The following is a 72,089-nucleotide window of genomic DNA, read 5'->3' on the forward strand; positions in this document are numbered from 1 at the left end:
AAAGTAATTATAGTATATGTTGGATGATGAGAAGTAGTGTCTCAAGATCTCTGTGAATTAGTGTGGATTGATCTCCATGGTACGTTAAGTGAATAAAACCAAATGCAGAATAGGGCAGTACCAGTTGGCTTAGTATAATTTTGTTTCTACAATAGAATATCTCAGACTGAGTGATTTACAAAGAATAGAGGTTGATTTTGGTTTATGTTTCTGGAGATTGAGAAGTCCAGATGACATCTGCTGTGTTTCTGGTGAGAGCTTGATGCTGCTTCAACTTATGGCAAAAGGCCAGTAGAAGCATGCAAGAGTTACCATGAGAGTGGGTTATTACAAGACAAGGGAGACAAATGTGTACTGGGGACATGGTCCTCTTTCTTCATTGCTGTATACTAAAGGCATGGCCAAGTCCAAGTCCTAAGCTCACATGAATATCTATCCAGAAATCTATGCCTTTGCATCCCTGGTGCCCAGCATGATAGCCAGCCCATATAAAATGTTCCATCAGTACTGAAGATGACTGAAGGGTAAGGTAGAGAGAAGATAGGTTTTGGTTTGAGGGTCAGATAAATACTTGGTTTAAATTCTAGCTTAGCCACTTTATAAGAGCAATATTCATCTATCAGTATATAATAAATTAATTCCCATTGCTTTATAATGATCAGCTTTCATGAAACTAACCCAGTGCAGTGAAAGGAAGGACCCACCTCTGTGAGAAAAACATTAATCCCTCTTAAAGATCAAATCACCTCTTAGAAGCCCCATTACCTTTCAACACTCTTACACTGGGGATCAAATTTCAACATGAATTTGGGTGGGGAAAAGCCACATTCAACCCAGAGCACCAGATATTAGGTAAGAAGTACTAAAAGGATAAATCATAAAGCACATAGCCCAGATGACTGCTTTGGGGGCAGGATTGAGGGGAGAAACGGGGAAGAGTGGTGGGGAAGAGAAGTGGGGAAACTAGTGTATCTTTTGTACAGTTTTCACTTCTGAATTTTTTAATGTCTTAATCAAGTTGGAGAAAAGAAAATTTTAAAATTGGAAATTAGTGGAAGCAATTCAGTTCAATTGTGTGTAAAGTTAAAGAAAGGAATTATCCCAAGAGGACTTTTGAACATGATGACATACTTTCTAAGAATAAATGGAATTGACTCCATTCTGTATTTTTACATTAGAAGTAATTCTGGTATTAAAGTTTTGAAAACTATTCAATGTATATTGTAGGGTAAAGCAAATAAGCTATGTCAGTGGTATCAGGAACCACAATTTTCCGCATAAAAGAAAAGAAATGTGGCATGACAAGATGTGCCTGGCTCATTTTTCACATTTTCAGCCCTAAACCTGGAATCAGGAAGGTCTGGTTCCTTTTAGTGGGAAGTAGTCTTTGAAAACCACAATCTGGGCACTAGGGAATATTTAAAAAAATGGTCTCACTTGGGTCCTTTTATTGCCCAGGGTTTTGAATGCAGCTGCTTGGTTAATTTTATCTCCAGCTGGTAAGGGATGAGTCAGAGGGGCTGAGTACTGTCAGATGGTGGAGGGCATTCCATACCTATTATAAATCTGGGCATTACCTGATCAGGAAAAGGGAACAATGGAAAATTACTGGGTCTGAAGTGTCTGCTGCTGGCAGCAATAAAGAATAATGCTTAGTCTGATGCATATTTTGTACATAAGTGATGTCATCTGGATCTAACATTAGGATCCATAATTTCTTGTTGGCCAGTATTTAATAACCTAATTGTAGAATGAGTACAAAATTTCTCATGTAGCTTTTCAAATCCTGATATTGCTTCTTCCTGTGCAATTGAACTTACATGAGGTTCTGGTCCTAATTGGACGGGAATTTCATTTTATCTCATTACCAAATTCACACAATGATTTAGTTAAAATTCATATGTATTAAGTGTTAAGTATGTGGACAAAAGCTATACTGCATAGCCCAACACTTACACTAGTCCAGAATATCTCCAAATTTACTTCTATTTTATAAATTCTAAAAATAATACACCTAACAAAAAGAATAATTGAAATATTAGTAGGGGATACAATGATTAAGAGATTAGCCATTCTGCTACCTTCACTTATTTCTTAGAACTTTTTGATTTTTCCATTCATTGCCACCATGATTCTAAATAATAGACCAGTAGTTCCTGATTTATAGATGTCAGCATTTGAAAGGCAAAGAATTTAAGTCAGCTGCACATACTAACTTCATCTTCCTTTTTATCTCTCCTTTGAACTTGTTGGCTAGATTGTTAACTTTTTTGTTTTAATTGTGATCTTAATAACTTTCAATAATATACTGACATCTCTACTTTTGGTTCTATCTACTTAGAAATTGTCTCTAAATTCATCATTATTTAGAAATAAAGTAAAACTTTTATATTATTTTCCATTTTTTCCTCCCCTTCTCTACTTCTGTTGTCCATCACATTTTTTTAGATCATCAACATTTGGCAATAATATCGTGTAATGCAAGTGGGATTATGTGCTAAGTGCTTTGTGCATAGTTTATTCAGCACACTAGGAATTAATAAATAATAGTTGCAGAATTACATATAAATATTATTTTCTATAAAGCTAAATAGTATGATTAGATTCATGGAGAAAAATAAATATAATTTTATGTCATTATGCTTGTGCTGCTCATAAGAGAATGAGGTGCCAATGCTGATGAGATTCTCTTTTGAAAAAAATGTCACAGATTGCTTAAATTAGTCTGTATTTTGGTGTGCTTTGCTTTTGATTCATGATTCTCTTAGGCTTTTTCATTTTTACTAGAGGTTATATTTGCCTTTTTTTTTTTACTTCTTGAAAAAAAAAACTATCATTTTCAGCATAGTAATTGAATCTTTTAGTTTCCACTTAGATCAAAATACTTGTTGAATAAAATGGATTTTCTTTGAAGAAATTTTCCTCTGAACCCTCAATTACTGGCTCTGATCTATGCGAATCTGTTGTTTATCTCTACTGTTCTCTTTGTTTCCTTGTTTCTTACAGTCCATGACTTCTTATTTCCTAGAACTCTCTTCTCATTTGCAGAAGTGTTTTACTTTTTCATAAGGAGCGTGTGATAGGTACTTTATGGCTTTGTGTGTACATTATGATAATATCTGCCTTCACTCTTGGCTGATAGATTTTCTGGTATAGAATTCTAGTTTCACTACTATTTTCCTTTAGAAAGCTGAAGACCTTGCTCCCTTGTCTTCTGTTATGCAGTGTTATCATTGAGAAGGCTATTGCCAACTAGATTTTTTTTTCTATAGGTGACTTTCTTTTTGCTTTTCATTGGCAATGTTTAGAGTATTCTTTTTCTTGAGTGTTCTTAAATTCATATGAATTCAATTAAGGCCTTTGAAACCTAACCCTACTAGACTGTTTAAACCTCTCAATCTTAATTCATTACCTTTCTTTAGTTCTGAAATTTTCTTCTATTCTTTCATTGACTATTTTTCTCCCTCCATGGTCTCTTTTCTTTTTTACTTGGAACTCCTAGTAGGCAGGTATTGATTTCCTGAACTTTTATTCTATGTTTCCTTCTTCTTGTGGCTTTTAATACCTTATTTCCATTTATTTATTAATTTGCTGTACATGTAAGAAGATTTCCTTAATTATTATAATGTAACTATTTTAATACTTTAAATTTGTTCTTATTTAGATTATCTTGCTTTAAAATTGAATATTTAGTCTAAAATCATTTTATTGCCCTTATTTGATTGTAGACTATTCTTGTTTTGTGTATGTATTCTTCTAATTTCCATGAAGCATTGCTATGATTTGAGTGTCCCACCAAAATTTATTGTGGAAACTTAGTTCCCAAAGTCCTATGTTGATGGTTTTTGGAGGTGAGGCCTTAAAAGAAGTTGTGAGCATGAGGTCCCTGTGACTGCATTGGCGGTTTTATAAGAAGAGGAAGGAAGACTCACTCCATCAGCTGTATCTGTATCTCCATGTGAAGCCCTCCACCTGCTCATGACCCTACAGGAAGGCCCTCATTGGATGCCGAGGAGATGCCAGCACCATGCCATTGGACTTCTTAGAACTGTGAGCTAAATAAACCCCTTTCTTTTATAAATTACCCAGTTTGTGGTGTTCAGTTTTAGCAACAGAAAACAGACTAAGACAAGCATATTTAATTTTAAATCTCTCTTTCCTCTGAAGTCATGTATTGTCTTCTCTTCTGCCTGGTAGTCTTCCTCAACTGTCTGCTGACCTTCACTAGTCTTCTCACATTTGTGAATTAGGCATAGAGACACATTGCCCAAATTATAGGTGTGGGTTTCCTCTACTGAGATGGACATCTGTCTCCTGAGGCATCCTGTCTACCTCCAGATAGGTTGGTTGCTTGGAAGCTTTGGTACGTGGGTAGTTGTTCCATACCTTCAATGGGGGTGGATTTGCCTTTTTTCAAATGCCAAAGTAAGACAGCCTCATCTGCAAAGCTGACATCCATCCTGGAGGTCCTCAGGTCCATCCCAGATAGATTTTCCACTTCTAGACGGCACTCTGGTTAATGTTGGGGGTATGTGTTGCATCTTCCAGTCTCTCTCATTAGAAACTGGGCATAGTTTCTATGTGTGCAATTTATTGATATCACTCTGGTTTCATCAGAGAAATCACCTCTACCCAGTTTTCCTTCATCAATTCTGCATCTTATCCTTCGACCCTTGTAAGGAAAATTATGAGCTAATAATTGATGGATGTTTTGAGGGTTACCCTTTAGCAAACTGTTTTTGGGTAGTCTGGCTTCACTCTGTAACATGTGTGTGTGTGTGTGGGGGGGTGGCTTTTGTACCTTGGCTGTTAGCTGTGGTGCCTCCAGGCAGAAATGCAGTTAAGAGTAGACCTCTTTTAACATCCACTTGCCCAGTGAAAAATATTGTCTGGTCTATTCACAGCCTTTCTCTTCCTTTGGACCAGGATCTCCCAAGGCTAGAGACTCTTTTTCAATTTTGTTTATGTGCATCAGTGGTGCTGATGATAAAGTGAACTTTAGCATGTGGATAGGGAGAGATGGGGAAAGAAGACTCTGCCATTGCTGTGAGGCTGGGTCACAAAGGGACCAGCAGTGGAAGGGGAGGACTTGCAAACCTCTAGTACTGGAGCTGAACTGGGGGAGAGAAGCCCAGTGAGGTCATCCTTGCAAGAGGGCCACTTTGTTATGTGGTTGTGCTCTGATTATCCCCGAGCTAGGCCTTTCTGTTTTTCTTTCTTTCTTTCTTTCTTTCTTTCTTTCTTTCTTTCTTTCTTTCTTTCTTTCTTTCTTTCTTTTTTTTTGACAGGCAGAATGGACAGTGAGAGACAGAAAGGTCTTCCTTTGCCATTGGTTCACCCTCCAATGGCTGCTGTGGCCAGCGCACCACGCTGATCCGAAGCCAGGAGTCAGGTGCTTCTCCTGGTCTCCCATGGGGTGCAGGGCCCAAGGACTTGGGCCATCCTCCACTGCACTCCTGGGCCACAGCAGAGAGCTGGTCTGGAAGAGGGGCAACCGGGACAGAATCTGGCACCCCAACCGGGACTAAAACCTGGGGTGCCGGCACCGCAGGCAGAGGATTAGCCTATTGAGCCATGGCGCCGCCAACCTTTCTGTTTTTCTAGAAATATATGGCCAAAGCAATACACTTAACTTGGTAAAGTGTCAAACTTTGGGACAATTGGAGGAGATAATAAAAGACGAATCTTGCAGGTTAAAGACAGGGGACAATCCTGCCTGGTGATGGGCCCTGGAGTCCCACTGTGAGTGCAGTTGGCTCTGCATCTCCACAGGCCTTGTGCATTTATGCCATAACTCTGAAAATGTGAAATTGTATTCTCCTGTCAGGAGATGCCGTCTTGACAGTTGTGAGCACTCCATGGAGTGTTGGGAGCAGGGCCACGCTGTGCCAGCTGACAGATTGTCAGTGCCTGGCTTCCTCCCAGCCCCTGCAGCCCTACAAAAAGCTGTGCTAGACAGAAGCAGACAAGGCCCTCCCTCCAGAGTCCCCTATAAAGAAGGATCCCACCTCTTGGAGAAGAAGTCACCTTCTCCATGGGGCTGAAATAAGTGAGCAAACAGTGCTTGTTTCACAGAGAAGACAACCCGTTTCCATCCTCTCATTCCAGCACTCATAATTCTGGCATGTGGAAGGATGGGTTGGTTTCTAGATTCAAATGGCATTCACATTAAGCACTAGAATAAGATGATAGGAATAGCATTTCTGTTGCATCCACTGTGGTAGGCTCTGCAATAGAGGGCTTACGGCTCATCATCCCACTCAGTCTGTGCCTCATTCAGAGAAGGTGCTGTTGTCTCCATCTCACAAGTGTAGACCAGGGAAACCAACAGCTGAATGCTTGCCTTCACAGTGCTACTTGCTCCTCCACTAAAATCTATGTTTATTGAAGTATAGAGTACTTGCCAAGTGTTGAATTAAAATCTTATCTCGCTACTGATTAAATGATTTTTGGTAAATTAACCTCTTTGGGCTTCAGATTTCTCATCTGTAAAATGAAGATAATACTTGTATCAACTTTGGGATTTGTTGTGTGTCTTAAATGACTCTTGATATCATGCTTGGTATACACTATGCATTCAATAAATGTCTGTTAAATAAATAAAAAGAAATAATATTAGTCTTCTATTTAATTTTCATGGATCAGGTTTCTCAACTCTGGCAGTACTTCATTTTTGCCTGGGCAGTTCTCCATTGCACAGTACTGGCCTGTGCATGTAGCAGCACCCCTGACAATATCCTGTTAGTTGCAGTTACCAGAGGTAACACTCCCAGGCCCCTACATGACAACCACAAATGTCTTCAGAGGCAAAATTGCCATCTTTGAAAACCACAGCCTGAGAAGGAGCCAGTTCCACTCTGGATACCACAGAGCAAAAATCTTTCAATAGCAAATAGTTGACATAGTCAATAGGAAATAGTTCAGGCTCTGCAGGCCACATGGGCTCTGTTGTAGCTCTTCAGCTCTGCATGTTGGCATGAATGTGGTTGTCATCAGATATAAACAAACAAGTGTGTTCTAGTCAAACTTTATTTATAAAAACAAGCTGGCCTGTAGGCTACAGTTTGCTGACTCCTGCTGTAGAGCAAATGAAGAGTGAGAGGAAGTGCGCTGTCCTCTTTAAATATGCCATCTCAGAGTGGAGGTGTTTGGTCAAGCTGTTAGGATGTCCATGTCCCAGATTAGAATTTCTGGTACAATTCTGTTCTCCAGCTCCTGATTCCAGCCTTCCATTAAAGCAGACCCTGGAAGGTAAGCAGTGATTACTCAAGTAGTTGGGTTCTTGTCACTCACGTGGAAGAGGGGGATTGGGTTCTAGCTCTCAGCCTTCGGCCTTGGCCCAGCTCTCTGGTCATCCTGTGTATTTGGGGAGTTTACTGGTATACAAAAGTTCTGTCTGTTCATCTGTCTCTCTGCCTCTCAAATAAGTAAATCATTTTTTAAAATTGTGCCACACTGTTTTGGTGTCTTATGACCTGAGATTGGCCTTGCACACTGGCAAAGGGAACTTTGTCTACACAGGAACTGTGAGAGGAGCCCTTGAAACTCCTGCTAGGAATTTTCAACTTTGGCAATTTTGGCACTTTTGCTCAGGCAATTCTTAGTTTTACGGGGCTGGCCTGAGCCCTTAGCAACATTCCTGACAATATCCTGTTAGTAGATCATGTAAGATGCTATGACACCATTAGGGCAGGGTCCTCCCAGCCCCAGCTTTCGCTAATATATTTTTTTAAAGAACACATGCCCACGAGAGGCCTAGAAGATAAAGTTGTTATCAATGACTATGAACTATATGTGAACAGTTTTACTATTCAGAAGCATTCTTGAGTCTCTGTAGCTACCAAAGCTAGAAGGACAAGCAAGTGAATCAGGAGTACATATCTGGGAGAATGAACTATACGAAAGTGTGCTATGGGGGCCCTTAACACAAACCTGGCTGCTCCTCAGACCTACTGAGCAAGACTATCTTCCATTTAAGCTACAGAGGGACTGGCACAAAAGTTAACTCCGTTATTTGGCAAGGGTATAATTAGGCTTGCAAATGAGCCTTTATTAATAAGGAGCCTTGAAAGCCTCCTCTTAATGGTACCTTGCAGCCATTGTGTCAGCTGCCTGCATGTTTAAGCATGTGCATGAGCCCTGTTATCTTGATGCTTTATACATCTGTCTCATTGGAACACAGAACATGCTGCCATGGTTAGGATCCTTATCTATTGCCAACAAGAAGGTGATGGATGGAAAGTAAAGAGACCAGATTAAATTCGTCTGGGATCCACTGCCCTTCTTCATTTAGATGAAATCTACCCCCTCTTAAACAAGGGATCATTTAAAAATATCTCTAGCATAGAATATGCTTTCTTTTTGACATTTCTAGTGGGCTTCTCTTCAAGATAGCAAAGCCAATGAGATGTAAGCAGCAGTCATGAGAGGCTTCAAGAAAAGCTCTTCAAAGGGGCTGACCTAGTTGTTAGATTGCTTTCCTATCCCTTTATTTCTGCCTGAAACATGGTTGTAATGGCTGCAGTTTTTGCAATCTTCCTGTAATCAAGAGTGCTTTATTGATGACATTATGAAGTTGCAATCAAGTCCTTGGACTTCTCATTATGAGTGAAAAAGCACAAGCTTATCTTCTTTAAGAAGCTATTTTGGTATTTTGGGAGTCTTTGTAATGCCAAGTGTGGTAGCTTAAAGATTACTACAAATTCTTTTCCATTTTGCTATAGAAAGATAGATTCTGTAGCCCTTGTCTTTAAATATGGGTGAGTCCTGTGGAGTGTTTTGACCTACAGAGTGTGGAAACACTTATACAGTGTATCTTCTGATCTAAGCTTTAAGCGTGCACCTTTGCCTCTAAGAACATCTCTTGGAACTCAGCCATGATGCTGTGAGAAGCCCCAGCTTTATGGCAAGAACACACAGATAAAAACTAAAGCAGTGCAATCAGCAGCCCCAGCTCGATTCAGCTGCTAGCCAGCACTGACTTCTAGCCAAGTAAGTGAGACTTTTAAGAGGATGTTCCCACCCAGTCAAAACTCCAGAAAATTGCAACCCCTGCCAATACCACAACAAGCCAAAGAATCCCATTTTGGAGCCCAGCCTTCCAGATGATGCTATCTGAAGCAGCAGATAAGTGAGTGGATTCTCCCAGGCATAACAAGCCATCAAGTCTCCAGAGAACTTTAGCCCCAGCTGACATCACCTGGTACAGAAGGATCCTCTAAGCCTAGCCACCTCACAGATTCATGAAAAATGGTGAGTAGTGGTGATGGTTTTAAGACACACCCGTGTGAAGACTAAAAACAGGAACCATTCAGGGAGAGAATTAAGTAGGAAGGCAAGGAAAGGTGATCCTATCAGGAAAACTCAGTTCATTAACTTGCAAGCAAGGCCTAAAAGTTGGCTACCAATTCTGACCTCAAAGATAGTCTCAAAAATGTCAAGTCTCAAGAATATATTAAATAGGAATGTGAGAGCCTAATTCCAAGACTATCTACCTGCTTTGAAAGCGCCTAAACCGAGAAACAAACATGAAAACTGGGCTAGGAGAGCTATATCTTTAGATAGATGGGCAAATCAACAGTGAAACCACACCATAGGTCTCCCAGAAAACTCTAGTGCAACTGACATTCCACCCTCATCCAGTATTAATTCCTGTGGAAGATGAGCCGATGAGTGACAATTAGAAAGTCCACAATGAATCTCTGTCCTTAATGTGCTGTACATTGAGGCTTAATACTATAACGAGTACTCAAACAGTATATTTCACTTTGTGTTTCTATGGGGGTGCAAACGATTGAAATCTTTACTTAATGTACACTAAACTGATCTTCTGTAAAAAAAAAAAAAAAGAAATTATCAATTCCCAACTTGACTCTCACTGGGATTAAACATGACAATAGGTCTGATCTGATTTCATCATCATTTTAAAAAAAATCATCTATTATTTTTCACTTTATGTTTCTGTGTGGGAGCAAACTGTTGAAATCCTTACTTAAGGTATACTAAGCTGATCTTCTGTATATTAAGATAATCGAAAATGAATCTTGATGTGAATGGAAGGGGAGAGGGAGTGGGAAAGGGGAGGGTTGTGGGTGGGAGGGACGGTATGGGGGGGGAAGCCATTGTAACCCATGAGTCGTACTTTGGAAATTTATATTCATTAAATAAAAGATAAAAAAAAAGTCCACAATGAAATCTAGTTCATGACTTTGTAGCACATGTGGTGAAAGCAAAAAAAAAAAAAAAAAAAAAAAAAAGCAGCAGACAACAGAGAAAGAAGGGGATTTGAACATGGATATGTTTTAAATAATCAAAAAGATAAGAGGAAGATTTAATTTGTAAGGTAATAATGAGATATCAGTAAGAAAGAACAGGGAAGAGTTAAACAAAAAGCTGAATAGAAATTTTGGAAGTGAAAAATGAAGTAATTGATATTGAAAATATGTCAGTGATATGCTAAGCAATGGGAGGAGTTCAACATGGTTTTAACAATATTTTCTTTTAAAGAACATACATCTTACACACATACACATACACACACATACACACAGAATTAGTGAATTTGAAGCCAGATTTGAAAAATTGCTTAAAATATAATACAAAAGTCAAAGGGCTGAAAAGTAGAATAGAAAAGTTAAAAGATACAATGGCAATTCTGAGAATATGAGGTGAATGCAATGGGTTGTACATATTTTCCAGAAATTAAGAAATATCTGAATCCTTGACTTGAAAAGTTTTCCTGAATCCCAAATACAGTTTTTTGCACAAGTAAATTGTTGACTAAAATTACACAGACACACACATTGAGTGTTTTGAAATTTATAGGAAATATCAGCTTCAATAGGAAATAACTCATTTTCATATCAAGTTTTTTATGATCTCCACTGATGATGAGACTTGATTTTCGGTCTACCTTTCTTCTTCATTGTCTCTGGCTCTTTTCTCCATATCCATGTCTTTTATTCCTTTCTTCCTTGTATCAGGAATGCCCAATCCCTTCTCCAATGTCTAGCCAGAAACCTCATCTGATGTCTCTATTTTCTCTAAAATCTCATGGCTTGGAGATCTGATCACTTATTTGACTTAGAGTCCATTGGTTTCTTAATTAGCTCTGGAAGCCTTTTCAGGTTGATGAGAAAGAAAAAAGGATTAAGATTCACTTCCTGATTGGATAGAATGCTAAACTTAAGACAAAGAGGGGCTGGCATTGTGGTGCAACAGGTTAAGCCACTGGTTGTGACTCCTGCTTCCCATTATCACAGTGCCAGTTCAAGTTCTATCTACTCCTTTTCCAATCCAGCATCCTGCTAATACATCTGGAAAGGAGTAGTAGAAGATAGTCCAAGTACTTGGACCCCTGCCACCCATGTAGTAGACCCAAATGGAGTTCCTGGCTCCTGGCTTCAGCTTGGCCCAGACTTGGCTATTGTGGTTATCTGGGAAGTGAACCAGTGGATCAAAGATCTCTCTCTCTCTCTCTCTCTCTCTCTCTCTCTCCGACTTTCAAATAAACAAGTATTTTAAAAAAGACAAAGAACCACAGAAATTGCGTAACCAACCTATTTCCATTGAAGCCCTTTAGTCCCATAAAACATGCAACAAGCAATTACTTGCCCAAGAGCAAACCTAGTATGGCTCAAAGAAAACCTTAACAAGCAAATGGAATCACTTCCCTGGAGATGTAGTATCACTCTTTCAGTGACACAGTTCATTAGAGTAGTTGGGAACTATGTAAGACTTATCAGAGGCCAAGAACCTTCTCAGGATATAGCTTGTCATCAATCCAATTGAGATGGGAGCTAGATCTTCATAGACATAGCCAAGAGCCTAGTATTTTAACTCTTTCACCCAAGAGTGATGAATCTGAAAAAACACCTAGATCAGTATCACCAAAACCACCAGATTTGTCATAACTGTTGAACCTTAATCACTTATCAACTGGGTTCATTTCTAGTCTTTCATTTTTTATCATCTTAAACAGAAAATACCCTCAATTTTGAATTTCTTCTCTCATAGACTAAGTTCCTACTAGTTTATCCATCCAAAGTCAGATCATTCCTTTCTTGCTTAATTTATTAACTGAGCATTTTATATTATGTGTGATAGCTCCTAATTCAAAATATCCCTCTGAACACATCAATCTGTCTTGTTGCTGACTTTCAACTTTCTGGCTCAATCAATCACAAAGTACCCTAATCCTTCTTACCTTGTCCCAAATTACATTTGATACCAGACCAACCTTATCTTTAATAAGCTCACCTAGGTAATTTGCATATAACAAACAAATTAGGTCTTCCAATGATTATTTATAGGCTGTGAAAGCCATAAATCAATCTAGAAATAAGCAGCTACTAAAGGCCTTCTGACTAAATGGGGAACAGAATCTAATAAACATATTCCTTCTCTCAGATTCAAATTACAACTACACAGTTCTGTCAACTACAAATAACCATTAGATGGAAATCAGGAATGAAACTCATGCTACTGTTTGGAAGTTTTGGCATTAGTTCTTTGATTCTCTTGAACACATGATCACAAATTAACAATATTTCTCTGTTGTATGCTAATGGTTCTACTGTAAATAAACTGAGACATAGGAGACCAGATTTTCCTTTTGGGTCTGTGAGTTGCTGAGTAATATGACATCATTTTCCCAATTTCTACCTTCTAAATTGAGGGGGAGGGGTCATGGGATTGACTGCAATTAGCCTGTGGACACTGGAAGTAACATGCACATCTTTGATGTGTTTGTGGATTTTTACCTTCAGAAGTAAATCAGAACTTATCTCTAGCATCAGAAAGTGAAAAAGCTACAGATTAGAAGAGATCACATTCTAATTTCAGCACTTACATAATATAATTTATTACTTTATGTTCTCAAAGAAGAATTTTATTTTTCAAGAAGTTGGAGTTTTATGACTCAACTGTGCTCTCTTGTTTGAATGTACCAGGGGCATTGTGAGGGAGGATGGACTTATCATAAACTACCATGGAACATTAGTTATTAATTTGGAAAAAATAAATCCCTACCTCACACAAAAATAAATTCTTGATCTGCTTGAAACCAAAATGTGAAACACCAATATCAAAAAACTTTTGGAAGATATGGGAGAAGATCCAGCAGTAAAGTATTTATAAAATGAGGCAAAATTATGTATCATAAAGGAAAAGATTTATAAATTTTACATTATTATAAAAATTTCCATATGACCAAAGACTTATAAATAGTAGTTAAAAATATGCTGTAAGCTATTTCAAAAACTTACAGCTCACAAAGCATTAATATCTTGAATATGTTACGAATTTCCACATATCAATGAGAAAAATACAGAAGATAGAAAATGAGGGAAAGATACAAAAAGGCAATATGAGATAAAGTCACCACCAGTAACCTCCACCACTTCCAACCATCCCAGCTCTGACACATGTTGTCATTTCTATAAACTTCACTGACTGTGCTGTTTGTGTATTAAAGTTATTCTGCATTATTTGCCATGGTTATCTCTTTCATTTGGGCAAATATTTTTCTAAATTTCTTGAGGACAAGCCCCATGTTTTCATACTCAATATATGCATGAGACAGCCCTGGTATACCACTGGCTATTCAGGAGAAACTCAACACACACACACACACACACACAAATATTATTTACATCTCTGAAATTGCCATGCATATTAGCATCTGTGGCATTTGATGTGGTTGTCCAGGCAGCACTCAAGGTGTAGCTGCCTTTGACTGACAGCACAAGCATGGACTTGGATATAACTGTGCATATTATCATCACTTCAGTTGAGTTATGTGCATCGTTGGCATGCTATTTATTGAATTTGTCATTTGAAATATATTTTAAAAGATTACACCATGACTTGACATGGATACAAAAAGTTACAGTGACGGCAGAAAGCCTGGAAACAAAATAGTGGAGCCAATCGCTATTTGTAAAGCAAATAGTCATCATGGCCAAATGGCCATAATTCCACACTTTCTTGCAAAATAAAGACCAGTCACTTTATGAGGCCACTTTATGGAGAAAGACTAGTCACTTTGTGGAGAAAAAAAGGGATCTCCCACTCCAAAGTAGATGAAGATGTGGAAAATTCTGTCCTTGAGATACATGCGAAAAGATTGCTTAAAATAGTTCATGCAGTACAATCTGAAGCAAGAGGAATTGTCAAATCTCTCCACAGGAAACAAAGCAACAAAGACTCATCCTGCTTCTTATCCAATGGAGAAAACATCAGCATCAAAATTGAAGAATGCATGTTAGCAGTGTGAAAAAATTCCAGAATACTCTTGGAATAGTGTACTACTCTTAGCAGTAATCATACCACATATAAACCTCACTGGCTACAATACTGCCACTGCTCAAAGCTAGTGTAGTACTCTTTAATAGTGGAGACTCTGTAAAGAAATACTACCTCATCAGTGCATTTCATGGCATAGAAGATGATACTTTGTGAGTAAATACACAAGTGTTGACTCAAAAGTTGGCCTCTCATAGAGACGTTTAAGAATGCCTTAACTACTTTATTTCACTTGTTTTGGTATGTACAATAGTAATAATGACAAAACTTTGGCTAAATATGCTTAAAGTATCTTTGAATAAGCTATAGATAAATAATATTGTGATTTTAAAACATTGTGTCATAACTGTATGTAAATAAAGACACATCCTATATGAAATAATAGGAGGTAATAGAAGTGATCATTTTCATTAGGTTGTGGTTTATCTTTCAATAAAACTAGACTGGCCTTGTGACCAGCTTTGCTGAATAGAGTATAGCAGAAGAGTCGTTCCAGTCTAATCTTTTAAGAGACCTGGAAACTTCTATTTTGCTTTCTTGGAACCCAGACAACCTTTAAATGTACTGTTGAATTCAATTCTTTGGTCTCATAAAATGAGATAGGAAGTACTCCTTTCTCTTCTTTTTAAAAAAGAATATTATTTTGGCTGGCACCACAACTCACTTGGCTAATCCTCTGCCTGCGGTGCCGGCACCCCGGGTTTTAGTCCCGGTTGCTCCTCTTACAGTCCAGCTCTCTGCTGTGGCCTGGGAATGCAGTGGAGGATGGCCCAAGTACTTGGGCCCTGCACCCGCATGGGAGACCAGGAGGAAGCACCTGGCTCCTGGCTTCGGATGGCCACACCACGCCAGCTGCAGAGCACTGGCCCTAGTGGCCATTTTGGGGGTGAACCAATGGAAAAGGAAGACCTTTCTCTCTGTCTCTGTCTCTCTCTCACTGTCTAACTCTGCCTGTAAAAATATTATTTTAAAATATATGTATATTTTAAAGATTTATTTATTTATTTGAAAGTCAGAGTTACACAGAGAGAGAAAGAGAGGCAGAGAGAGAGAGAAAGAGGTCCTCCATCCGCTGGTTCACTCCTCAATCAGCCGCAACAGCCAGAGCTGCGCCAATCTGAAGCCAGGAGCCAGGAGCTTCTTCCAGGTCTCCCACATGGGTCCAGAGGCCCAAGGACTTGGGCCATCTTGTACTGCTTTCCCAGGCCATAGAAGAGAGCTGGACTGGAAGTGGAGCAGCTGGGACTTGAACTGGCACCCATCTGGGATACTGGCACTGCAGGCACAGCATCAGCCCTTTAAAATATATTTTTAATGTTTATTTATATTATCATATAAGAAGAAAGATAAAGAAACATAGATGCACATACATACACAGAATGCTAATACCTACTAGGTCATTATCCAAACACCTGCAATGGCCAGGGCTGGGCCAGGACAAAATTAGGAGCCAGGAACTCAATGCCAGTCTCCCATGTGGGTGGTGGAAACCCAGCTACTTAAGTAGTTGCTTCTCAAGGCTGCATTAGCACAAAGCTGGAGTCAGCAGCAAAACAAGAGTTTAAGCCCAGTTACTCCAGTGTGGAACACAGGCATCTTAACCAGTAGACCAAATGTCCACCAATTCTCTTTTGGTTTTGTTTTGGAAGAGTTTTAGAAGGATTTTAGAAGGATTGGTGTTCACTCTTTTTTTTTTTTTTTTTTTTTTTTGGACAGGCAGAGTGGACAGTGAGAGAGAGAAAAAGGTCTTCCTTTTCTGTTGGTTCACCCTCCAATGGCCACCGCGGCCAGCGCACTGTGGCAGGTGCACCGCGCTGATCTGATGGCAGGAGCCAGGTGCTTCTCCTGGTCTCCCATGGGGTGCAGGGCCCAAGTACTTGGGCCATCCTCCACTGCACTCCCTGGCCACAGCAGAGAGCTGGCCTGGAAGAGGGGCAACTGGACAGAATCTGGCGCCCTGGCCGGGACTAGAAGCCGGTGTGCTGGCGCCGCAAGGCGGAGGATTAGCCCAGTGAGCCGCGGCGCCGGCCCACTCTTCTTTAAATGCTAGAATTCATTGGTTGCTGATTTCGATGCTTTGATTTGTGAATACTGATTAAATTCTTAGTTACAGATCTATTCAGATTTTGCATTCATAATTCAGTTTTGGGAGATTGTATGTTTTCAAGAATTTCGTGTAGGTTATCAATTTGTGGGCTTATACTTGCTCATAGTACTTCTTTGTTATAGTTTTTCTTTCTTCAATATTGATAGTAATATGTGTACTTTTATTTCTGATTTTATTTATTTGAATCTTATTTTTCTTGGTCAATTTAGTCAAAAGTTTGTGAATTTTGGTGATCTTTTAGAAGATCATATGACTGATTTTGTTGGCTTTCTCTTTTTTTATTCTCACTTTGTCTCTGTTCTGCTCTTCTTTTTTGAATTTCTTAATGTGTAAAGTTGAGTTGTTAATTGGAGATGTTTCTTCATTTTTACTTTTATAACTTACTACTTTTGGTGTATATGATAAGTTTTGGCATGTTTGCCTTTGTTTTCATTTATCTTAAGTTATTTTCTAATTTCTTTCATGCTTTCCTTTTTTGCTCACTGGTAGTTTAAGAATGTGTTTCTTAATTTACATGCTTTTGGGGATTTTCCAGTTTTCCTTCTGTTACTGTCATCTAGTTTCATTCCATTGTGATCAGAAAAGATACTTCATATAATTTCAATCCTTTGAAGTATTGCAAAAATTTCTTTGTGGCCCAATACATTATCTATCTCAGAGAATGTCCCATGTACACAAATACAATAATGTTCTACTGTTGTCAGGTATTTCCTTTACGTCTAATAGGTCCACCTGATTTATGTTCTTGGTTTCCTCTATTTCCTTACTGGTGGTCCATATGGTTGGTCTGTTCATTATTCAAAATGGAGTATTGAAGTCTCCAATTATTATTGTTGAATTGTTTACTTCACCCTCCAGTTCTGCCAATGTCTGTTTCATATATTTTAGAGCTCTGATGTTTGATATATATGTTAATAAATGTTTTATCTTCTTGATGTGCTGACTCTTTTATCAACATTTAACACCTTCATCTATTTAACAACTTTTGACTTGAATTTTATCTTACATAGGATTAGTACAGCTCCACCATCTGTCTTTTGGTTACCATATGTGTGGAACATCTAATCCTCATTCTTTAAGTTTCAACTTATTTGTGTCCTTAGAGCTAAAAGTGAATCATTATAACAGAATATAGTTGATTTAGGGTATTTTAAATGCATACTGCCATTATGTACCTTTTCATTAAGGAGTTTAATCTATTCTTAAGATAATTACTAATAAGGAGGATTTACTTTTGCTATTGTGTTCTTTTCAGTGTGTCTTATCTTTTTTTTGTCACTAATTCTCTCTGTTGCTACTTTCTTTTGTGCTTAGTTGATTTTTGTAGTGTCATATGTTGATTATATTCTCATTTCCATTTGTGTATATTCTATAGAATCTTTTTGTGGTTATCATAGTGATTATATACAATGTAATAAAATTATAATGATTTAGTTTGAATTTATACCACTTTAACTTCAATCTCATCCAGAACTTCTCCACCTATAGAGCTCCTCCTCCCATTGTATTATTGGTGTCATAAATTATACCTATATATTATGTATCAATTAACACAGACATAATTTTTTGCATTTATCTTTCAAGTCCTATATCATTTAAACTGTAGAGTTACCAACAAAAATTGAAATAATGCTGGTTTTTATATTTTTCTGTCCATACGATTTTTTATTATTTATTAGCATCCATTTATTCCTACCTCAAGAATGCCCTTTAGCATTTCTTAAAGGACAGTTCTATGACTCTTTCAGTTTTTGGGTATCTGGGCATGACTTAATTTATTTCATATGTTTGAAGGGAAACTTTGTTACATAAAGAGGTTGTTACATAAAGGTTGGCAGCTTTTTTTCTTCCATCACTTTAAATTTGTTAACCTGCTGTGTTTTGGCCTGTAAGGTTTTCTGCTGAGAAATTACTATATTGAAAATCCCCTGTATCCGACAAGTTGCTTCTCTCTTGCTGTTTTCAAGATTATTTCTATGTCTTTCTCTTTCAACAATTTCATTGTAATGTATCCTATTCAGGGATTGTGGACATCCTTAGATTTATAGATTTGTGTATTTAATCATATTTGGAAAGCTTGCTCATTTTTATTCAAATCATTTCTCTTCTCCTTCTGCAACTCTCACAATACATATGTTCTTAGGTTTGATTCTCCTTCTGCAACTCTCATAATTCTTAAGCTTGATTCAGTCCCACAGCTCGTTTAGGCATACTGAATGTTCTTCATTCTTTTTTCTTTCTGTCCCTCTGACTTGATAACTTCAATTTTCCCTTCATTTCTACTGATTCTTTCTTTTCCCTGCTATGATCTGTTTTTTTTTTAAATTTTATTTGTAAAAATTTTTGTTTTTCCCAGAACCTTGCTGTTTAAGGTATACAAACTTTGTGCATTTCATAAATACAAATTTAGGAACATAGTGATTCTTTCCACTCTACACTCCCTGCTGTCTGCACTCTCACCTTTCTTCCTTCTCCCTCTCCCATTCCCATTCTTAATTTTTACTAAGACCTATTTTCAGTTAACTTTATACACATGAGATTATACTAAGAATTCAACAAGTAGTATGGAAAAACAAACTGCTCCTCAACTGAAAGGGCTGTTCAAAGTCATTGCATCTCGAAGTGTCAATTTCATTTTTATAGATTACCTTTTAGCTGCAGTATTAGTTACCACAGACCAGGGGAACATACGGTATTTGTGCTTTTAGGACTGGATTATTTCACTAAGTATAATGTTTTCCAGTTGCAACCATTTTGCTGCAAATGACAGGATTTTATTTTTTTTTATCATTGTGTAGATTCCATGGTGTACATATCCCATAATTTCTTTATAAAGTCTTCAATTGACAGACATCTGAGTTGATTCAATATCTTAGCTTTTGTGAATTGAGTTGCAATAAACATAGGGGTACGGATAACTCTTTCATCTGCTGATTTTATTTCCTTTGGGTAAATTACCAAGAGTGGGATGGCTGGGTCATATGGCAGGTCTATTTTGCAAATATGATCTGCTCTGCTTCCTCTGGTTCAGAGAAGGGAGTTAGGTTATAGTCTCCCCATGGCCAGGATCATGCCACAGTAGAGAGAGGCTGGGGCAAGGGTGAGTAAAAGTACCACAAAGTTTCCTACCATTTTGCATGTGGCTTTTTCTTTATTGGGCATTTTGTTTTGTTGCTGTGGATTTTTTTCAGAGGTACATGAGGCTTCCTGGTGCCATACTCCTGGTTTGGATCCCTGTGTACTAAGATGACAAGTTATCTGCCCTACAACAGTGAGACCTGTATTGGATAACTGCACTAGATGCTTTCACTTGGAAAAGGGAAAAATGGGGTGATGTCAGCAAAGTAGTAGAGTAGTAAGTTTCAAGCCCTTGTTCCTCCATGAAAGCATCAAAGTGCAACCAGAAACTCACTGAGCTATTCTTATAGGTGCTCCGGAGAGGAGGACTAGAGGGAATATTCACATGTGAGGACCACTGGAGGCCATCTAGAGTGCTGACTACCGCATCACGGTACCTCACTAAGTTTTCTGGAATTTACATCCAAATCTAAAATTCAACCAGTACAGTCATTAACTGCAGACCTTGGGAAAGAGCTGTTTCTGTACTTTATGGAAGCATCTTCCTACTGAGCTGTCTTCAGAATTGCTATCCCTGACCAGTGGTTCCAGAATTGTTCATTTTATTTTTGCAATCCTTAATAGCCTCTCTAGATTTAGAAAGAAGAAAGGGAGAGGGGGAAAGAGATAAAAGAGAGAGAAGTAAAAAAAAAAAAAAAAAAAAAAAAAAGGAAGGGAGGGAAAATCTCACCCAAGGTGTTTGATCATGCTGTAAATGTGTTCTGGAGTTCCAGTTGTCACACTAAAGACAATGTTTTTGGGTATTTCATTTGGAAGGATCAGATCCACTGATAGTGTCCAAAATTATAATTCTTCTTTTAGAAGTTCTATCAAATTTTCCCTGGTTTTTTTTTTTTTTTTTTTTTTTTTTTTTTAACAGGCTTGTAGCTCACTCCATGATGTGAAAGTATTTTTATAGATATGGTCTTCCAGGTTCAGATCTTCTGTGTGTATAAGAGAACATTTAATACTTCTTGCATTGAACGTACAGAATGCTTCTCAATTAGAATTTTTGCCAGCATCTTCTTGCAAATGTGTTGCTTTGGAAGAATGAGTATATTTTCATTTTAAAACCCAGGAAAACATGAATGATGCCATCCACAATTTAGTTTTCTTTTTGCTAAAATTGACAATTTTTTTCAGGCCTTGTTGACACAGATCTCCTTATGGAACACAAGAGTACTTAGGCAAGATAATCTAAGGGGTAAGAGTTCTGGTTCTGGCATCTGAACTGAGGTGTGAATCATCATTATTAAGTGAGGGGCATTGGGAAAGTTACTTAAATTCTCTAAGTTTCAGTTTCCTATCTATAATGAGGATAACAAGGGAACCAATTTTATAGGAGTCTCAGTTTAACCCTGTCTCCTGTGACATCCTCAAAAACTGGCTTCAAAACATAATGTGAACCAGCAATAGTCATTGTGCTAATGTGTGAAGAGAATTAATACAGGGAAAAGGCTTTGAAATGCTAAGAACTCTAACAACGCTCTGAACACACATCACGTGTATTCTCCCTGTGGATGGAGTCAAATGACTGTTACTCTGCAAAATATCCAGTTTGTCACACTAGTAGAACACTGCATTCAAAATAGCTTAGTGAAATATTAGCTTCAACATAACTCAGATGTTTTTAAACATTAAATTCTATATTGAATGGAAATCATTTCAATTTTTTGCAAAAAAAGTTGGGACTCTGACATAGGTGTATTTTTCTAGATTTATTTTATTTATTCAAAAGGCAGAGTGTGAGAGAAGGAGAGACGGAGAGAGAAAAATAAATTTCCCATTCTCTGGTTTGTTCCCTAAATAGCCACAACAGCTGGAGCTCAGCCAGGCAGAAGCCTGCAACTCCATCTGAGTCTCCCCTGTGGGTGCAGGGGCTCAAGTGCTTAGGTCATCTTCTGCTGCTTTCCCAGGTGCATCAGTAGGAAGTTGGATCAGAAGCAGAGCTTTCAGAACTCAAATTGGCTTTCCTATATGGGATGCCAGTGTCATAGGCAGCAGTTTAACCTGCTACACCACAATGCCATCCCCTGACACTGATGTCTTGACACATGGAGTTCTCTAAAGTAGTGGAGTCTTCTTTTGATGGAACGTTTTTGTCAATTAAAAATGAGGGGCATATGTGTGGATTTCAACATTTTTTCACCAACATATACTCATCTTTTAATTCTATTTTCCGATAACTTTTTGAAGTATCCTCATACAATCCAGCAATTGTGTTTCTTGGTATTTACCAAAAAAGGTGAAAAGATGTCTACCCAAAAATCTGTACATGAAACTTTATGGCAGATTTTTTATAATTGCCAAACTTTGGGAGTAATCAAGATGTCCCTCTGAAGGCAGATAGATAACTGTGGTGCATCTGCATAGTGGGATACAACTCAGTGATTAAAAAAAAGGGAGGAGTTTATCAAGTCACAAAAAAAGTGCAGGAAATTTTAAAGCATATTGCTTAACAAAAGAAGTCCATGGGAAAAGAAGTTAATGTATACGGTATGATCCCAGTTATCTGGCCTCTAGAAAAGGCAGTTAAAAGATCCATGGTGATTAAGGGGCTACTGGTTGCCAAGTTGGGAAGGCGGGTGGAGGAATGGATCACTTTAACTCAGGACATTTTTAGAGCAGTGGAACTGTTGTGTATGGTATTATCATGGAACATATGTTGTATTATACATTCACCCAAACCCAAGCCCATAAGATTGCACAATACAAGGAGGGAGTATGAATTTTAACTATGGACTTGAGTTAGTAATAAAGTACCAACATTGGCTCATCAGTTATGATATGTACCATACTAATGCAAAGAGTTAATAACACGGGAAACTGGATGTGGGGAAGAAAGAGCACCTGAGAGCTCTGTTTCCTCTGTGCCATTTTTTTGTAAAGCTAAAACTGCTCTAGAAATGCCTACTTCAAAATCCTCTGTGCCATTTTTTTGTAAAGCTAAAACTGCTCTAGAAATGCCTACTTCAAAAACCACAGACATAACTTATTTATTTATTTTTGAAAAGAATTGCTTATTTATGTATTTGAAAGGCAGAGCTACAGAGAGGCCGAGAGAGAGAGAGAGGTCATTCATCTGCTGGTTCACTCCCCAAGTGATTGCAACAGCTGGAGCTGGGCCAATCTGAAGCCAGGAGCCAGGAGCTTCTTCTGGGTCTCCTACGTGGGTGCAGGGCCTCAAGGATTTGGGCCATCTTCTACTGCTTTCCTAGGCCATAGCAGAGAGCTGCATGGGAAGTGGAGCAGCCTGGATTTGAACCAGCATCCATATGCCCACACTGAAGGCAGCGGCTTTTCCCGCTATGTCACAGCACCAGCCTTCACAGACTTTAAAACATAATAAATGGTTAGTTCGACTTGGGTGGCTAATTGAGAATTCTTAGACACCCTTTTGTAGTTCCGGTGGAATATGTTTGGAATATGCTAAAGAAAAGGTTATTTTTCAAACATTCTAGTTCAGCTAAAATATTGTGCTCCTTTTTTTGAAAGATGACTTTTTGCTGGGCAAATGTGAACCTGGGCCCCCATATTTACAGCCACATGACCATGTGCAGCTCACAAGACTGTTGTCTCAGTTTCTTCATATGTAAACTGGAGATAACTTTGTGATCACTACCCTCATACCATTAATGTGAAAATAAAAGAAAGAAGACATATGTAAAAGACTGGCAGACAGTAGGCATCAATGAATGATAGCCGTTACTGTTTGGCAAATATGAATAACTATATTCTAAGAACTATCACTGCATATGCTACCTTGGTTTAAGCATTCTTTGAAATTAAGAATCATGATGTCTATTAAAAATTCTCTCACTGACACTCAACTCTATTGAAGCATAGGAAATAACTGGAACTGTAATAGTTGTAAGAATTGAAATAAAATGAGGCTAATGTAAATATAAAGGAGTTACCTACTGGCTTTTCCAAATTAATTATCATATGCTCATTTAATTATTCATACCTTAGGGAACTCATTTAAGCAATCAGGTATCCCATAAATATTCATTTTATTTACTTTCAGTGTCTCTGTCATTAGGATTGGAAATTGGCAGTGTTTTCTCAATATATTTCACAACTGGTTGCTTTGAAAAAAATTACCTGGGACTAAATTCGTATGTCATTAATGGCGAAAATGATCTGCCACATGAATGCTGAATTAACAAAGGGTTGCTCTTTGCTAGTTGTCTGCTCCTGGGAGGGGCCTCCACTTTAGCCTTGGAAGGCAGGAGTTCTCTCTGGGCTGGTGTGTGGGACTGCAGAGGTGCGATTCTGACCTTCGGCCACTAGCATGTGCTCTTGAATAGTTTTTCATGGCCATCAGGCCCTGGGCCCACAGGAACTGAGAGATAGACCTCTGGTGCTAGTTTGTTGAAGAGGCAGAAAGTGTGTGATTTGTAAGTGTGAGAGCACCATGCTGCCAACACAGGCGTTATCCTACCTAAACGATTCTTCAAGATACCAGGAGTGGCCCCGATTGGCATTACAGAGGTGAATGTGCGATCTGGAGGGGCTATCTAGTTTGGAGAATCCATTGCAAAATGAAAAAGCAGTTCCCTCTGTTCAAAAATTAAGAATTTCAAGACAGCAATAGCAGGCCTCTCTGAGTGCAGTTGTTCAGCCCAGGTTCTATACCCTTGAAACTGATCCTGAGAGCAATACGCCAACTTTCTCCCTCACAGATGTCAAAGCCAAGATGAATGACCCTTCTTGAGCATCAGGAAACCAAGTATTGCATTATAGGTTCAGCCTTCCCTTGGTCTACATAGAGGATTGGTTGCAGGATTCCCCAAATATCCAAATGCTGAAGTTCCTTATATTAAATAGCCTAGTATTTGCAAAGAATCTACACAATCCTCCCCTGTACTTTGAATCATCTCTAGATTACTTATATCTCATACAATATGTTGCATGGTTGCTATACTATATTGCCCAAGCAGTTATAACAAGGAAAAAATTCTGTGTATGTTCAGAACAGATGCAGAGTATTTCTATATTTGCCAGTCTTGCGTGCAGAGCCCACAGATACCGAACGTGGACGATGCTATATTTCCTGAGTGCTTGTTCAAGCTGGGCCCTGTGCTAGGCTGTTGCATGACCTCTGACTCCCACAACTCACCTCTAAAGTAGACTGTAGTGTCTACATTTTACAGGCAAAGAAGCCAAGTTTGGAGCAGGGCAAGTGGCTTACACAGAGCTGGCAAGTGAGTTGGTCCTGGAGGAAGCTGAGGTTTGCCTGGCAGACTCCCATGCAGATCATGCTGCTTTGCAGAGGCGACACTGGAAGACATTGGACAGAGGGCCTGTGCAGTTCGGAGGGCAGCTTTTCCATTTCCAATCATCTTCTTTACCTTTAAAGATTTTTCAGTCTCCTCAGCTCCCTTGAGCATACCCTGCAGTCCCTTCTCCCAGTCACAGGGAAACACTGCAAGCAAATTTTGCAGAGCAAATTACAAGTGTCGCTTCCACCTCTTGCCCTCTAGGCTGGAGACAAAAGCCCTTTTCACTGTTTTGAAGGGGTACAGTCAGACGAACAGTATAAACTAGCGGGACGATTTGGTTTCCAAAGAGGAGCCTAGTCTAAACTTTTTGATCCACACTTGAAATAAATCAATTTGGTTCAGGAGCAGCCATGAAAGACCCTTTGAGAAGAGAAAGATCTTCACAATGCACAGTGGGGCGGCAGCCTTTCCTTCACTCCGCTACTCCTCCCCAGATGCAGAAAAACCAGGGACTTTGGAGCAGGGTTGGGGGCGGATATCCCGGAATGGCCTCTTGAAAGTCCTTTCTTGTTTAATGGTAAGGAGACAATTCCAGAACGTCCCCACCTTTGGGAAGGAAGGCTCCTTTTGTTTGAAGCTTAGCAAAGCTACTTCGGTTGCCATGAAGACAGAATCAGGATGAAGGACTGTTTCAGGGTTTCAGGCTGCGCTCCTCTTGGAAGCCACGGGTCCCCTCGCCGCCAGCAAACAGCGTGAGTGGCCGGGCTTTCCCAAAGCGCGGCTGCTCATTAGAGCCATCAGTTAACCCCCTGCCCCTGCCCGTTGCCTACGTATTGTAATTAATTTTATGGCCCCTTTAAAAAGAGAGGGAGAGAAGAAAAGGGAGACCTCTACATTTTATGCTACATTGCACAAGCAATTGAAAGTTGCAGGCAAAGAAGAAAAAAAACTCCAAGCACCAAATGTTTAGCAGGCTTTTCTTCTATTTCAAATGAGCAACCTATTTAAATCAATTATCAGCTCAAAATGAGCAGGCTGATCTAATTAGTCTTGGCCCCTGGTGGGTTAATGAATGAAAGGGAGGTACTGGGTGGATGTGGGCTTTCTCTGGAGTCCTCAGAACTGACCACACTGACACAGACCCCTTCTGGGTTGCTGCGTCTTAGGTTGCTGTGTCTTATCAGGCAGAATTATAGAAAGACATAGAGAGAGAGAAAGAGAGAGAATAAGAGAGAACAAGAGGCCTAGGGCAGAATTGTTAGTTCCATCAACAGAGTGACTAAGCATTGCACGGCATATTTTTACCATGCAGTGATCATTACGATTTGATAAGTAGTTCAGAATTGCAAATAAATCAATTCGTGTTTTCTTTAAGCAGGTTTGAAATGGAACAACGTATTGACTTCAGAAGAAAACATGCTGGTGAGTGATGACAGCTCCAGTGCTGAATCTTGGCACACCGGAAGCTTCTCCCCCTTCCCTCCCAGCCTTGCCCTGCCCTTTATTTAATCATCACGGCCCCTGGACATTAATACATGGTTAATTAAAGAACTCAAATAAGGAAGCAGGAGAAATGTGATGAACAATAAGTCCATGCTTGTTGGACTGGAAGTTCCCAAGCTTCCCAGGATTTTATTTTTTTCCTCTTAATACGTCTTATCGAGCATTCCTCCGTGTAAGGAAGTAGATATTTGCTTTTGGGGTTGTGACATTTCTTACCCCAAATGTTAACTCTCTGGTAAATGTTACAAGTATTTATGGTTTGGGAATTTGATATCTGTTACTTTTTGGGTTACTCCTTTCTAACGGAAATTACACGGGTTTTGAGGTCAGGGGAACGAACTCTGCTGCTGAAGTGCATGACCTCAGGCGAATTTCTTCCCATCTCTGAGCCTCAGTTTCCACATCTTTAACATGGGACACATTCATGTAGTTGTTCTGCGTGTACCTAAAGCATCTTTGGTCAATTCCTTTCAATTCCTCGTTGCTCCTTCTTCACTCAGAAGAGTGGACTGCAGGGTGTGTTGGCAAAAGGGAGAAGGGCAGAGTGCCCTGGTGGTTTTCAAAGTAATAAAATGAGAGCATGGATTTTTATTTGTTGAGTTTTATTTGAATTGAATCCCTTTTTCAAGACCATGGAATGAGAAAAATGAGTCTCTGAAAACCAAGCTAGTGTCTCCAGTTGAGAATGAGGCTCCGTAGCCCCTGGTTCATTGGATGTAGTCAACAGCAGTTTGGAATCAGAAAAATATCAGTGAAAAGCTGAGAAAAAGCCATCACTGTAATCAGGTTTTCAGGAGGCTAGTCTTTGCTGGCATGAAGTTCCTACTGCCTGAGACTCTGGCCTTGAAAACCTTGACTAAGGAACCCTGTTAGAGTTTCACTCATTGTTGTCCTTCTCCCCTGGGGAAATACTAGGTCATCTTTGAACTAAAAAAAAAACTAAAAATTGAGTGATAATACGCTTCTCGGTGGCAAAAACAGTCATGTCCTTTAGAACATTTGCAAGTCTCAGTGTCTTATCAGTCTCAGTCTTTCATCAGAGAAATGACTAGAACCATTGGACTCCATGGAAAGCAAAGTTGCATTGTTTATGACCACTCATGATTCCTTTTCCCCTGGCCCCAATTTCAACAAGGAGAGAGACTTGTTCAGCTTTTCACCTATTGTTTTATATTGGAAAGTCTCACAGTGGAACCACAAAATGCCTTGTTGGAGATGAAAGTGGTACATTTTGGAAGATAAGGGAAAACTTTGCAGAATCTCATGTGAACTGGATTTTGGCTTTGTATGACAAAGAGTGGGCGTGGGAGCATTCAGGAGCACGTATAAAGGAATGCTGGAAATAATTTGCTATTTTTAGAGGCACAGAAAGACATAGAGAAAAAAGGAAGCAAAATCTTTTGCAACCAGGAAATGCAAACTTTGTAGTTTATCATAGTTTCAACATGGGTTCTTATAATGATTTATTCAATTAACCTCTTGCCTGTAACCCCCCATCTTTAAATAAGCAGAATCTGAGAACAACAATTATAAGTTTGCTAACGAGAAGCTGGGTAAGTATTAAGTGTTTAAAAATCCCACTATTGGAGCCTGGTAATTTTTAAACATATAATTACCTCTTTTATTATCCTTTGATTAGATTAAAATTAATGCATTATTAAGTCATGATATGTTCAACCATCTCGACCTCTGTATAGACACAGATAGCAATTCCTTTTTTCCCCCTTCCCCAGGTCTAAGTTAATTAAATTCCCTTTAATTATAATTTACTAAAAAGCTTCACTTTTGCCACTATTATGTCTTTTGAACTTTGAAATTCGAAAAAAAATGGTCTTTTACAGGAGAAATGAACTGTCAGCGAATTCAGGCAAAATTAATTATTTCAGCTTGATAAACCTTTTCATCTATTTGACTCCTTATACAGAAAAGCCAATTAATAATGTCAAACATGCTTTGCCTCCAGGGACCTGCACGTTCTAATGAGTCTGTTTACTGTGGAGTGGCTAGCAGAATGAGCTTCATGTAGAAATTTTCTAATCGCGCCACACCTGTCAAGCTCAGTCTCATTATCTGTGTACCAAGGGCAAACCTCATTTTGTCAGTAGTGGTTTTCGAAGAACTAACAGATGCCTGGGGGAACATGCAGGACTGTCGGCCAGTAGACGAGTCACTTAATTACCAATCGGAGCAGCCGGGGCGAATGTCTAATGCTCTTTAGTCTCGACCTCCATCCCCACGCCACGCGCCGTCTCGTCGCAGACCCGAAGCTCCGTCCTTCTCAGGGCGCGGCACTCCTCAACCCCTGTCCCTTCTCCTGGGTGCTCCGAAGTGATGATTGATGAGACGCCTCTGGAAACAGTGATTAATCAAACGCGTATTGGACCACAAGTAGGGCCGTATGGGGGTGCAGGCTCCACCTGCCCTGGAGCTGATAACTGTTAGGTGGGTTGGGGCAGAGCCTGCGGCAGAGGGAATGCCCCTGCCCCTCCTAAATGAGACCACCTATTCCCCTCCCTGTACCCCTATGCCCCTTTGACTTGAGAAGCCAACTCTGCAGGTGTCCAGCAGCACTCAAAGGTCCAACATCCTGAAAGGGGCACCTCCCTCCAATTTCACACACCTATGAACCAGCTGGGGATCTTGTTCAACCCCGTTTCTGACTCCATGGGTTGACGTGGAGGCCGTGACCCTGCATTTCTAACCTGCCGAGGCTGATGCTGCAGGTGTGTGAACCAGGGTGGAGCGCAGAGATTTCGGACAAACTGTTTATTCTGGATCTCGGATTCCCACCTCAGACGTGTGTTACAGAAAACTCAGTTCCTCCTTATCAGTCAGAATATTCAGCAGGCACCTGGAGGAGCACCCAGCAACCTTGGCCCTGTCTGGCCTCCCCTCTACCCCTCCCGCGGCCTCAGCACCACCCAGCAGACTCCTCTAACTCTGAGAAGGGCACAGGGTGCCGGAGCATGGCGTCTCCTCCTCTCTCCTGGCCAGCTACTCTCCTCTTTGAAGCCTCTGCTCAGACATCACCTCCTCTGAGCCCTTCCTTAACTTGCCTCCCCTCAGCCCTGGGAGACGCTCCCTGCACTGCAGGTTACCCGATGTTGTCATTCATCTATGGAGAAATTTTTCAATCTGCTGCTCATCAGCTCTTCATTCTTGCAGTAGCCTTCTCATTGGAATCTCTGAATCAAGTTTGTCCCTATCTAATCTACACTTAACACTGTCAGCAGCGTTACCTAAAAGTGAAATCTACTTATGTTGGCCACCAGCTCAGTCTCCCACCTTACACTTACCATCACCCCACTCCCACTCCCACCCCACCCCAGGAGGAATCCCACCAGTTGCCAACTCTGAATTCCAGAAATTAACATCTTCTTGTCTGTTGTTTGGAGAGAATTTGTTTTGGCTATGCCCAGGCCCACAGCTCTTGGGGGTGATTTTAAAATATTTCCTCCTGCCCAAGAAGGACTGGGGTGGGCAAAACAGCCTGGAAAGGTAGTTGGATTCCAAGAGGCTCAGTTTAAAATGGAAGTCTGCCAGTTATGGACAAATCATCTATTCTTGCTCTGCCACATGTTTCTGTTCAGTAAAATTGAGGGACAATATCTAAGTCACCTATCACAATGAGGATTAAAGATATAGTTTAATAAATAACAGATATTTGTTACTATTTAATGAGATCATCAATGACAGGACTTTGACATTAGATGGGTGCCAGCTGTGCACAAGGCATCAGGACTGTGATTTGTGATTTATTCACAAACATTTTCCCTCTGTCCTCGCTGAGCAAATGCGTTGTCATTGAAGCCATGTGCCTAAGGTCTAAGAGAAATCAGACAGTTCACATAAAATTAGGCAGTAGGCTTTCAGGAAATCAAACTTAGTTAACCTCTCCTTTCATTAGCTTGATTTCCCCGGGAAAACTGTGTTTCTGGGGAAATCTCAAGGTGTACTGATTTAGCCAGAGCTTTCTAATTTCTTAGCCCAGGGAGCAAAAGAAAGCTTGGAAATGGAGCCTGATTAATTCTGTCAACACTTTAGTAGATTGCTCACTATGCTGCCCTCCTGTTGAATGTTGGACAGAGAGATGTGGCAAGACGCCTGGGGATTCCTGTCCAGTGTGTGTGTGTGTGTGTGTGTGTGTCTGTCTGTGTGTGCATCCGCCAACCTGGCTTTGTCCAGTCTCCCTCCGATCTCTAAACTGTTGGTCACCAGAAAATATTCCTAGGCACTTTGCAATGATTAAAAAAAAATCAGTTTCACATTTCTTCCTTTCAAAATGTAAGTAGAAAAAGGCTTAGTCCATTCTAAAGCACATTGTTTTTCTCTATTGTTGTCCATTTGTTTACCAAAGAATGCATCTCTAATTGTACACTGATGGTCAAGAGGAAATTAAGTCCTGGTAGGAAAAAAAATCACATTAGAGTAGATCTGTGTCTTTTTGACCAGAGGTTTTCACACTTTATTCTGCAAAGCCTTTGGTTTCCAAAGAAATGTCTTAGGTGTGTCTCCAAGGGAGGGAATGTTTGAGGAAGTAGGGCCACAGACTCTCCATCCTAGATTCAATTGCATCTGTTGTGTCTGTTCTGTATATTGGGATTCTGTGAAGGCTTATTTGAATAGGGCAACCATGACTTTTAAAGTTGTTGGAAACCATTGTTCCAGCAAGGTTTAGGCGACTAGGTCTCTGTGCTAATGAGGATGCTCCTACCTTGTAGCTTTGGGGTCCTCATTCTGCTTTGACCTAATATCACATGCTTGCTTCCTACAGCCAGCATTGTCATCATTTCACCAACACAAAACTTTCATTTGCATCCACCAATAGCCTTATTCCCCCAGTGGCTCTGTCCTTTGGAGAAAAAAAAAAGAATCACAGCTCAATATGTTGACATTATTACTGATAAATAGCTTTAGGAAGGCTGTACCTGTGGTTCCCTGACTGTATCACAAGGAAGACCAGAAAAAGAGTAGAACATTTATAGAGGAGAGGGCTGATCCATTTAATTCACATTAGAGCATGCCAAGAAAGTTATTTGGAATTCCAAGGCTCCATTGAGCATGATTGTTTTGGTATTGCCATAAATCCTTCTCCATTTTAATGGGCAGTCCATTTTTAGAGTCATTCAAGTTTTGGGCACCTTCAAATTGCTTCTGTACACTTAATTTATCCTTAGAACACTTAATTCATGCTAGGAACATTGGGATGTCTATGATAACACAGTATTCCTCTTTGTATGGTAGAGATGTCACAAGTTTTAGAGTCTGATAGAGCTGTTTTTTATTTCATTCTACCATTTGTCAGGCAGAAACACTGCTCTGTTTCTCCATATATTTCTGGGAAAACAGGACCCCCTCCCAGCTTTGTCCATTTAATTCACCTGATGAAAGCCAGAGTATATTAATAAAGACACCTTTGGCCAATCTGAAATGCAATGGGATGTCTGATGAGAAAGGCTTTTAAAGCAGATTTTGAATCAATCCAATGTAATTCACTTTTCATACACTAAACACCTATCTTAAGTCTATCACTGTCTGAGCTATGGTGAGGGATATAGATGAAGATAAGTAAAAAGTACATCTTGGAACACGGAAATGGGCCAAGCTGGGATAAGGGCTAAAGTTGAAATCATGGTTCTGATGTCATAAGTGACCAACTTTCACTTTGTTTAGGGCCTCACTAGGATTTGGGTGCTTTAATTCCATTACAGCAAGCAAGCAAGACATGCAAGTCTTAAGAAAATCTTTGTTAAAGAGTTGGTCTTTTCAACCCTTGTTCCTAAAACTAACAGGTTAAATCTGACACTTCATTTGTATATCATCACTCAATGTCTCTGATTCATCAGAACATTTGACAGGGAAAAGGGTAAGGCCAGCTCATGTTCCAGTCTGCTCATTTCACAATAATGAAACCACAGTCTTGACATAGGAGGGGCCTTCTAAAAGGTCAGACCTCTTATCCCCTGGGCCATAATATTTTTTATTCCATCTGAGTGTCAGTTTATAGGGGACCATACCCTGTTTCAGTATGGCCCATCCTAGGCAGGTTGGCACTAACTCTATATTCATTTATGTTTTAAGTCTACCTTCTTTCAGAAAGTCTATAAGCTTTTCCCACTTTTTAAAAGAATGTAACATTCACCTTTCACAGCTTTCCCATTGCATTACTGTGTCTGTCCAGCTCTCCTGGCAAGCCTGCGAGCATTTCTGAGCCCTACACCACCCTGTGGTTAGAAGGGGCTGCTGGAAGTTAATGCTGATTTCTCACTGCATGTCAGTTTTGTGACCTCCCTAGGAGAGTGTCTCTAAACCTCTTTTATCAAAGCAACTACGAGAGTTGGTTGTTGATGTACAAGCTCAGTTGTTGGAGGAACCTTGCTTGGGGATGCCATGGTGAGTGGTATTTAATACAGGGTCTCCTTTCCTTACTTTGGGATAGTGCAAATGCTCATACTCATTTCTCAACCACCCCATTTTGGTATGAAACAGTTTCTACTGAATGCCATAACAATTCAGGCAGCAAACAACTGATGACTTAGCCTATCTCTGAGGGGTGCTTCATTTTGAAAATCAGCCTGGGAAAGAGAGTTAAGGAAGCAGACTATTAGCTTATCTGGCTTATTAAAGGTCAGATACTTTACTAAATTGTGAGGATTAAGAAATGAGAAAGTCATGGGATTTTAAGGCAGTCACAGTGCAATACGAAAGACCTGCAAGGGGGCAGGCATTTGGCACAGTGGTTAAGACACGTGTGGGATGGCCACATCCCATTCAGGAGACCCTGAGGTTGAGTCTTGACTCTACTCCTAATTACAGATTCTTGCTAATGAGCTCCCTGGGAGGCAGCAGGAGATGGCTCAAATAGCTGGATCCCTGTCAACCATGTGGAAGAACCAGGTTAAATTCCCAGCTCCCAGCTTCAGCCTGGCCTAGCTCTGGCTGCTGTGGGCATAGGAGGAATGAATCAGAGGATAGACAATCTCTGTATGTTTCTGTCTCTGTTTGCCTTTTTCTCCATCTTTGTGTCTCTGTCTCTCTATTTCTCTGCCTTTTTAATAAATAAGTGAGTAAATAAACAAATTTTTTAAAACCCACAAGAAAACACAGAACACAAACTGGTAGCCAAAAATAAAGCGGTGCTGGCATAAGTAAATGAATAAAAATTTCACACAGGTGGTGAGAAGAGAATTGGATCTCCAAGGGTGAATGAGAGTTCATTGGTGCCCATTTCAGACAGAGGTAATTCCCCAGTAAGTTTCACTTAGGCATTATAACTAGCATGGATCAGTTGATTATGAAAGGCCTAACATACCACATCAACATGGTTCAAAAGACTCGACACCCAGTTGCCTGAACTTGGAATAGTTGTCCCAATTCTTAGCTAAGTGATCCATTAATATAACTCTCTGTGCCTGTTCACTCCTCTGTAGAATGGGTATGATCACAGTCACTTCCTTGTAGATGCTTGTGGGAAATGAACGTTAGGATTAATCCACATTAATTTCTTAAAACCATGGTTGGCACATGGTATGTGGATGGGAAATGTTACCTGCATCACTTCATTTTTTTCTCCCACATCCATTTATCTCCATGACTCATCTGCCACATGATTATTAGAATGAATAGCATGTTAAGCCAGAGTCTAGAGCATTCTCTCTGGAAGCCTCCTAGTAAAGTGCCAGTAGCTAAGTCATAAAAAGCACTGCTGCTTCTTCCCTCTCTTTTTGGTCATTCACTCTGGGCAGGGGCTGGTGCTGGGGTAACCAGCTGTCAAGTTATGAGGATACTCAAGTAGCTCCATGAAGGGTTCCACATGGCAGGGAGCTGGGGTCTCCTGCCTAGAGCCAGAGCAAGCTCACCGATCCTATGGATAAGCCATCTTGCCATGAGATGGCTCAGCCCCCAGCCTTCAGATGACCACAGCCCCCATGGATATCATGAGTGAAACTTTGTGAGAGATCCCCAAGCCAGTATTACCCAGCTAAACTACCCTCAAATCTGGATTCACAGACGTTGCTTGGGATAATAAATGCTGATTGCCATTTCTTTGAGTAGACCACTAAGACTTGGTATAAATTGTTATATCAACAACTAGTAAACAGTAGTTTCTGCATACTTGATGAGAATGAGAGATTAGCATTTAGATATCATTCCCGACCTGCCTAATGGAGTAACTAATAGAAGCTGCAGAGCAGAGTCAAAGGGGCTTGGGTTGCGCGTTTTGTACAGGATATTTCTGCGCCTTTGCTGAAGCCCTCAAACCCATCACTACACTCCTTTCCTACTGGCAGCCCACCTGACTTAGCTTCAGGACCTTAGCTAACTAACCATGGTAGTTAGGTATGTCATCTCTTCCGCTACTGAACTCATGGAGGAAGAAATGAGCTGAATATAAATTTATTCATTTCATGTTGCATGCACAGCGTTGTACATGCATTATCTTTTTTTTTTTTTTTTGACAGGCAGAGCGGACAGTGAGAGAGAGAGACAGAGAGAAAGGTCTTCCTTTGCCGTTGGTTCACCCTCCAATGGCCGCCGCGGCCGGCGCGCTGCAGCCGGAGCACCGCGCTGATCCGATGGCAGGAGCCAGGAGCCAGGTGCTTTTCCTGGTCTCCCATGGGGTGCAGGGCCCAAGCACCTGGGCCATCCTCCACTGCACTCCCTGGCCACAGCAGAGAGCTGGCCTGGAAGAGGAGCAACAGGGACAGAATCCGGCGCCCCAACCGGGACTAGAACCCGGTGTGCCGGCGCCGCTAGGCGGAGGATTAGCCTGGTGAGCCGTGGCGCCGGCCTACATGCATTATCTTTAAAAAAAAAAATGGGTTTATTTACTTTTAAAATTTATCTGAAAGGCAGACACACACACACATACACACACACACAGATTGTGATCTTTGTCTGCTCATTACTCCCCAGATGCCTGTAATAGCCAGGGCTTAGCTAAGCTGAAGCCAGAGCTGAGAACTCAGTTTGGTCTCCCACATGGGTGGCAGGGACCAAGCTACCTGAGCCATCACCTATGGCTTCCCAGAATCTGCATTAGCAGAAAGTTTAAATCAAGAGCCAGAGCCGGGCATTGAACCCAGGCATTCAAATATGGGATGCAGGTGTCTTAACCAGTGTCTTTACTGCCCAACGAAACCCCCACCCCCACAAGATAATTTTTAATAGTTGCAAGTACGTTTTATTTCTATTACATTGTATATATATTCTATTACATTTTATTTCTATTACATTGAATACATTGAACTGTACATTTATATTTCTAAATTCTTGCTATCATAAATGATTGTGTAATAAGCATGCCTAAAGATACATTTTTTTGTGAATAGCCATGATTTTTAGTATATATTTTTACAAGTAGCTTTACTGGGTTAAATGTAGGGCATCAACATCAGTAAGACTTTTGAGCCATATCACCAAATTTCTCTTTAGGGAAGTTACACCAAACCTGCTGCCATAAGGATGCTCTTTCTCCACCTGCCCACTAGCCAAAGACATATGACTTTTTAAAATCCTTGCCAGGTTTTTAAATTTTTGATTAAGTGTTGGATTCTGCTGATGACTCACTAAAAATTGCCCAAGGAAAGCTTGATGGAAAAAGTACACAGGCTCATTAAAAATTTTCACGAGATATTTAAATGCCCAAGGACTCATATGCAATGTGGAAGCCATTACCCAGGCCGTGCATTGGTGAAATACAGAGAAACAGGGGACATTCACTTCCAAATATGAGTTTGTAACACTAGTGGCAGATGTGGCTCTGGAGCAGTGTCACTGCTGTTCTACCATGATGACTGCTATTCTAGTGATGACCGTGCTAAAAGTGAGGTCCAAGTATCTGATCCAATAGAAAATGGGACCATATGATCACAAGGTTTCTGGAATGACTGGGGGCAACCCTGTGTTGGCTGGGGGAGTTGATTTTCAGATCTCTGTGAGTTCAGGATGTGCCCTCTGTGTATCCCTATCTGGGTGGGTATTGCTGCACTATACAATGCCCTGTTTCAGCCGGGCTCAATAGGGTCATGACAAGGAATGACCTTCATGCTGTCACGGAGAGCACTGAGACCTGGGTTCACACAGTAGCTGACTTAACCTCAGTGAGTTGATCCAAGACTTGTGTTCTTTTTTTTTTATAAAGATTTATTTATAAGTCAGAGTTACACAGAGAGAGGAGAGGCAGAAAAAGGGAGAGAGAGAGGTTTTCCACCCACTGGTTCACTCCCCCAATTGGCCGCAACAGCTGGAGCTGCACAGATTCGAAGCCAGGAGCTAGGAGCCAGGAGCTTTTTCCAGGTCTTCCATGCGGTGCAAGGGCCCAAGGGCTTGGGCCATCTTTCACTGCTTTCCCAGGCCATAGTAGATAGCTGGATTAGAAGTGGAGCAGCTGGGACTTGAACAGGCGCCCATAAGGATGCCGGCATTTCAGGCCAGTGTGTTAACCCTCTGTGCCACAGCACCGGCCCCAAAGCTTGTGTTCTTTCTTACCCTGATCTCACACATTATACCACTCACTGTGTTGAGAACTCCCACCTGAGTTGGCTGGCTCAGTGCCTCTTCTGATCTTTGCTACCTTCTGCATGCACTTAACAAGTTGACCACCATTAAGTTGCTAAATGGTATTGCATTTTGGGATGTCAGGCTCTTTGAGACTTGACTCATCTGTGCACTATGTCTGGTATTGTAATAAGGTCTCGTTAAATGCTGTGGACTGATGAAAGGAAAGTAGAGAAGGAGGGAGGGAGGGCAGAGGAAAGAGTGGCGGGCTCGAATCCAGTTGAGTCCAGTAATTTGCCACAGGGAGCTATAGACCACTGTGACCAGGTGTGTTAACTCTTATGTGATGGCAGCTGAATTCTGAGTGGTGCAGCATGGAGTGGGGCTCCAGGGGAGGCTTATGGGTGCTTGAGGAGAGATGCCATTGTCTAGGGAGACAAGGGCCTTTGTTGGGTGTAAAGCTTTGTAGTGGATCCCAGGGGCACGTGGTATGTCTGGACAGTTGGCAATGGTCTTCCCCTTCAGAGGATTGGGGAAGTCCTCCATAAGGGATACTCCCAGGGTGCCTCAGACCTTGAATTCTGGACTGTGTGCCCTTCCCTCCCTGCATTTGGAATCACTAATGAGGCCACATTTGGGCTTGTCTCCATGCCGCTGATGAAAAGCCATTTGGGAATGGGAATTTTCATAAGAAATCCCTTTTTTGAGCAGGAACAGATCTCAACCTAATGTACAAGGCATAATCCTTTCAATTTTTTTCTATTTTCCAAAATTATAGAAAAATAAAAGAAATTCCATACAATGATATGATGAACATTAGACTTTTGTTGATTTTACTTTTTTATCAGAGGAGGGATGCTTACACAACAGATTCTGCTGAAGAAGCCAGTGGGAGAACATTCTCTTCTCTGGTGTGGCTTAGTACAGTAATTACTACTAATCATAACCACATTCACCTTGAGTTATAAAAACTAAATAATAGCATCATAGAACTCTGCAAGGGTGTGTTGCTGTTGCAATTCCGAGAGCATGTTCACAACACGACCTCACTGGATTTCCACAGCAGCCAGCTGAGTTGGGAAAGCACTAGGGCGATTGGTCCCATTTTCAGGTGAGATAGGATGAGGTCAAGTGCTTCGCACAAGGTCGCACAACTCATCAGTGGCTTATCTAGAAGAAGAATCTGGGCCCCAGGCTTAGCTAACCCCACATCTTCTCTCAATTACCTGAAGTGGCCTGATGTGACTGCCCTTGTGCCTGACTGTGGAATTCTAAGGCTGGTTCTCTGAACTGTTCTTTTTTCTTCTGATGCTATCACCCATGACAAAGATAAACCTTTAGAGCACTGTCCTGATAATGTCTAGACTTCCCATATTTTACTGGTGACAACGTGAAAAGTCTTCAGCAACCAGACCAGTAGTAGACGTGTTCTTGTGTATGAGTAAGTTTAGCAAATGGCTCAACCTCAGATTTAGATAGAATATGCCATCTCCTTCATTGGCCAAATGATAAAACTAGGCTGTTTCACTCATTTCTTGATTTTCTTATTATTTATTTATTTGAGAAAGATAGACATAGATGGGAGAGTGAGAACTCCTGTTACTGGTTTACTCCCCAAATGCCTGTGGTGAATGGGGCTAGACAAAGGCCAACACTGGAACTCAGGAACTCAATCCAAGAATCTCATGTGGATGGTACGGATCTAACTACCTCATAGGCTGTTTGATTAGCAAAAAGTTTGAGTCAGAATCCAGAGGCAGTCATTGACAGAAGCTATTCCAATGTGGGATACAGGTATCTTAGACATGAAGCTAAAACCCAACTAGTTGAGCCATCACTGCTGCCTCCCAGGGTCTGCATTGGTGGAAAACATGAGGCAGGAATCAAACCAAGCTACCTCAATATGGGATGCAAGTATCTTTTTTTTTTTTGGACAGGCAGAGTTAGAGAGAGAGAGAGAGAGAGAGAGAGAAAGGTCTTCCTTCCATTGGTTCACCCCGCAAAATGGCCATTACGGCCGGTGCGCTGCACCAATCTGAAGCCAGGAGCCAGGTGCTTCCTCCTGGTCTCCCATGCAGGTGCAGGGTCCAAGCACTTGGGCCATCCTCCACTGCACTCCCGGGCCACAGCAGAGAGCTGGACTGGAAGAGGAGCAACAGGGACAGAACCCGCGCCCCAACTGGGACTAGAACACAGAGTGCCGGCACCGCAGGCGGAGGATTAGCCTAGAGAGCTGCCAGTGATGCAAGTATCTTAACCATAGGCCAAATGCCTACTCCACCACTAGATTGTTTAATGATACAAATAGGGTTTTGGGCTCTGGGATTAGCAAATGTGGTCTTTAATGTAGACTCTGATTCTTACTTGTTTTTGACTCTATGGCAAGTACCTCTCCTAGGCTGTTTACTTGTATTAAAATCTGATTGGTGATAGAACATATCTCACAGAAGGAAGGTTCCTCCCTCCCTCCCTCCCTTCTTTCTTTCTTTCTTGAAAACGTTTATTTAATAAATATAAATTTTGAAAGTACAACTTTTGGATTATAGCATTTTTCTCCCTATAACCACCCTCCCACCCACAAACCATCTCATCTCCTACTCCCCCTCCCATCCCATTCTTCATTGAGATTCATTTTTAATTATCTTTATATACAGAAGACCAACTTTGTATATACTAAGTAAAGATTTCAAAAGTTTGCACTCACACAGACACACAAAGTATAAAGCACTGTTTGAAGACTATTTTTACCATTAATTCTCATAGTACAACACATTAAGGACAGAGATCCTATATGGGAAGTAAGTGCACAGTGACTCCTGTTGTTGATTTAACAATTGACACTCTTATTTATGAAGTCAGTGATCACCTGAGGCTCTGCCAAGGCTATGGAAGCCTCTTGAGTTCACAAACTCCGACCTTATTTAGACAAGGCCATAATCAAAGTGGAAGTTCTCTCCTCCCTTCAGAGAAAGGTACCTCCTTCCTTGATGGCCTGTTCTTTCCACTGAGATCTCACTCACAGCGATCTTTCATTTAGGTCATTTTTTGACACAGTGTCTTGGCTTTCCATGCCTGAGAAACTCTCATGGGCTTTTCAACCAAATCCAAATGCCTTAAGGGCTGATTCTGATGCCAGAGTACTGTTTAGGGCATTTGCCATTCTATGAGTCTGCTCACAGATGGTTTCAATAATTAAATGAGATATAAAATGTTTATAACACAGCAAACACTCAATATATTTTAATTGTCTTAGCAGTTATGATTACTAATATCAGGAGAGATGGGAATTCACCTGGAGATCCCATTCATGTTTTTGGCTTTTGTCACTTGGCATAAAGATAGCAGAAATACTAATATCCTGGTCCCTGCCATCTGCATGGAGACCTGGATTGAGTTCCTGACTTCTAGCTTTCGCCTTGACCTAGCTCTGGTTGTCATGAGCATTTATTTGGGAAGTAAAGTAGTGAACATGAATGCTCACTCTCTTCCTGTCTGCCTCTATATCTCTCAGATAAATAAATAATAAACAAACAAAGAAAGAAACAACCCATTACACTAATATCATCACCTGCTAAGCTTGCAGCTGAGTGAGGTTTCCACAACTCAACATTCTGGTTTTTGGTATTGTATTAGTTTTCAATTGCTGCTGTAAAAAATGCTATAAACACAGTGCTTAAAACAATACAAACTTAGTATCTGACAGTTCAAAATTCTGATGAGGTATTCAATGGTATCTGGGATTGACATTTGGTGTAGCAGTTATGACACTGGTTAAGATGGCCACATCCCATATTGGAGTGCCTGGGTACATATCACAGCTCTCATGTCTAGCTTCCTGCTAATTTGCATGCAAGGAAGCAGAAGATGGTGGCTCAAGTAGCTGGGTTCCTGCCATCCATGTAGAATGCCTGGACTGAGTCCTCAGCTGTTAGATCTGGGTATATCCTTGGCTGTTGAGGCATTTAGGGAAAGAACCAGTTGAGGAGCTCGCTCTCTCTCTCTCTCTCTCTGTGTGTGTGTGTGTGTGTGTCTTTATCTTCCCCTCAAATAAATAAATACATAAATATCAGAGTTGAGGTGTTAGTAAGGCTTTGTTATTTGCTGGATGCCTTAGGGAAAATTGGTTTTCTTTCTTGTCTTTCCTAGGTTCTAGACTGCCCACCCTCCTTGACTTGTGGTCACCTTCCTCCACCTTCACAACCAACAGCAGTAGGTAGAATTCTCAGATAGCATCACTCTTACCTCTCCTGTGCCCCTCTTCCACTCTTAAGAACCCTTGTGATTAAAGTATGCCCACTGTGATAATTTTCCTACCTTGAGTTCAGTTGCTTAGCAACTCCCATTGCCCTTGGTTCTGGGGATAAGGACATGGACACTCTGGGGGAGTCTACATCCTTCAGATACACAAGCTCTGCTCGTTGAGTTAATTCCCAAAGGTAGACTTCATCGCCTCAGATGCCACTGTGATGAGGGAATGAGGAAGGCCACAGGGCCCAGGCAGGCAGGTTCCCAGCCCTGGAGTGTTAGAGTTACTGTTGATAGCCAGCCATCTGTCATATCCTAAACTCTTATTCTTTTTAATCTGTATCATCATATAATTAGCTTCATTTTGCACAGGAAATCTGAGACTCAGAGGAATTAATTCATTCCAGGTCATTCCATAGGGCTAGTGATTGAACTCAGACTTCACCTTCAAAGCTGATACATATGTTTCTTAAAGCATTATTTGTGCATCATTCACATCTGAATCTGCCTTGGGGGGAGGGGGCTTGTCACAATGCAGATCCCTGGACACTCCCACCCCACCCCACCCCAACATCTTGATTTAGTGAATCTAGAACAGGTCTAAGGACTGTACATTGAACAAGCTCCCTGAGAGTTAAGGTGATTCTTACTTTGCTGAGTCACAGGAACCACCTCTGTATGGCCTGTGGTTAGCATGGCCCCAGCTAGAAACGCAATCCAGAGTTCTATGGTAAAGCGACAGGGCAAGGACTCTGGGGAAACAAGACCATCCTGTGGTGTCTCCTGACATCTGCTTGATGAGATGGAAGCCTGATATTTAGTGCTGCCTCTGGGGAATTGGAGACCTGGCCAGAGTTCACACACCACATTTCCAACCAGCTCTCAAGATGCACAGAGAGAGGGAGGCAGCCAGGTCATGTCACTGGAAAATGGAGACATAATGAGCACGTGAGACCTGCTCCCTTGCTTGATATGCAAAGTCATGAGGCAGGTGGTGTCTCAGAACCCTGTTTACTGCAGCAGGCCATGCTGGATTCCTGGACACGGAACCCACCATGTCTTTGTGTCTCACTTCCTTTTGACCTAGCTCCTGCTTTCCAGAGGTCAGGCATAGGCCAAGGGGGAGGGGGAGGGACTCAGGATGAATCATCACTGCTGCCTGGGTGAAGAATTGAGATGACTTCATGTGGGGTTAGTACCTTTCCTGTAGACTTGTCCTCACTAGGGGAAGAGACGCCCTCACCCCGGGCAGATCCGTCTTCTGCAGATGATATGGGGTTCTTGCAGCAGGCATGGCTTCTCATCACCTATCCTACCATCATGATGCCTTCTCCATGAGCCTTCCAAAAGCTACATCCCTTCACTAATCCCAAGGTCAACTCCAAGCCTGGGATGACAAGAGGTGCAGCAGCACTGGCACCTGGGGTGCCCTGGGATGGGCTTTGGCTCCTACTTAGGTACTTGGCACTCCTCCTCCAGAAGGACCTGAACTTCTCACCAGAATTATCTCACAGATGGACAGGCAGAGGTCGGGGTATTCTATGTAGACATCTTAAGTATCTTCTTAATATCCATGAGCTAATAGCTTACCACTGCTTTTCTTCCTTCTAGGCCTTTTCTTTCTTTTTTTCTCTTCTTCCTTTTGCTGCTTTTATTCTCTCCAGGCCTTTTTCATGACCAAGCATTTTTACTCATCTTTGGGGTTAAGGGTTCAGTTTATGTAGGAGGGAGGCACAAAGGTGCCAAGGAAAGAGAAAAAGATTCTTAACCAGACAGCCTTGGTGCAAGTCCTAGCAGAACTGTTTGCTGTCTATGATCTTGAGCAAATCCTTAACCTCCCTGGGACTCATTTGACTTGCCTGACTCACTAGGTCATTTGAAGGACTGAGACAATGCATATAAAAGCACATTATAAAGACTCACATATTGTACATGCTCACTTAACATTTACTGAATCCATTTATTGAGTGTTTTACTTATGCCAGGCTCCTAGCAAGACACCAGAGGATAGGTACTTTAGGTATAGTCTACACACAAAGCATTCTCAGAGCACAACTTTTATGATTATGATTAGTAATAAGCACATTTGAAGACAGGCAAGCCAGTAATGGTGAAGGTACTTAGCTTATAATAAAATCCTGTTGAGCACCTGGTGATTTCTTATAAGAAGATCAAGGTGAGCACCTGGAGGTCAGGGTATGGGGCTAGGCATTTCTTATTAGTGGCCAGGGAAAATCACTGCATATACACACACCCTGTGGGATGTGATCTGGTCCACCAGAGATGACGACTCTCTGGTTTTGGGGCCTCCATATTCTGCTCTTTCATTCTCCTGATTGCCCTCTTGAGATAGCCCTGGATTTTTAATCCATTTTATTTGAAATTCCCTAACTTTGGGCATCCACTGGGCTTTGATAACCTGGCTCCTGCATATAGGATAGGGTCACAGTCCCTGTCTGAAATCCCTATGCCTTGATGTATCTCAGAAACCATCTTTGCGGCCAGCGCCACGGCTCACTAGGTTAATCCTCCGCCTTGCGGCGTCGGCACACCGGGTTCTAGTCCTGGTCAGGGCGCCGGATTCTGTCCTGGTTCCCCCTCTTTCAGGCCAGCTCTCTGCCGTGGCCAGGGAGTGCAGTGGAGGATGGCCCAAGTACTTGGGCCCTGTACCCATGGGAGACCAGGATAAGTACCTGGCTCCTGCCATTGGATCAGCTCGGTGCGCCGGCTGTGGCGGCCATTGGAGGGTGAACCAACCGCAAAGGAAGACCTTTCTCTCTGTCTCTCTCTCTCACCGTCCACTCTGCCTTTCAAAAAAAAGAAAAAGAAACCATCTTTGGATTTTAGAAAAGTAATACATTTTATCTATTTCATATTAAGTAACATCCACAGTAAGATCTGGGCAGCATGCCCAACCAAAAATGGAAACGTTTTTGTAGCAAAACATAACCATATTTTCCCTCAGTAAAGATGACACTCATGTTACCAAACAAGTTATGGTAAGACTGGATTTCCAAAGTGTTTTGAGTCTTGAGATTGTGAATAAGGGGATATGTATCTATGTTACAGCTCAGCCTTTGGGCTCAATTATGTGTTTCTACTTGCCTGCAAGTCAAGAAAATGTTACTATTTCTATATTTTTATAATTTAAATTAATGTATGCCCAACATGGTTTTACAGACGATGGAAAGCTTTTGGACCAGGCTGTTTGACCAACTTTTCCTGACCTACAGCTGAACTGTGTACAATCCTGAATACAAACACTCCCACTGCCACATTTCCAGCCTGATAGGACCACTACTCAATTGTGAAAAAAGTAGAAGAAGGAATTTGGAAAAGGCAACCATCATAAAATCACTTTCTCCATTCTGTGAGGATTGACCTCACTATTCAAAGATTCTGCTTGGCTTCAAGTAGCATTTTCTCATTCCTCTTTTACTCCTTCAATGATTTGTTTATGTATTGAATTATTCATTTATGGCGGTCAGCATTGTGGCACAGAGGGTTAAGCCACTGCCTGTGATGCAAGCATCCCATATGTGCATCTGTTCAAGTCTTGGATGCCCCACTTTTGATCCAACTCTCTGCTAATGTGCCTGGAAAAGCAGTGGAAAATGGCCCAAGTATTTGAGTCCCTGCATCCATATGGGAGGTCCAGATGAAGCTCCTGATTTGTGGCTTTGGTCTGGCCCAGCCCCAGCCATTGTGGCCATTTGGGGAGTGAACTAGTGGATAGAAGATCTCTTTCTTTTACTCTCCCTCCCTCTCTCTTCCCCTCTCTGTAAGTCTGCTTGCCAAATAAATAAATCTTTAAAAAAAGAATTATTCATTTACTTTTAAATCATTCCTTTATTGATTCATATGATCACTGATTCAATAAACTATGAAAGGTTCTTATAAATTTCAAGGAAAATGCATATTATGAAAAACTATGGGTGATTTTTTTAAAAATTGCATCAAACTGAACTCATAATTCCTAGTTATAACATTTTTTTTTTGACAGGCAGAGTGGACAGTGAGAGAGAGAGAGAGACAGAGAGAAAGGTCTTCCTTTGCCGTTGGTTCACCCTCCAATGGCCGCCGCGGTCAGGGCACTGCATTGATCCGATGGCAGGAGCCAGGTACTTATCCTGGTCTCCCATGGGGTGCAGGGCCCAAGTACTTGAGCCATCCTCCACTGCACTCCCTGGCCACAGCAGAGAGCTGGCCTAGGAAGAGGGGCAGCCGGGACAGAATCCGGCGCCCTGACCAGGAATAGAACCCCGTGTGCTGGCGCTGCAAGGCAGAGGGTTAGCCTAGTGAGCCGCGGCGCCGGCAGTTATAACATTCTAAACAGGATCTAGTTTGAGGCACTAAGAAGGATAAGACATCAGTTTGAAAAGATCCCCCATTAGAGAAACATGAATTCTGCTATATTTAAGCAAAAATAAACATCAAATTTATGATAAAGCTCGAATGTAAGAATGGTAAGGTTGCTAATGCTTTATGGAAAGTTCATGAGGACAACCCTCCAAAGAAATCAGCAGATTACTATAAGAAAACATGTTTTACAAAAGGTTACAATGATGCTACAGATGAAAAATATGTGGTATGTATACACAATGTAATGCTATTCAGCCATAAAAAGAATAAAATTTTGTCATTTTTATCAAAATGGACGGGACTGGAGGAATGATGTTAAATGAAATAAACCCAGTCATAGAAAGACAAACACCACATGTTTTCTCTTATATGTGGGTGCTAAAAAATGAACCCAACATAAATGCAGAATGATGATTATGAGAGGCTGGGAGGGGTGGAAAGTATACAGGCAGCTTGAATAAAAAGGACAATGGGAAAGCTGGGTGTGGTTCATTAATTTTGAGAAATACATCATATTAATATGAGATGTTAATAATAGGGGAAGCTGGGTATGGTTTATTAATTATGACAAATACATCATACCAATATGACATGTTAATAATAGAGGAAGCTGGGTGTGGAATATATAGAAACTCTTTATATTACATCACAATATTTGTTTAATGAATTAAAAAACCATTCTGAAATTAAAACTTATTAAATAAAAGTCATATTGCTCATATCCTAATTGAAGAGAATCAACAATTAACAGCAGAAACAGTATCCAACACCAGGGACATCTCAATTGGTTCATCTTACACAACTCTGACTGAGAAACTAAAATGGGAGCAACATTTCTGCTCAATTGTTGCCAAAATGATTGCTCTCAGATCAGCTGCAGACAAGAGCAGAGCTATTAATGACAATTCTAAACAAGTGGAATCAAGATCCTGTGACACTTCTTCCAAGAATTATAACAGGAGATGAAACATGGCTTTCCCACCACAATCCTGGAAACAAAACACAATCAAAGCAATGGCTACCAAGAGGTGGCAGTGGTCCAGTAAAAGCAAAAGGTGACTTGTCAAGAGCAAAGGTCATGGCAAGAGTTTTCTGGAATGCTCAAGGCATTTCATTTGTATTTCTGGAGGCCCAAAATTGATAACATCTGCTTATTATGGTACTGTTTTGGTGAAGTTAAATCAAGCTTTTACAGAAAAATGCCTGGGAAATCTTTACCAGAGAGTCCTTCTCTATGACAACAATGTGCCTCCTCATTCTTCTCATTGAGCCTTTTTATGAATTTTGGTGGGAAGTCATTAGGCATCTACCTTATCTACCTTACAGTCCTGATCTGGATTCTTCTAGGATCCTTTCATTTTCCGTTTTTTTAAGTCTTTAGAGAACACCCATTTTTCTTCAGTTAATAATGAAAAAGGACTGTATAGACATGGTTAAGTTCCTAGGACCTGCAGTTTTTATGGACAGATTAAATATCTGGTTATCATTGCTTACAAAATGTGTCTTGATCTTGATGGAGATTGCACTGAGAGACAAAGTTCCTATTTTTTTAAAGATTTATTTATTTATTTGAAAGAGTTACACCAAGAGGAGAAGCAGAGAGAGAGAGAGAGAGAGAGAGAGAGGTCTTCCATCCTCTGGCTCACTCCCCAATTGGGTGCAATGGCTGGAGCTGTGCCGATCCGAAGCCAGAAGCCAAGAGCTTCTTCCACGTCTCCCACGTGGGTGCAGGGGCCCAAGAACTTGCACCATCTTGTACTGCTTTCCCAGGCCATAGCAGAGAGCTAGATTGGAAGTGGAGCAGCCGGGACTCAAACCAGCGCTATATGGGATGCTGGCACTGCAGATGGCAGCTTTACATGCTATGCCACAGCACCAGCCCCGAAGTTCATATTTTTAACTCCACTCTCCATTAATATTTTGAAGTTCGTTTGTATATGCTTAGTGAATGAATGGATGAGTGAATGCATTAATAAAAGGAGGGAAGAAAGAAACTGTCATTGAGTGTCACCATTTGTCAAATTTTGTTTGATTGCTTAAATGTATTCATTAATAAAAAATAAATTTCTCATTTTGATGAGCCAATATTTTCTTTTTTATTGATACACTGAATTTCCTATATCATACATTTACATATTTCCTAAATGTAAAGTAAGTCGGTAAAGGGATAATTAAAAGAAATTTGAATGTGGGTCTTTAAAAAATATTTATTTACTTATTTTGAAAGAGTTGCAGAGCAAGAGGGAGGGAGGGAGGAAGAGAAGAGGGAAGAAGGGAGAGAGAGAGAGAGAGGGATTTTCCATCCACTGGTTTACTCGTTGAATGGCTGCAGTGGCCAGGGCTGAGTGTGGTTGAAGCCAGGAGCCAAGAGCTTCGTCATGATCACTCACGTGTCTGGTACGGGACAAATCACTTGGTCGTCCTGATATACCTTTCCCAGGCCATTAGCAAAGAGCTGAATCAGAAGTGAGGCAGCCAAGACACAAACCTGTACCCATTTGGGATGCCAGTGTGACAGGTAGTGGTTTTACCTGCTATGCTACACCACTGTCCCCTGGATGTGTGTATTTAAACCATATCCTTGACTTAGAAATCTTCATTTTGAAATGACTTAAAAGTAAACTTTTTGGTTATTGTGAATAATGCTTCTTTGCTTTGAATATATATAATTTCAAATAAAAATAGCTTAACAATTTATTGTTTTTAGTGAAAGGCTAGGATGGGGTAAGCAATTGTACTGGAGGTTAACAGTTTCATTCCAACTGAGAGAAGAACATATGCCCATCAATAAGGAGAAGAAAGAAAAGTTTGTCTCCTTGTGTCCCGTTTCCTTGAAAGCAATCAGTGCAAATTTCTTGAGTGAGAAATACAAAGATAAATCTTTGACAGTATGTCCTGAATTCTTCTTTCTTGTTCACAGTTAAAATCCTTCTATTTTCAATTATCTTTGGTGGACTGATGTTTTACATATATAGAGATCCTAAGTATATAACTTTATATCTTAACCAACTACCTGTGTTCTCTCATAAAATAATAAAGCATGTCTATCTCAAATATATTTTGACAGGGTCTCATCATCCTCTGTAACCTTATTCTTTCATTACAGTTAACCTCAAAAGTGAATGGGGCCTTTGTGATATGGAAACAACTGGTTGCAAAGAAGTAATGAAGAGACAGCCCAAAGCAATCCCCTTTGTTAAACTCTATGATTTCCAGCATCTTCTCTGCCCGCACATCCCAGGCTTTGGGGAGTACGTGTGAATGGTGTTACAAGCTAATAATCATCACCTTCCATTTCTGCTTCTTCTTCCCGTGCTTCCCTGTGCTGTCAGCTCCCAGCATCATTAGAAAGTCTTGTGATAAAGGAGTGAGTCCTGTGATTATTTAGGGAGCTATAATATACTAATATCCATTTTGTTTAACAGTTATATAGTGTTTTTAGCATGTTTATGTCAAGCACAGACATCTATTAAAAGAAGCTGTAGAGACCGGCACTGTGGCATAGCAGGTAAAGCTGCCGTCTGCAATGCTGGCATCCCATATGGGTGCCAGTTCGAGTCCCGGCTGTTCCACTTCTGATCCAGCTCTCTGGTATGGCCTGGGAAAGCAGTACAAAATGGCCCAAGTTCTTGGGATCCTGCACCTGGAAGACTCGGAAGAAGCTCCTGGCTCCTGGCTTTGGATCAACACAGCTCTAGCTGTTGTGGCCAATTGGGGAGTGAACCAACGGATAGAAGACCTCTCTCCCTGCCTCTCCTTCTCTCTCTGTATAATTCTGACTTTCAAATAAATAAATAAATCTTTAAAAAAAATGAGGCTGTGGTTGTATTTCTGAAAAAGCATTTCAGAAAGATCTATTAAATATTAATGTCTTTCTACAGAATAGTGTTCAAATGACAAGAAGGCATGGAGGCTGATCATGATCTGGGGTAGAGGCATGCCAACAGGTGCATGTTTGGTGAGTGCCATGGCTGTTATAATCTAAACAGGAGCAAGAAGAAAGTGCCATAAGAGCAAAGATATCCAATGAGTGTTTCTTTACTAATCAAAAATGTGCCACCTACCACTTAGGTTCTGGGGATCCAAAGTAGAACATTTATATGACCTCCCCATAGATTTTAGAATCACCAGTGGCATGTGGGAAAAATACATAGTGGCTGTTTGGTAAATGTGCTACGTGTGATGAAGCAAATTGCCCAAAATGGGGTATTATGCAGAATAGGCCAGGGAAGAAATGGCATTTCATTACAAATCTCAATGAAAGGTGTGGATGAACCAAACGAAGAGTGAGGGGATGGTCCTTTAGCAAGAGAAAATGGCCTACCATGGGAAGGCCCTGAGAAGGGAGGCAGAGCAAGAAAGGGTGAGAGCAGCGTAAAATGAGACTGGAACCTGTGACTCAGCCTTTGTCATCCTGGCGAAGCATATGTTTCCACATCAAAAGCATGCATCAAATGTTCATAACAATACCCAAATGCCTATTCATGGAGGAAGGGATAAACAGATTACAGTACATTCATGCTGGAAAACTATTCAGCAATGAGAATGAGTGTACCACAATACATGGTGATAGAGTAAAATTTTATCAACACATTGTGTGGCCTAAGAAACCAGAGCAGGTACAAAGTATGACTTTGTCTATAGATGAGCAGAAGCAAAGTCATGATTCCTCTTCGGACTGTAATGACTAGAAAAGGCTGTTATGAGGGGCCTTCCTGGGTTCTGGCAATATCCTGTTTCATGAATCTATGTGCTGATGATACAGTTGTGTTAGGCTTGGGAAAAGTTATCAAGCTGCACACTTACTACTTCTGCCCTTTGATTTGTATAGGGCAGCCTTCAATAAAAGTTCAAAAATGAAGTTGGACAAAGAGGTAGACTTATAGGTCTAGTATTGAACTTGAGCTTCAACTTGCCTGTGCCAGGATCCAGGAACCTGGAACTTTGCTGTTATGAACCTTGTTTCCTCCTTTTATTACCTGCCACCTTGCCTCCCACACAGTAAGCTATGTCCCCATGGCTGGGTTTCACATTCTGTCCTGTTCTGCTGCCTGTTGCCCAGGGCACACACTCTGACAGCAGTATCTGCTCCCAGTTTCATCTCCTTGCTTTTGCACTTCCTATTGATACCAGGTATTAACATTTTCTCTCCACATTTAAACAGACAACTCCCAGGACATAATGGGGAAAAAATGGTTTGCTTCTACTTCACTTGGTTTAACGTTTACAATGTCATAGAGGATCTGTCCTGTAAGATCTTACTTAGAATCTTTTGAAAGCTTGTCATCGTATTCAATATTTACCTTTCTCTGCTTTACAATTCTTGCTTGGATGACCAAGTAATAACCCTGTTGTTTAAATGACCTTTAATTTCTGATTATGTTCCTTGCAGTGGTCTTGCAGTCACTTCCTCTTATTTCTTTTACCTCCTTCTACAATGATGTGAAGTGATGAGCCTCCTGACCATGTGGAGGAGCCTGGATATGGAGGCAGGAGAAAGGAGACCTAACACTCTGTGTAGCAGAGTATCAGAACCTTTCATACTGAATTAGACACATGGGTGGATAAAGAAAGTAAAAATTTAGTTGGGTGACTGGGCATTTTATCTTAACTCTCAGGGCTTCAAAGTGTCCCTAAATATTAACTTGGAAGGTCACACTATGTTAATATTTCCTACATTTCAATCATGTGCTTCCTCCATTCTTGATTTTTTTCCATATATCCATACATATGAACTGCATAAGAGTTTTGTATTTATTGATTTTAATTTTTATTTATTTTCATTTCACTTGAAAGGCAGAGGGAGAGACAGAGGGAGCTTTTCTATCTCCTGGTTCACTCCCCATTGCCATAACACCCAGGGCTAGACCAAGCAGAAACCAGAAGTCTAGAACTCAATTTAAGTCTTCCACATGGGTGTCAGGGACCCAAGTACTTGATCTACCATGTGCTGCCTCCCAGGATGCACATTAGCAGGAAGCTGGATTGGAGATGGAGGAGTTGAAACTCAAAATAGGCATTCTGATATGGGATGTAGGCACCCCAAGCAGCAACTGCCCCAGGAGTTTTGTATTTAAATTGATTCTTTTTTCCAAGCGTAAATTTATTTCATAAGGAAGAATTGTACCATTCCTCTAAACGAAAAATGAGGATCACTTGCAACACAAAGAAGACAACTACAAAGACAAATCCAGCATAAAGAAAACAAAGCTATTCAATTCTGGCCAGATCCTGTCAGGCAGGAAGGCAAAAGATTGATTACTGAGTGCTAGAGACCTCTTTCTTGACTGATCAGAGGTTCTGAGACTATTGGAAAGAGACTCATGTTCTCATTGTGCAGTCCAAAGTCATTGTACTCTGTGCCTACACACCATCTAAAATCACCCTGCAAAGCCCCAGAGGTACTGTCTCACACCTGGAAAGTGCTGGTCAGGTGACCCCTTAGCATATGGCCAAGAAGAGGAAAGGAAGTGGATAGATGGTAAAAGGGAAACGTGTGCAGAAAGTGTTCCCTTGGGCAAGGGGGAAAACACAGGACTAACACCTTGCTTTGTGAGCAGTCACCTGGCTCCTCATCCCTCTTATCCCACTTCCCTTCCTCATTCACTGCTTGAATGGAAACAGCAGCACAAAGCTGTCCAAGATGAGGAGTTTGGCATAAAAAAGGGGACTGAAGGCCTGGGTACCTCACCACGGTGCCTACCCACCTCGCCAGGCCCCAAGTGGGTCTGGCCCCCTCTCACCCTCCACACCCATCTCTATCAAGCTGGGAAAGAGCCCAGAGGTACTCACAGCATCAGGGCAGCTTTCCGCGACCTCTTCCTGTTCCCAAATCAAAACCAGACCCTTTCGGCCTTTGTGTTTTCCACTTGGGCTGGAGGGTGGGATCTTTTCCCAATCTGCATGGAAGTGAGTTGTGAATGATGAACACCGTAGATCATCTTGTTTGTGAATGGCACCTTAATATGCTGAAAGTAATGTGAAGCAGTATATCTTTCTGGATGAATACATCCAGGTCCTGAAACAGCTTAATAGAGCCCCCACCCCCCACCCCCTCTGGTTATTGTTGAGGTTCATCCTATTGAGTTCACCTAAAGACATTATGGCTTTTGACCAAAACTAGAATTTCCTGTCTTTGATTTCCTGTAATTTCAAAGTTATTTCCCTTCTGTCCTATAACATGAAAACCCAAATCCCCAAAGTGGAAAAGGCCCCATACCTTGGCTTGTTCCACAGCCCTATAATAAATAATTAATATCTTACTGTTTTATGGGGTTGCTTGGCATTCAGCAAGGATTGCAAGACATTGCACATTCCATGGACTTCTGTGGATACCCTTGTAGCTCTCAGGAAGCCAAGATGGTCAGTCATTTTAACTTTTAATTAAGATATTCAGAGGGAATGATCAGCCTGTAAAAGAGTCTAGGTAGTTGATGACTAATATTTCTTGAAGCAGGGCCTTATTTTTGCCTCCCTATTAACTTTAGGGCATTTATGTGCATGCTTATTTAATCCATAATAATATACTGGGTATCAGCTCAGTCTGCAGGCAACTTCCAGTTATGTAAGTTATCTCAGGAAACCATGTCTCTTTTTTTTTAAAATTTTACTCTTGCTTCTTTCTTCAAGTTCTAGAATATAAGAAATAGCTTCTGTTTCTTTTCTCTTCCAGTCATTGTCTATGTCAGCATTTCCAAGATATCTTATGCAGAACACGAGTTTTAAGACATTCTGTTTAATGCTGTGTAACTACATTTTGTCAAATGCATATTACCATGTAGAGTGGTATGTTTGGCTCAGATGTCTAATACTTATTTCTAGAACTGAATTAAAAGATAACTTTTTTTCTGAAGGAAGTGTGGTAGATTTAAATCATGGCCTCAGGGCAGACATTTATCACAGTAGCTAAGTCAAGGTGTAGTGCCCACAGTAGTGCCTGGGCTTGAGGCTCAGCTTTGCTTCCTATCTAACTTCCTGATGATGTGCCATCTGGGTGGCAGCAGATGATGGCCCAAACAGTTGGATCACTATCAACCATGTGGAAGATCTGGATTAAGCTTCAGGCTCCTGACTTCAGCCTGGCTGCTTAGCCCTGGCTGTTCCAGACATTTAGGAATGAACCAGCAGCTGGAATATCTCTTGTTCTCTCCCTTTGGCTTTGGGGTAAATAAAAGAGTAATATATAAAAGATGAAAAACAAAACAGAACATGACTTTCTGTCTTTGGCACTGCTTCCTTCAAGAGCTGGTTTCTATATCCACTCACCTTTAATCTGGGTATGTTTTGCAACTGTTTCAACCAATGGAGGACAGCAGAAGTGCACACATATCCATGCGGCTTCTACCATGTTATTTTTGGAGTCTCTGTCTTGAGATTACCAAGGCCATGAGGATACATGTAAGTGTATTGGTCAACAGGCAAGACCAGCTATCTGGTCATCCCCTTCAAGATGTCAAGCTGCACATGAAGTCATCTTGGAACCTCCAGACCCAAGTTATGCACCAATTGATTTCCACCAAGAGGCCTCCATTGCTTCCATGTAGAATAGAAGAATCACCCAACTGAGTCTTGCTTGAATTCCTGATCCAAAAAAATCACAAGAAATAATAAAATAGTTGTTTTAACCCTGAGTTTGGTGTTGGTTTGTTATATAGCAGTAGATAGCTGGACTAGGGATAGTTGAGTTATTAGGTGTGGAAGACATACCTGTGTGTCTTCTCTGAGACATTCTAAAGCTAAATGGGCCAGAGATAATTAAGAAAAGCTTAGAATCAGGGAACATTCAAGGATCAGCACATTCATTAGATTTGATAGATGCATTTGCGTTTTACCAAAAGAGTAATCAGAGCAAGAACATATTGGAAACAAGAACATCTCTGGGGTATCATATCTTATCTTTTTTATCTGGTATATGGATCTGCTATGCTGAGACAGAGCAACCACTTTTACTGCATGGACCTAAATCTTCTAATGTGGACACAAAGAGTCAACCACACTCTCCCACTACAAGAGTCTTGGTCCCAGTCAGAAATGTACTTGTAGGTTGAGTGGAATGGAAGAGAATATTCTTATGACCATGGCGGGCGGGAATAACAGGAGTCGAAAATTCATGCCTGAAAAGATCAAAGTAGCTATGATTGACCACTGGAGATTGTAAGGCCCAAATTGCTTAAAGCATTTCCTTTAGGATTCTGCCTTCAGTCTACTTAGGATCACCCAGTAGCCTCCTCATTTTTAGCTCCAACTTGTCTTCCAGCTTCTCCATATACATGTCATATATATTATATATGTTCTCAATATACATATTCTCTAGGTTCTTCCCCATATTCCCCATATTCATCTTACATTCAAGAAGATATTCATCAGGAATGGACTCCTCCCATGGAAGGCTTTGGGGCTTTCTATTTACTGTATTCCCAGCCTGCCCTACAGCTGAGCTCAGATACAAATCATTTGATGCTGGATTTTGACATGATTAAAAGACTGGGACTGAGGAAGAAACTGTGCCATTCCCACACAGCCCTGACAGGTCCATATTAAAATGCTTGGCACTTACGTGGAAACATGCTTGCCCAAATAGTCATTAGAACTTGATGATACCACCTCCTAAATATATTATTAATCCAACACATCTTCTCTGTGCCTGCTCTAGCTCGACACTCATCATCTTCTTATATAAAATTTGACTCTGACTCATCTTCCTGATTCCAATTTCTCCCCAACTGCTGCCTGAGGGTTTTTTTAAAAGCACAAATCTGACATATCACTCTCTTGCATAAGACTCTTCACACTGAACACAGAATAAAGTCTAAATTCTATCACTAGACCAGTCATAGTCTAGTTCATACAAACTATTATAGGTATTTCAAATAAATAGGATTTAATAGGGGGAATTGATTACACAGCTAATGGAAGAGCTAAGAAACCTGAGAATGATAAGGCAATTAGCAAAGAGGAGGTGGGAGCTGAGATTACTCCCTGGGCATGGGTCTCGTGCCAGGAGCTTCGACCACAGAGGAGATAATGGAGCTTCTACTGGGGAGACCACTCAGGACAGAACAAGAAAGTTGTGCCCTGAACTCTGTTCTGCTTCCATTGTCCACATTTCTAGTTAGACATTCCATTATTCAAACTTTCCAGAAATCCAATTAGTGAAGGATCCTATTCTACTCCCTGCAGAGTAGGCTGGTGGTAGAGATAGAACAAAAAGCAAAGAGGGGCATGACCAGCACAACACTAAAGGCCTTCATGGCTTAAACCCATGTTTCAGTGTTCCCCACCTTCTCCTGGCTCCTCTGGGACACTGAACTTCTCAGACCTTCTCCAAATGGATCGTTCTCTTGTAGTTTCTAGGTGAATTGACACATGCTCTTCCTTCTAGCTGTAATGTCCTCTCCTCAAGCTGATTAGAGAACTTATACATTTCTTTCCAAATCCACCTGGATAAAGACTATGGTAAGGATTTCCTTGGGCTGCTCCAAAATAGATTTTCTTTATTTTGACATTTATCACATTGAATTGTAAGTAAGGAAGGCAACTCTTGTTTTTGTTTTTCCAACTTGTCTCCTTATAAGAAGACTTCTGTTTCTTTTGGTAGCCTCCTGTCCCAGTTTATATGACGCTAGGCAGGCTTGCAATCACGTGGATGTAAATCCTTGTTTTTGAGACTGGTACATAACCCAGGGTGAACAACCAAAGCACCTCAACTGCAGTGATTGAGCTGTGGTGGGCACATGAATAAATGACCCATTATAGCTCTTTCTAGAGACTGCTACAGACATTATAGGACTCAGTCATGGTCTAAGTATCAGTGCAATGCAAGCTACAGCTGCTGGCTTTCAGCTTGGCCACCTCTTGGAAAATGCCAGCCTGAGAATCAAACCAAAATAGTTCAAGAATGAGCCAAATAATAGATCCTTGATGTGTTTGGGACACTGGGTTTAAATGTGCCTGCAGGACAGTACCCCCTACACTGCTCAGGTGTGTGAGTTATGCCATTCCCTTTATTTTCAAAATGAAGGCATTTTGTTCATGTGCACATAAAGCTTACTCTGTTACTGGAAATCAAAATAATTTGACCCACATTAGAAACTGAATGTTAATAATTGTGCTATTTAGAATGTCGTACATCAGAACTGAAAAGTAGTGACTGGATCCAATACTACTACTAGTAAAGTACCATTGTTAGAAATTGTTCTTTTCTAGCATTCCACTGTAACGAATTTTCATCACATTTCATTACAAAAATTTCATTACCAAAAAAAATTGTGCTATTTAGATCTTCTATTCCAATAATATTTTCAATTATTTGTCTTAGACTATGAGAGATATATTAAAGTTTTCTATGACTAGTGCCTTTCTATTTCTTCTTGTTTTTCTTATAGTCTGTTTTTATGTAAGTTGCTACCATTTGCTTGGGTACATAAATATTATTGTATCTTTACCATAAATTGTAAACTCCAGCATTATAAAGAGTAATTTCAAAAATACTTTTTGGCCTGCATTCTATCGTATTAAATATAAGCATCACTACATCTGCTTTCTTTTCATTTTCTTAGTTTTTCTTCCCATTATTTTATTTTTAACCTTTCAAAATCTCTTTGTTTTAGATGAGTCTCTTGTGTAGACTTGGAAAATCTGTAGATTTTAATTCTTCTATCAGCAAAATTGGAAATCTTTCCTTTTTTTTGACAGAGAAGCTAAATTCATTTATTTGTTGATAAGAATGGTAAGTTTTTTTTCCCTCCAGGTTGCCACATAGTTTTATGTTTTATATATTTATGTATGTGTGTGTGCATCCACACATGCAGGCACATGTTATACTATATGGACCGTTTATTTTTTTAATTTCTTTTTTACACTTCTTTTGCTATTTGAGAAGGCATTTTTTGTTTTACTCATTACCTTTCAATAAACACCTTTATACATGTCTAATACTTTTAATTTCCTTTTCATGAGATACTATTTCCTACTATGAACAATATTGAAACAAGCCAATAGTGTCTTTTTTTTTTTTTTAGATTTATTTAATTTGCTTGAAAGTCAGAGTTACAAGAGAGAGAAGGAGAGGCAGAGAGAGAGGTCTTCTATCCGCTGGTTCACTCCGCAATTGGCTGCAACAGCTGGAGCTGCGCCAATCTGAAACCAGGAGCCATGAGCTTCTTCTGGGTCTCCCACGCGGGTACAGGGGCCCAAGGACTTGGGCTATCCCCTACTGCTTTCCCAGGCCATATCAGAGAGCTGGATAGGAAGTGGAGCAGCCAGGACTAGAACCAGTGCCCATATGGTATGCTGGCACTGCAGGCGGCTGCTTTACCTGCTTTGCCACAGCGCCGGCCCCCAATAGTGTCTTCTAACTTATTTCTCCTCCTTCCCCACGATAGTGAAAATTCTACTCACAACTTACATAAAAGTTCAGACAGTTAGCAAGTTTATTTTACCCTTACCTCAAGCAATTTGATGTTTGTATTGTATCAACCCTATTATAGTAGATTATAACAATTACATAAATTATGTCATTTTATCCTGCTTACTGATGATTGAATATGTGCAATTTTTATCATCAGCTATTTGGCCAATAACCAATAGTTTTTTTTTTTTAAATCATTGGTTATCTGGAAGCAATTTTTTCCATGTTAATAGGTAATAACTGACCCTGTGTTTTAAACTTGAAGATCAGTTTGGCTGGATATGAAATCCTTGGTTCATATCTTATTTTCTCTAATATGTTATTTTCCTGTCGTCTATTCTATGACATTACTGTTAAAAAGATGAATGCCAATCTGATTCTAATTCTTGTATAGAGAGATCCCACTTTATTCCAGAACACTCCAGTTAACTTCTTTTGTCCAATTATAATACTGATAGCTCCTTGTTCATTCTCACATCACATGTTCCAGTTTAACTAATAAATTATACTGTCATCTATTTATAAATGACATGGTCTTTTTGCTTGCATGCCTGATGATTTTTTCCTTAAAATTTGCATAAATATAACAACATATTTAGATATGGAATATTCTGGATTAATTTTCTCAGGTACAAATGTGACCTTTTAATATGTAAATTCAAGGTGTTTTTTTTTTTTAAGGAAAACTCCTTAGATTATAGTTTTAAGTATTTTGTTTCACTATTTTGGAGTTTTCTTTAGAGACGGCTATTACACATTTGTTGAATCTTCTTTGTCTTTAATTTCCAATCTTTTACAAGTTTTTCATCAGGTTTATTTAAAATTTTTTCTCCCTTTAATTCTAATCTTTATGATACTTTCTGTAGTATTTATTCCATTTTGTGCTCCTCCTGATTTAGTGTTAATATTTTTCAATACTTATTTTACTTACTGAAAGCCAGAATTACAGAGAGAGGAAGAGAGAACAAAAGAGAGAGAGGAAGAGAGAGAGAGAGATCTTCCATTTGCTGGTTCACTCCCCAAATGGCCACAATGGCTAGGGCTGAGTCAGGCCAAAGCCAGAGCCAGGACCTTCATCTGAGTCTCTCATGTGGTGCCAGGGGCCCAAGTACTTAGGCCATCTTCTGCTGCTGTTCCCAGGCCATTAGCAGGGAGCTGGATGGAAGTAGAGCAACCAGGATCAGAGCTGGCATCCATATGAGATGCTGGCATTGCAGGCAGCGGCTTTACTTGCTATGCCACAACTCATAGCATTGTGTTCATTTTTGAAAACACAATTTCAAAAATTGTGTTAATTTTTGGAAAGTATTTTAAAATTTATTTATAATTCTTGAATTTTTCAGACATTTTTGCCTTCCTTTTACTTATCAATCTAACTTGTCATATATCCCAATACTGATTTATATAATTCTTTCATAGATTTTGTCCTTCTCTGGATTTCCTTTAGCTTCACCTATTACTTTATGGCTTTTTTCTGTCTGTGGCCGTATTTTTATGACCTGGTTTCATTTTCTCTTGAGAGTTTTTTTAGTTTATGACTATTACCCTCTTTCATTTTTACAATAGCTTTGCATAGTCTCAGAATTTGATTATTTCCTGTCATTCATGTTTTCATGTTCGGTGAGGTAGGGTTTTCTGTGATTTAAAAAGTTTTTTTTTTGAAATTCATACATACTTTTTTCATAACATGCGATTTCCATGAAAAGTTTTGCAGACTCCTCAGAGTTACTTTTAGAGAAAGGATTCACATGCAAATGTGGGGAAGACTGTCCAGCCAGTTGCTTTAGCTACCATTATAAAGGTCTCCAAAGAACACGTTCTCTCAACCCTTCTCACTCTGTGCTTAGCCCTGGTGAGAATCCTCTCAACTGTTGTCCCACGGTAGATATTTGGGAAGACTCTTTTCCTCTTGGATTCATTGTAAATTACATTCTGGCAGCAGTTAGATAAATTCTGTCTTCTGAGCCCCAGGCTCCCTGAGATGGCTACTTATAATTGAAGAGAAAGCAGAAAGCAAAACTTAACTGTGACAGCTCAGGTTTATGTCAGTTCACCTGTGTGACTTCAGAGGACCTGGAGGATAAAGTTACCTAGGAAGGAAAAGCAAGAAGAGGTCCTTACAATGGAGGCTCTGCCTTGAACTAAACGAAATAAACAATCACCCTTTGACCCAAGTGCTTTCATACACAGAAGGTCAAGTGAGAATTTGGAAGCTATGTCCAGCCTTTGCATAAACATCCATCCTGGGGTCAATAGGGCGGAATTGCTTTGTACAGGATTTGTCTGCCTGTACTGGGCAAGGGCACACTTGACAACAGTTGGTGTGAATGACTTCTAACTCTGGGTGTGATTTCCACAGTGGCCAGGTTCCTCCAGGGCTACAAACTGTGCACCGATTACCATTCCATAACCATTTTATTATCCTCTCTGAGAGTCCACCTGGCCTTATGACTGTAATTACTACCCAGTGCGGACCACCTTCCAGAATATGAACTTTTCCATCTTTTTTATATCTTTAGTGCACCACCTCAGAGACCCAGCATGGGTACCTTCCCTAAATTTCCACTGTGTCTGTACCCAAGCACATAACTCCCATCATTATCACTTTTCTCTCTTAACTCTCTTGTTGTCAATGATACATTTAAAGGAAAACATCTTCATATAAAGAGGACTCAAGCAAGAAGAAGTAATTCTGAGTAGTCTAGTGCTGCTCACAGCAAGAGTTAGACCTTCTCACTGCAGTAAGTGCGGGAAGCTTCTTTTCAGTTGGAAGTGGTGCCTGTGTTATAACTATTTTGCTTGTTTCATGCCTTGCTTCAAACTATATGGGCTCCTTCAAAGTGGGAAGTCTTTGTTTTTTGTTGCTCCATAGAAAATCAAAAGGTGATTTGTAGTATATTCTCAATAAACCCTTGCTGAAAGAATAAATAAGAGCCTGAACAGATGAATAAATGAGATATTCTCTTAAGGGAAGCTTAGTTTTGAGTTCTGTGGCCATTAATGGCATAGTGTATCCTGTGGGATTTCAGAAGCTTGTCTTTTCTAAAATTCACTTCCTCATATTTTCCAGGAGTTTGCTATATAGCTGATAAGTGGCTCCTAATGCTGGTAGCTCCATTTAAAAGGTGAGATGGTTGGCATTTGAATCTCAGAGGTTTAGAAAATCAAATCTATAAATACCAATCCCTTTTTTCTCTTTCATAGGACAGGAAAGTGGGACAATCCCCTAGAAAATGCACATTCCAGTGAAGTCTGTAGGTTGAGGTAGGGTAATAATACATTATCATTTTAAAATTTGATACATATCATTGAACTTTGAGCACCAATCTTGTGGGAAACTTTGTAAAATTAATCAGGAAAATGTTGTAATTCCACCAGAGGCATTTCTTCTTGGAATATGAAATTCATCTAGACCTCTAAGAATTCTGAATTCAAAGTTATAAGGTATATCTTTAATATTAGTTTCCACTTGAAAATAAATACATGGCACTTCATGTGTGGAATAAAGAAGCCAGTATTCCTCAGAGAAAGGGAGAGGCTAAGATGCTCTCCTGCGAGACAAGGTGATCCTAACATCCTTTCCATCTGATGAATTCTGTGTCTATATAAGATAGTTGTCCAGATACACTTTAGATTCAAGTGCTAGAAAGAAACCAACCTTTTTTACTTCTCAGTGATAAGGGTACTATAGTCACTTCTCATTGATTAGGGTACCATATTATCTCTCAGTGATTGGGGTACTATATTTACTTCTCATTGACTAGGGTACTATATTTACTTCTTAGTGATTAAGGTAATATATTTGCTTCTCAACAATTGGGCTACCATATTTACTTCTCCATGCAGCAGAACACTGCAACTGCTGTGATACCACAACTCAGAATAGCTGCCAGCTAAAATTAACCAGTATGGCTGCTAGCTGCATTTTCATGATGACTTTTAGCTAATTATGAGCTCATTATAAGGAAATGACCGTGGCTGACACTCCTACACTCATCTTGTACCTGATGTGAAGACACTTCAGAAATTTCCAGAAAAAAGACAAGCAAATGGTGGTACTAACACTCAGCACCAAACTCCACTCTATTTGAATATTCAATTCACCCCCAATGCCTCCAGATTACATAATGTGGTGGACACAAACCTTATTGAGTGCAGTTCACTCTTCAATATGCCCACACTTCCCTTTGGGTGCGTACTTTCACTTTGCATGCAAATAAATCTTGTTTCTCTGCTGACCTTTGCCTGTGTCTCATCCTCAAATTCTTTCTTGCCTCTGGGAAAACACCTGAACACAGCCCTGCCACTCCCCACCATTCTCTGTGCACCTTCTAGAGCTGCTTCCTGCTACATCTTTGTGATCATCAAGCCCGTGCCTCACTTCTTTCATGCACCTGTCCCTTCCTGCTTATAGTGCCTGGCGTGTTCTTCCACATCTTTGCATAGCTGGTTCCATATCTTTGCATAGCTGATGTTTCATGTAAATAAGTACTGGAAAGAAGAATTTTGAAGCCACTCTCTGTCGATGCATTGTGATTTATTTATTCTTAAAGCTCTTTTCACAAATTGGAATTTATATGTCATCATGTGCCTCCGCCTTCTTCTTCTGCTTCTTTTTTTTTTTTTTTTTTTTTTTTACTTATCTAGGGGTTTAATATCTGTCTCTCCTTACTAGAATATAAGCTTCTCCAATGGATGGGTCATTACCAGTATTATCCAGAAGACACCTGGCACAGAGTATAAGCACGCTCTTAGGACGTAGGAAACCACAAGAAAAAAGTAGCTCTCCACCTGGAAATTAGAAACAGCTGGATAATCTACAAAATTGAATTTCCTGGAGCATCTCTAGGTCTGTGGTCGCAAAGCAATTCAAGCATTAAATTCTAAAAAGTGATAAACTTCTTTGAGGGGGGATGAGGCACACAAATGAGAGAGATGGCTCCCATTAAAACAGATAAGAATACAGCTAAAAATTTAATGAATTCTTAAAAGCCAAGTGTGAACTAGTGTGACAGTTTGTAATAACTGGAAGTCCCCAGCCTCTACTAGGTGCTTCCAACAAGGATGGACCAGAAGATCTTCCTCCAAAGTGTAGGCATGTAAAAAGTGCTTACTGGCTGTGGAGTAGAAAAGCAAGAAGGAAACATCATGCATTTCTCTGAACCATTGCTTCATATAAATCCAAGACTTAAGCCACTAAAGGAGGGATAACAAGTCCAAGACTCAAGCAAAATCTAAGTTTCTGAAAAAAGAGTAGAACAAGAAGCTGTCTTGTTTGGTTGCTGTGGTGGTTGTTGTTGCAAGACACTGCAGGAATACAAGTCAGAATTAAATTTTCACTGAAGGAGGATCAGGAAATTGTTCCTGTTCACAGCGTCCACAGATGCAAGGAATAGTTTGGTCATTGGTAGCTACTCCTGAGGCCCAGTGAACATAGCCTACATACAATTAAAGTGGACCAGAAGAACCAAGTCTTCCTATCTACCATTATCTGAGAACCAAGTAACAAGCAAACACACACTGTTCTCTGGGATGAGGCAATATCAAGGTGAAAACCCTACTGAAAGCTGAAGAATGGAGCAGGGATATTGAAACAAACTCTTCCTGCACTCAAGCTCTCACTCTAAGCACAAGTGGGTAGTAGCCCACTTAGGGAGGAACTTAAATTCTGTGGTCATTTTGCAACAAAGTACAAATCCAGATCTTCTAGTCTCTAGTTCAACTCAACTCCCAGTCCATCTTCCAACAATCACCTGATACAAGAAGATTCATGGTTTTTTCAGGCAAATATTCCTTCTGTCTCTATTGTTTTCTTAACACAATATCTGAAAGGTCATAAGAAAATATGAGACATTCATAAAAGCAACAAAAATGTGAAGTAAAAGAACAAAAGAGATGACACTATGCTATTGTTAGGACACAGGATGCACTTGGAGGTAAAGTAAATCTTGGAATTATTGGTCAGGGCTGTAAAACTATGATAATGTATGTCAAACAATCTAGTGAAAAAATGAATATGCATGAACAGTGGAGAATCTTAACAGAGGAGTGAACTATATAAAGGAATCAAACAGCAACTATCAGAGATAAAGAATTATAGGAAAACAAGGTTACATATGGGGTAAAATTGAACTATCTTAAAAATAAGTCAATAGAAATTATCTAGACTGTAACACAGAAAGACAAAATGAGGGACAAAATCTGAATAAAACATCCAAGACATGTGGTACAATGATCAAACTATGGGTCACTGGGTACTCAGATGTTAAAGAAAGAGGGAGAGAAAAAAGAATCCAAATCTATCATCTATCTAAAAGATAATGGTTGAGAGTCTTCCCCTAGTGAAAGATAGCAAACCACAGATTGAAGCAGCTCAGAGAATTTCAAACAGGATAAACACTCACAAGCACACACATAAACTCACACAGAGACAGATTATACTAAAACTACTAAAAGTCAAAGTCAAAGTGGAAATCTTGAAAGTAGACAGAGGCAAAAGGAACATTACATACAAGGCAACATACAGTGAGAGCAGGCATGAACTCAAAACAATGCCAACCGGAAGACAATGATGTAATATCTTCAAAGCACTGAAAAAGAAAGAAAGCTGTCACCTCAAGATCTTATGCTGAGTGAAAATATCTTTAGAGAAATGAATAGAAAGCAAATATTTTCTGCAGACTCACAAAAATGAGGGAATTTGTTGCTCACTGACTTACACTACCAGGAATGTTAAATGAACTGTTTCAAGCAGAACAATTATAACACTAGATAGAAACTGGGCTCTAAATAAAGGAATGAAAGACACTCAAAATCACAAAAATGAGGACAATACAGCAGATATTTTCTTTCATCCTTCATTGCTTTAAAAGAGAACTTCAAGTGTATATAATGATGGATTATGATTAACCATCATGTAAATATAAATAACAACATCAGTGAAAATGTATTTAATAGCTAGCAGATGGGTTGGATTAAAAAGTTAGATAATAGCATGTGTTAGGGATTATGTAGAAAATCAGAACCGCTATAGACCCCTGGTGTAATATAAATTAAGATAGCCACTCTAGAATACAATCTAACTTTCCCTCAAATAACTAAACATAGAGTTACCATATGACACAGCGATTCTATCACTGGTATATATCCAAGAGAAATAAGCACATATATCCACACAAAAACTGATACTGGAATGTTCGCAGCAGCATTATTCAAAAGAGCCAAAAACTGGAAACAGCCCAAATGTCTTTTTACTGGCAAATATGGTATTTCCATAAAATGGAATATCATTTAGTAATAAAAATAGAATTCTGAAACATAGATGAACCTTGAAAACATCATACCAAATGAAAGAAAGCAGTCATAACAGAGGTCATGTATGATTCTATATAAATTATTTGGAATAGACAAACCTATAGAAACAGTGGTAGGTTAGTGATTTTTTAATGACTTGGTGATGGGATATTAGGGGATAAGAGCAAAAGAGAATAGAGTTTAATTTTAAAGTGATGAAAATTTTCCAACTTTTCCTTCAGTGATGATTGTACAATTGTGAGTTTGCTTTAAATTCTACAGTTTAAATGGATAAATTATATGGTGTATAAATCATATTTTGATATTTTTGTTAAACTTAAAGACAACTCTAAGGCAAAGAAATAACAATATATTCTAGGATTTATAACATACGGGAGAAGTAAAATATATGACAACCATAAGACAAAGACTGAGAGGGTGGAAATGAAGGTTTGGTATTATAATCAAATGTAAATATTACAGCCAAAAAGAAAATAAATGAAATGATTAACTCAATACATTAGGGACTACAGAAATAATTCATTAAGGGGAAGATGTGTTAGTAGGAAATACTCAGAATAAAAAATGAAGAGGAAAATGGTGGGAAAGATTGGAAATAAAATGTATGTTTAATTAGAATTTTAAAGATAGAAAAGAGAAAAATTGAACAGAAGAAATACTCAAAGAAATGCCTAAAAACCTCTTCCAAAGATTCTAGAATCTGTATTAAACCTCAGAAAAATAAATACAAAGGAAACCATACCTGGGCACATCATAATAAAACTCCCAAAAACTGAAAGGAAAGAAAAATATATTTAAAGGCCAGAGGGAAAAAGACCTTATTACCTACAAAGGAGCAATCAAATGATCTATGGCTGACTTCCAAATGGATTTATGGAAGCAAGAAGACATTGGAGTGACACTTAAAATGTGGAAAGGAAAATGTCAGCAAGCCTAATACTCATCCAAGTTTGCAAGTGGAACTAACACATTTTATGTCATGCACAAAGATAATTTGTTGCTCACTATTCTTTACTAGAAACTAAGCTAAAGTATTTTTCCATGTGGAAATAAGGATTGCATAAAGAATAAAACAATAATGGAAAAGTCTCTGTGGCTAAAATACAGAGTATAATTTAAGTACATAAATGAAATAGCACAAAATGTGCCAGGACAGTTAATCTAGATAACAAATAATGAATATTTTTTTTAACATTCTTCACCTTTTTGTTACATAATCAAGATTGCACCTCAACCACAGAATACATATTCTTTCCAAGTGCAAAGTGAGTGTTGCCTAGTCAAACGCATTCTAAGCAATACAGAATTCTTAACAATTTCAAATGATTGAAATTAAATATCATCTTCCCTGCACTCATGCATTACTAGAAAATAGTCAAATGTCTTAAAATAAGTGAATACACATCTGACTAATGCTTGGGTTGAAGAAATATTTGCAATGGGCAATAGAGAATATTTTGAACAGAATGATGATAAAATATTATATATATATAATATATATGTAAACTTTAAGATGCAGGTGAAGCTACACTTAAAAGAAAACTTTAGTCATAAATGCATCTATTATAAAAGAAGACCAGGATTAATTTTCTAAGTAGTTCCTCAAGAAATCATGGGAAAATGAGGAAAATGGGAGAAAAAAGCAATAGAGTGGACATGAAATAGAAAAGATATATACAGTAGAGAAAAACCAATAAAGCCAAATGCTTAGAAAGATTAATAAATTTGAAAACCCCTAGCAATATTTTTTAAAGACTTATTTATTTATTTGAAACAGTTATAGAGAGGCAGAGAGAGAGAGAGGCCTTCCATCCACTGGTTTACTCCCCAGATGGTCACAGAGGCCAGACCTGCGCCAATCTGAAGCCAGGAGCCAAAAGCTTCTTCTGGGTCTCCAACATGCATGCAGGGGCCCAAGGACTTGGGCCATCTTCTGCTGCTTTCCCAGGCCAAAGCAGAGAGCTGTATCAGAAGTGGAGCAGCCGGGACCTGAACCAGCACCCATATGGGATGCCAGCACTGCAGGCAGGGGCTTCACCTGATATGCCATAGTACCAGCCCCAGCAATATTGATTCAGATAAAAAGAAAGAAGGTATAACCATCTATATCAGGAATGCAAAAGAGACATTACTAAAAATTCTAGATAATTAAAAATATTATAAGTAATCGTGTGCTGAAAAACTTGAAAATAGAGATAAAATGGACAAATCTCTTTAAAAGTGCAACTAATAAAAACTGGCACAAAAAGAAAAAAATCTAAACTCGATTTCTGATAACTAGATTGAAACCTTATTAAAATCAGCTGTTGGGCTGGTGGTGTAGTCAGTGAAGCCACCACCTGCAGTGCTGGCACCCCATATGGATGATGGTTCGAGTCCTGGCTGCTCCACTTCTGACCCAGCTCTCTGCTTTGGCCTGGGAAAGCAGCAGAAGATGGCCCAAGTCCTTGGGCACCTGTACCCTCAGGGAAGACCCCGAGGAAATTCCTGGCTCCTGGCTTCAGATTGGTGCAGCTGTGGCCATTATGGCCATTTGGGGAGTGAACCAGCAGATGGAAAACCTCTCTCTGCCTCTGATTCTCTGTAACTCTGCCTTTCAAATAAATAAATAAAATATTTAAAAAAAAGACACCACTTGGGGGGCTGGCACTGTAATGCATATGCCGGCATAATATATGGGCATTGGTTTGAGTCCTGGCTGCTCCACTTTTTTTTTTTTTTTTTTTTTTTTTTTTTTTTTTTACAGGCAGAGTGGACAGTGAGAGAGAGAGAGAAAGAGAGAGAGAGAAAGGACTTCCTTTTGCTGTTGGTTCACCCTCCAATGGCTGCCGCAGCCGGCGCACCGCGCTGATCCGATGGCAGGAGCCAGGTGCTTCTCCTGGTCTCCCATTGGGTGCAGGGCCCAAGCACTCAGGCCATCCTCCACTGCCTTCCCAAGCCACAGCAGAGAGTTGGCCTGGATGAGGGGCAACCGGGACAGAATCCGGTGCCCCAACTGGGACTAGAACCCGGTGTGCTGGCGCCATTAGGCAGAGGATTGGCTTATTGAGCCCCGGCGCTGGCTTCCACTTTTGATCCAATTCCTTGCTAATGCACCTGGGAAAACAGCAAAGGATGGCCCAAGCGCTTGGGCCCCTGCTAACCGCCTGGGAGACCCAGATGAAGCTCCTGGCTCCTGGCTTTGGCCTGGCCCAGTCCTGGCCAATGCAGCCATTTGGGCCTCTGCCTCTCTGTAAATTTGCCTTTCAAATAAATAAATAAATCTTTGAAAAAAATCAACTGTAGCAAAACTGTGTGCTCAGATAAATTCAATTGTGAACTTGTCTATACATGGAGGAAAAAATAAAACTAATATCAAATAAACTATTTGATAAAATAGAAAGACAGGATATACTTCTTAACTAGTATTATGAGCCCAGCCTAAACTTAGCAAAAACATAATAAGAAAGCAAAAGCTCAGTAAAATATCTTTCATGAACATAAATAAAAATTTTCAACAAAATATTAACAAACATAGAAGGATAATATAACACAAGAAAATAAGTTTATTTCTGGAATGCAATGCTTATTTAACCTTAAATAACTAATCAGCATAATCATCACATAAATGGAATAATTAGGAAAATGTCACCTGAATAATTATAGAAAATTCCTTTGATCCAATTCAACCCCAGATCTTCCCATAATTTATGCTGAGATAAAGTTTTATTACTGAGAAAGAAGAAAAAGTTACCTACTATCACTTTTCTATTAACGTTGTTGTAGAAGTCCTAGCCAGGACAAGCAAGCAAGGAAAAGAAATAAAAATCATTAAGACATTGGTTTTTTGTGACTGCTGTAACAAATTACCACAATCCTGTTTGCTTAAATAGAAATTTGTTCTCCTTATAGTTCCAGAGACTAGAAGTTTGAAACCTGGCAAGGCTGCACTCTCTCTCAAAATCCTTTGACATAAATCAACAAACACCTAGAACACAAAATTTTTAAAAGATATCATATAGGGTACTTTAGAAATGCACGGAATACCTAGAAATAATCAGGTTATTATATACGACATGTCTTAAGTGAAAACTTTCATGACTGAAGAAAATTCAGAAAGAGATGAGTAACTAGAGGAATATACACATTTCATAGCTTGAAATATTCAGTTACAAAGACATCATGTCTCTTTAAGTAAATCCAAGGCAATCCAAATCAAAATTTTCATTGCTTTTTAAAGATGGAATTTGTGGGAATCAAAGAGCCAAAAATAACCCAGGTTAAACCTGAAGAACAACAAAGATGTAATTCTGTACTAACAAATATGAAGACTTAATATAAAATGATAGTGATTAAGACAATGGCATGAGTTGTTAAGATATATTGGCATACACATGGAAAAAATAGGACCCAGAAGGAAAGCAACACCAACACTTCTCTTTCCTGAAGTGCTCTGTCTCCAGAATCCACCTCTAACTGTCCATCTCACACACTTGCCTGTCTCGTTTTCCCTCAGCAGAGACTCCTTTCATCACTGAGTTCCCTGTATGCTGATCTTAATCCTCTACCATGATAATCTCCCAGAAGGAATGAAGCAAGCATATCTGTTACTTCTTCATATGTAACAAATACTAGCTGCTCCTGTGCTGTCACTCACAGAGACCCTTCCAGAGGATGTTACCCAGTGTTCACATCCTTCTGGAAAACAACCTTCACTTCTGAGAGGGGAAGAGACCTACTAGAATAACATACATAGTTAATAGAGGAATAAGATGTAGACTCCAGATAAGACAAAAATTAAGTTGATAGGAAACTCAATTGTTCCTGACTCTCTATGAAAAATATGAAATATACATTGTAGTGCCACATAAAAATGTCCATTGCTTGCTCTTTGTGCATTTCTTATAAAATCATGATCTGTTTTATATTAAGTCCTGGCAGATCTCCTCCAAATGGATTTTCACGTACAGAATCAATGCCCTAGGGAGGGGTGGAGGCTCAGCCAGGCATTGGCTAGAGAAGGAGGCAAGAGAAGGTAATTTCAGCATCTTCAAGACCTCACTGAGTGACTCTGAGCAGGACAGACACTCAGACAAGCTGCTGATTCTGTTTGTGGTGGGGACGGGGAATGATCAGACAGCACCCCATTGCAGGAGACAGGCTGGAGCAGTCGACTCTCTGAGGGCTGCAAGCTGTGTGGTGAGGAGGATTCACCTTGTGAGCCATGACCTGAATCTCTCAATCTCTGAAGCCCTCTTGCTTTTTAAGTCCACTTCAGCTTTGCACAGGGTGTTACAGGAAGGATCAAATTTGCACCCTAGGAAGATTGTTCCCAGAGAGCTCTCTCCTCTGCTCTGAGGTCAGAGCTGTGAGTCGAGGCAGACTGAGAGCTCTCCAAGGCTAGGAGAAGCTTGGGAGTCCAAAGTGGCAACCTTGGGTTGGCGATGTGGTACAGCAGGTTAAGCCGCCCCCTAGGGCACCAGTTCGTGTCTGGGCTGCTCCACTTCCAATCCAGCTCCTTGCTAATGGTTACGAGCAGTGGAAGATGGTCGGAGTGTTTGGGCCCTTGTTACCCACATGAGAGACCCAGAAGAAGCTCCTGGTTCCTGGCTTTGTCTTGGCTCAGTCCTGGGGAGTGAACCAGCAGATAGAAAATCTCTCCTTCTCTGTCTTTCCCTCTCTGTAACTCTTGCCTTTCAAATAAATAAATAAATCTTACAAAAAGAAAGAAGGAAAGAAAGTGGCAACCTTAATGGTCTGTTGTCCCTCTTTAGCCAACAGAGCCCTTTCTGTTGCACATTTGTTGATTTAAGAGTTATGTTGTAGAGGAAGTTACCCGTATGAGCATCTTTGCATCCTCAGTGCTCTTCTTCCTCTGGCATAGGAACCGTTGCACCCTGGGGAATCTGCTCTCATTTCTTCACATCTCTGATCATAACCTTCTCTCACCAGGGAGTTGATCTCTTCTATACACAGGAGATGTGTTCATAAATAGGCAAGCTTCCTTCTCACAAGTCAATTACAAAATTAAGTCAAGAAGTCTCTCTCTCTCTCTCTGTCTCACTCTCTCTCCCCCTCTCCCACCCCCTTCCCTTTCTTCTCCCTTTTGCTCCCCTCCTCGCTCCCTTTCTCTCCCTCCTTAGCCTTCTGTCGTGACTTGGAGCTGGATGGCAGGAAATGTATTTGCATCTACTGGCTGTGAAATGACCTGCCAATAATCAGGTGGGAGATGTGAAGACTTGGGGCAGGTATCTCAGCACCAAGAGGTCTGGCAATGATTCTGCATTGACAATGGCATTTCAACAGGAGCAGAGAGGGAATTTCACAGGCCAGAAATAAAGTCTTTCAAATTAGTAAAGAGCTTACTCTAACCACCACAGCTAGCCACCTCAGAGTCAGTCAGCTCCTTAATAGGAAACCATTGGGAGGACAGAAGGTAGCATCCACACATTTAAAAGCTTGATCCCATACCAAGACAAGGTCGTCACTGGAAGAGAGAGGCTTGTTTCCCTCTTTCACTCCTCCATAATACCTCACTGTGTCTGGGAAGAAGGAGTGGGGGTAGAAAGTAGAGTGAGAAAATTTCACCACATCAAAATGTCTCAATCCCCCTTTTTATAGCTGTTATGGAAAATAGAGGAAGTGTTTAAGCCCTTCATCCGTGTGTTTTAAGAAATAATTATAAAATAAGGGAAACATGCATTTCATGCATGAAGCATTTTAATACACTGAAGTATGAATTTCACAAAAGCCCCAGCTTAGGTCAGACACTGGTTGGCATTCATCCCTTACTGTAAACCTTGGCTTTCGCGCCTGGATTCCTGGGGAGCTCATGTTTGCTTCAGCAGCTCCTGCCAGCTTTCACAGTTCATGGCCCTCCTATATCACCATTTCACATTCTGGACAGAGATGCTGTTTCAGGCCACACTCCTGTGGTCCTATGGACACCCCATAGCGAAAGCCACTGAAGGGTGTGTTGATGCTGACATGGATCACTTTATGGGTTCCTTTTTTTTCCCTTTTG

Source organism: Oryctolagus cuniculus, chromosome 3 (assembly GCF_964237555.1).
Source record: "Oryctolagus cuniculus chromosome 3, mOryCun1.1, whole genome shotgun sequence".
NCBI classification, from domain to species: domain Eukaryota; kingdom Metazoa; phylum Chordata; class Mammalia; order Lagomorpha; family Leporidae; genus Oryctolagus; species Oryctolagus cuniculus.